This window comes from Oenanthe melanoleuca, chromosome 9 (genome assembly GCF_029582105.1).
Source record: "Oenanthe melanoleuca isolate GR-GAL-2019-014 chromosome 9, OMel1.0, whole genome shotgun sequence".
Lineage (NCBI taxonomy): Eukaryota > Metazoa > Chordata > Aves > Passeriformes > Muscicapidae > Oenanthe > Oenanthe melanoleuca.
The window spans coordinates 3,186,678-3,258,766 of NC_079343.1; the positions used below are offsets into that span (position 1 = coordinate 3,186,678).

The 72,089-nt window shown below is 38.8% G+C and overlaps 1 long non-coding RNA gene across 2 annotated transcripts; it reads right to left on the reverse strand.

The window, feature by feature from the left end:
* Positions 1-28,010: 28,010 nt before the first annotated feature.
* On the reverse strand, positions 28,011-36,623 carry LOC130257020 (uncharacterized). Of its 2 annotated transcripts, none has more exons than XR_008841218.1 (4): positions 36,541-36,623; positions 35,504-35,583; positions 31,757-32,085; positions 28,011-28,575 (listed from the first exon to the last, which is right to left on the reverse strand). It is a non-coding gene; the product is annotated as an uncharacterized LOC130257020 (long non-coding RNA). The 2 variants fall into 2 exon arrangements; XR_008841217.1 differs by having other exon boundaries at positions 29,679-32,085.
* Between the last annotated feature and the right edge of the window lie 35,466 nt (positions 36,624-72,089).

Consider the following 72,089-nt stretch of genomic DNA (forward strand, 5'->3'; position numbering starts at 1 on the left):
TTACTTTTATGTACATGCAAACTAGATTCCATGGAGTTTTGAACAAAAATATTTATACTGAATGCATGAAACTTCATTTCTCCCCCTTTCAGGTCAGGCTGTGTCAACAGAAATATTCTAAATGTTTATCTCAGGTGGCCAGTTAGTTTCTATTTGCCTCAGCAACCTCTACAGGCTTTTATTGGTTGAAATTTTACACTATTTGCATTGTGTTACTCAAAAATCAGCTTTATTTTCACCTCTAACCTTAGATTTTGCTGCTTTTCCATCTTTCAGTATTGGACAAGAAACTTGCTTTCCCATGGGAGCAAAAATTTCCAGTAGCTTCTTGCACACTTACACAAAGGTTGATTTCATAAACTATATGGGAGAGGTCTCCAGGGAGAAAACTCCATCTTTGGTACCATGGATGGCTCTTTATTGGAGACATGAAAATTCACACACAGCCAAAAACTGCCATGCATGTCATGTGAATTATCTTTATCAAGTCTGGACAATTAATCCATCCTGAGGAGCTGCCCCATGGAGCCATGGCATGAGCTCCAGCTGCTGCTCCCCAGCATTTCCTGGTGAGATTTCTCTCAATACTGCTGCAAAAGGATTTCCAACCCAACTCCAACTGCAAGCTGAAGTAATCCAGTTGGAGATAAGATGGATAGGTGCACACACAAAGCCTAGAGCAGCTTGACACATTGCAACTAGCCAAAGCAATGGAAGGTAGCTCTTCTCCTCTTAGTGGCAATGACAAGTATTTTCACACCTAAAAGGAAGATTCAGCTCACTCATTCTCTGATCACAAAGGATCATGGACAATGTCCCAGAAAAATCATTGAGTTAAAAAAAAAAATACTGGGCTTAATTACTTGCAAGGCCTTGCAATGCATCTGAGCTGTGCTTTCATTGGTAATTGAATGATGGGCACTTAAGGACTCCAATAAAATGTGCTTTAGGAACTAAATAAGGTGCATAATTCTTCAATGGTTAGAATGATGTACAAATGAAATCCTTCCTTGCTGTCCCCAGCACGTTCAGACAGCATTGCCAGGAGTTCCATAACTCCCAGGTTAACAACCACACAGAGCAGGGATGAGGTTGGTAAATCCAGCAGTGCCTTTGCATGTTTGGTGAAGCTGCACTGAAAACAAAAGCTCTGACTTCTGAGGTCTTTCTCAGTGCTTCATTTTAACTAGGGCTGGGGCTGTTATTTCATGCTTCAGTAGCTGCACTAATAGAGCTGCTCTGTGCAGGCTGAATGAGATTTTCCTGGTTGTGAACACCAATGGCTTGAACAGTTGGGCTAATCTGAATTAACCTATACAGCAAAAATACACTTGAGTCCACAAATAGAAGATGACATTAGCATAGATTCCTAGCGAGCCAACTCAAATTTAGACACTGTAAAAGCCTGGGGGAAGTGGGGAAGAGAGTTAATTCAAAAATTCAAATGGGAAAACCACCAAACCTACATTTATATTGAGAGACAGTTATAATTTGTGAGCATGAATGCCAGCTAATTCCCTGGTAAAATTCTCACAGGAAAATAAAAACCCAAGGCAATGAAAAGAAATTACCCAACATAAGGATGCCAGCCTTCTTCAGGTGTAATTCCAGGTGAGGGCTAAAATTTGCCAGAAGGAATTGAACCAAGTTTGCAGTAGGGTCTAAATTGGTTCATGTAATTGCTCAATATCCTAAACTTGAACCTGAGGCAGAAAGAAGAAGCTGCACTTGCTGAAAAGAGCAGCAACAATCCCTTTTACTTGAAGTGAATAAGGAAAACAAAATTCTGCTTTTACAATGGCTTCAGTAGCAGTATATTGTTGTCACAATGTATAAAACAAGATCATGGAGATGTAATTAACTACATCCTCAAGAAACAACCATAAAAACACAGCTCTGAGCAAGCTAGCAACAAGCAGAGTTCTTTGCCTCTTCCTTCTGAGCCTGTTTTACTGAGATTTGTGCCCCAGCAGTTGCCACATCATTCCTTCCAAAACTGCACCTCTCTGGAAAAAAAGAGTACAAGCACTCCTCTGAGCCAAGCTCTTTGAAAAGCAGCTCCTTCTTTCAACTGAGACCTTCTTCCTCCTCTTAAGAAGAATTCATTGTTTGGTGCTCTGTGATGACCAAAATTAGAGTCTAGGATCCCCAGGGTGACATCCCACCAAAAATCTGCACCCTGATCTCTTAACCCCTTAAAGAGCCTTCCCTTCCATCCTTCCTTTGAAGAATGAACATTCAGCTGACCTCTCTCCTTAGAGCTGCACTGAAAATTAGCTAAACCACCATTTTGGTAATTATATGCCTTTAATTGATCTTTGAAAGATGCTTCCTCTGGTGCTGAAAAAAGAAGTCCAGAGTGTTCAAAGGGAACATTTGGACACCAGCTCTAAGTTGTCACTTAAATTTTCACAGCAGAGAGCAGGTAGAACCTGAATGGGTTAATATTAATAATATTTACAACCTCATTAGCAGAGCCAAGCACCTTGTGTATCCACAAATACTCATCCAAATGGGTGCCCATGTGAGGGATGCTCCAGAGAGGTAATTCAGGCTATGAATGTTTAAGTTCCAGCTGCAATTGTTTCCATTGCCATCTACGACCTGAGGGGCTTTTTTAAAAATTGTGCATTACTTAGAGCAAATACAATTATTTAACCTTCCTGGATGAGTCCTGAATTATCTAGGATGATTCTTAAACTGTGATAACAGAGTTCAGCATAAATCCTTGTAAACACAGCACTACTTGTGGATAAATCCTTGTAGAAATACTGTGTTTATTTCAGCTGAAAATGTGGTTTCTTGGCTCCAGGGCAGTAACTAACAGCTTTTAGAGCTTTTAGAGTGATAACACCCAGAAATATTAACATACCCCCAATATTAACCACAGAAGTGGAACCAAAGAGGAAGGATAAAGGCAGCAGAGATGTTGCCATGCTCTTTAGATTCCTTTCAATAATAAAATAACTTTTACACAGATGGCATGAGCTTGGCAGCTTTACTGCAAGGAAGAACCTACATGTGCATTTTTATTCTCTTGCTTAAATTAATGTGAAATCACCAGATAAACATTATGTAAGTGGAAAAGTTTAGATAGCCAAAAGTTGGAAACAAGCAGCAAGAGGTTCCATGTAGTAATTTTAAAAAATATGTTAAAAAAAAAGTGCTTTTAACTAAAGAAGTTTTCTGAAAATGAAGAACTCAGTCATGTTTAAGATACAAATAGGAAACTGATTAAGCCCAAGGTCACCAGTTAGATTAAACAACAATGCAGAAAAGAACAAAGGGAAATTAAACTGAGCTATGAAAGAGCAAAAAGTTATAAAATGTAGAAATATGCAAACAGGCTACTAAAAAATGTATTTGGATAACATTAAATATATGCTCCAGTATTAAACCTTAAAGCAAGAATCCAGAAGTCTGAAAATAGACACCCTGAGTTGCAACTACAAGTTGTAGTTTGTCTGTTTGTACTCAACAAGCTCGTACTTAATTAAGTAATTTAATGAAGTTTAGGGTTTTTTCCCCTGGGTGAACAACAGATGTGAGTCTTAGAGAGTGTTCCACCCTAATTTTCCATGACTTTGATCTCACTCAACAATAACTACCAAAACCCAAATCCTCCTTTCCCTAGCACTTTGTTAACTGGGGGGGTTCTTGTTTTATTTCTGTATCACTGGGCAGTACAGAAAACACAAACTGCAACCCAACTTATGCAGTCAAAACCCCCAAAACTTCTGTGCTCATAATCAGAATGGAATTCAGGATTTTCTGAATTGAATCCTGAAACTGAATTCAGGATTTTCTGAATTGAATCCTGAAATTGAATTCAGGATTTTCTGCTGCTTAATTAAACTCCAGGCAGTGCACTGGGGTTTCTCATTCACTTCCAGTAAGGAATATTTTGAAGGAAGGAACATTTATTTACCTGGTGTGTCAGGAAAGCATGAACCTCAAGGTCATTTCAACCATCCTCCACCATTAGAAATTAGATATTCAGCATCTTCCAGAAGGGAAGCTTGTAATACTAGTTACTCAGGTGGGAGAACAGAAGAGTTCCACTTGTTTCTGTCCATAAATTGAGCCTTCAAATACACAGGAATGGGGCATTTATCACCTAAAAAGAACACTACTGCTCTATTTTGTTGCAAACTGATGTCCCTTAAATTTCCATCTGCACTTCTAAGAAAGATTAGAACTTATGCTTATGAGAAGAGTGGGAAGAAGTGTGGTTGGAAATGGTTCTGCACAGATGGAGAGGTGCAGTTTAGTAAGGCTTCCCAGATTTCTGCACAATGACAATTGTCCTCTACTTAAAGAGGCTCTGCACCCAAACAAAGAGCACTCACCCAAATTTATTTACATTTTTCTGATACACCTTGTTTAAACCACAGCTCTTCAAAGCAAAGGCTGTAATGCATCCCTGCAATGCTGGAATTTGAACTGTAATTCAGCTTGAAGTCAAGGTATTATAGCCCAAAAAGTTAATGTCTCCTACCTTGCACAGATGGAATAAGACACTAAATCCCACTCTTACTTGGATGAGAAAGATGGCAAATCTTTGGCTTATTAAAAAGATGCTGAAGGGAACTAATAAAACCTTGTCAGGACTTTCAACAATATGGAAGTAAAAATAGTTTTAATAGCTAACAGGCAGAGTGTTCAGGAAAGCTGCCAGCACAGGTATTTAATCTTTTCTATAACAGTTTTACTAAATTGCTGAGTGATCATGTGAGCCTTACCTCACAAATCAGGGCCACTTATAGAAAAGGAAGAAATAATGGATTAAAAGCAGTTAACTTATGGTACCTCCTCTATTGATTCCTCACTCATCTCACAGCTGACAATTTCAATAATGTCTGGGTCACAAGGCCATGAATCAGTCTCAGAGTAATTAAGGGATTTACATTTATCCATGGCCATTTACATGTCCATCAGATTCCACTCAGGATTTTCAATACTGTATTAATTTGATGAATCAGGGAGACCCAAAAATAAAATCCCTGATCAGTATTCTTCAGGAGAGTTAAAAGAACTCTTAGCCAAAGTAAATTGCTTGGCAACTGAGCCAAAATCCTTCTTCAAAACAGATTGTCTAGAAAACTGAGGATAACACATTCCCCAAATGAAAACATGTCACCTTATAAATAAATGAAAAAGGAGCCACCTTGCTTCAATAAAATATACATTTAAATTATACATATAAGAAATTTTCCATTATATTTTATATCAAAATACAGAAGCTCCTGCTATCAAAAGAACATTCCTTTTCTTTCATGCAAAATACAGTACACACCAAGAAATTAATTTTTAAGGAGACTGCATACAGAAATATCTCCTGAAGTGCTTCCCATCTCAGCAGGCAGGTATGAGACTGGAGAATTTTGGTTTGAGCTGCCAATTGTGAGGCATGTGTGCTCAAGAACTACAGTTGAAATGAGACATCTAGCCCCAGTTTTTATTCCAAACAGTGTTCAAGTGCCACATTTATCTCCCCAGGCTTTCCATGCAGGCACTTCTTGAGCCTTGACTGGTACAACATCAAGTGTTTTGTTCCCACAGGTGCAGTGTCCAAGCCTTGATTAATAACTGAGTATCTCAGACTCCCTAGAGCACTTCTCAAGCTTTGATTTATAGCTGGATTGAGGGAATCAATTCAGATAAAATACTCCTCAGCCAAACCTTCACCCTTTTGGGTGAGCCAATAATAACCTTTTCTATATAATATCATCTCAGAGAGCTATGCCCAACTTTTTGCTCCATTTTTGTGGAAGCTATTTTGTTCACCAAAATCCCAATTTTGCTCTAGTATCCTCCCAATAATTTACCCAAAAGAGTTGATTTGGCTCCTTAAAGTTTCAGCAAGTTCATTGAGCATAGGTTGCTTGCTTTCTTCTTCTCACAAAAAAGGAGATCAGCAAATGAAGGGTCATCTCTGCAATTCCCTATTTCTTTAGGCTGCCTTAAGAAACATAATTAGTGACAGCATCTTCTAACACCAATCTTATGGTAAGAACACCTGGGTTTGCAAAAAAAGCTCAAAGCTTTGGAACATGATGGTATTTAAATTTAAAAACAAATACTTAATAAAATAGTTAATCATGCTCATCATTAAGCCTTTGAACCAGAAATTTTACTCCCAGCCAAAAGAAGAGAATCAAATGAAAACACAAAGAGTTGTGACCCAGATTTACTGCATTTGTCTCACCATGAAACTTTAACCATATAACCATTCAACCTAGAAGGAATTAATTTTGATTGCCAGGAGAGCATTGGCACAGATATCAAAACCCTCATGGCCACAACTACATTTATTTCCAGCACAGTTTCTCCCTTCAAAACTCAGGTAAGGCTGTGCAGTAAATATCTGGAAATCTGGAATTGTTAAGAATTGAGTTTCACCAGGCACTAGCTCCTACTTAGAGAAACTGCCAGTCTGAAGCCTCAAAATGTTTATTTTAAATGATGTGGTACCAAGGGAAGTGGTGTTAGCCAACAAGTCCAGTTGTTTTGTCAGGTTTTTTTAAACATTCTTCTCCAGATAGAGAACCTTATCTCCAGAGATTCTCTCTGCAGTAAGATGATTTCAACATCCTGAAGCCTTGACACTACTTTTGCCCTTTTTGTTGCTTTAAGTAAAGAAAGCAGTTCCATATCCTGAGCACAGCCTCATGTAAAGGAATGAGGACAAAGAAAATAAACTCATGGAAAAATAAAGAGGGACTTGAGTCTGAGAAGAGGAAACAAACTTCCCTAGCTCTAAAATACAGCACAAAACCACTCCAGCAATCCTGAAACAGAATTGCAGCTATGCCTCTCTGATCTTTCCACTTCTCAGGAGGACTTGTCTTGCACAACCATTCCATGCCAGCTCCTCCTTGCTGGCATTTCTATCCCCATTGGGCCATTTCAGTTTGAAAAGAGAGGAAAGGTCACCAAAAGATGCTGCTCCTGCAAGCCTCAGGCAGCAATAGGGCAGGTATCCCTGCTAAAGGGACATCTGCAGCCTTTACTCTGCACCACATTCTATTTCAGGACAAAAAAAACCAAGCAGGTTTTTCATTAAGCAGGATACAATAATGAGAGCAAAGCCACAGCAAAGATTTCACTAGACTCTTCAGAGAAGTGCTCAAAACAAGACAGGTTTTAAATGAACTCCAGAAACTGGGGAGTGAGGATGGAAGGGGTGGTGCCCACGAGAAAATCAGAGGAATTTTCTCCCAAGTACTATGTCCACACAAAGCACTGAGCTGACTCAACTGAGAGGCTGGAATCTAGAAAACACTCACACTAAAATCTTACTGCCCCCACTAAAACAGACCTGATTGCAGAGCCTCCCATCCCTTCCCCACCCACTGTGTATCAGAATTGCTCTCATCTGTACCAGAAATGGCAGCAGAGACACAGGTGACAGCAGAGACACTGACTGTGCCTGAGTCACAATAATCTGAGAGCCTGGGACACAAATGATGCCCTCAGAAATCCCAGTACTCTAATGCCAGTTTATTGCTATTCTGATTCCTCTCCAGCAGCTTAGTGCCCCAGTTATAAAAGCACCTTTACAGCCTCCTCATCATTTTCTCCTCAAAGTGCTGCTGAAGTTATTTAAGTCTATATCCCATAAGAAACTTCAGAATGAAATCCAGGTTATCACCATAGAATAGCACTCTGCTCAGATAGTGCTGTTTCCTCCAAGGGAATTTTCATACTTTAATTATCTCATTGCTTGAATCATCTTCCATAAGAAGCCCACAACAGAAGAACAGCTCTAAGTGGTGCACCTAAATAAAATAGAGAATAACACAAGCTGTACTCACAGCAGTGTCCTTCACAAAACCTCATTTACACAGACTCCAAGGATGACAAAACCAAAAGTTTAATTTTGTCCTTCCTAGTCATATTAGCTCCTTTGAGGCATTAAACTATTCATAATAACACATTTGAAAGATCCCTGCAGGCCATTTTATCTCAGTTTAAACACCTTTAAATCATTTCACTTACTGAAGTTCTCCAAGTTGCACTTTGTTGGGGAAAATTGTTGCAAAATGATTTGTCTTGTTGTGCTTGCACATCCTTCTTCTTGGAGCATACAATAACAGGGCAAGAGAAGGACACCACACACTGAGAACATGAGCCAGGAGTTAGACAGTCTACATGGGAAAATAAAAATTAAATACTTGAAAATCTGCTTTCAAGTAGTCACTGACCAAAGGTAACTTGCAAGTTGGTGCAGAGCTACAGCAGCAAATGGAAAGGAAACAAGTGCATCATCTTCTAACTTGTCTGTTTCAACTGCCAGGTAATTAATAAATAAAAGAAAAGTATACACCTAATCCCCACTTGGCATGGGGATGGTTTATATCCCATACATGTCTTTGTTTTGTGTCTGGAATTGCCAGTACAAGTGACACAGTGGCTCCCAGGCCTGCACTGGGAGAACTGGGAATCAGAAAGCACAAAAGCCTGATTTACTACAACATCTGCAGAGATCTAACTAAAGTTTGAACTAAATTTAACTTAACTGAGGTTGTCAAGTGGAACTGCCAAGGTGCTCTGTGTCTGGGACTTTTTGCAATTTTATCACTCCTCACCTACAGAGACCTACAAAATATTTCCCAGTGTAGTTTGCTACTCCCTCTGCTTCCCTTCCCTGGAGGCAGATGTCCAGCTGCTGGGAAAGCACAGCTGGCACTGGCACTGGCTCCAGCAGGGCTCCCTTGGCTGCCCCAAGGCCAAGGTGACATCCACAGGGAGCTGGGATCATTCTTTTCCCACTCACAGCACAGGGATGTTTCAAGAGCTGGGACCTGCTGCATGGCACAGACACACAGAAGTATGAGCAGCAGTCATGGATTTTCAGAATTGCACAGGATTCCTGGGTTTTCTGGGTTCTAGGTATTTTGAGACATGTTTTTTTTCCCTATAGAGCATTTCAAAATTCCAGAGACCAGGCAGTCAACAAGCCATAAGATCAACAGAAATGACTGAACCTTGCTGACACCAATTTTAATGTTGGGAAAGTGTCCTCAACTTCCTGCCATATAAGTAGAAAAATTCACCATGTAGTATTCTATACAATATTTTAGGTAGAACACCTAAATTTTCTAAGCACTCAACAAAAGCAGAGGCATGAAATAATACACATAATTCAATATCAAGATAATTAATAATCTAATTCTTTTTTTTTTTACTTTGATGTTAGCAAACAGACCATTTACACTTTGCTTTGCACACAGATCTCTGAGAACAATGATTTTCATGACAATGAATAAACACATCTGAAGAACAAACTGAAAACTGAAGATAAACAAAAACATAGCATGAGAGAAATAAAATGCTGTCATGCATTATTTAAGAGCAGGAAACTATTTCACCCTGTGGCTTATCTTTGGTTTTTCTGTATAAATTGACCAGATACTGAAACATCAGAAAGCAAGCCCCAGGGCCAAAAATTTCCAGATCAAAGATGCAATGGAATACTCCAGGGATCCCATCTTGCTGAGAACAATGGAATTTGAAAGGGCAGCTAATAGCAAGGGTTTAAAGAGGTGAATATTTCTCTATATAAAAGCATGAAGTGAAGCAACCTTGGCTGCAGCCTGTCTGTACCATATCAGAAGTGCAAGGCAATAGTGATAACCTCTATACAAAGCAGGACCCAAGAAAAAGTTGAGCTTATTTGGCATATTTATGTTGTTTACCAGACATCTGGTTAAGCATGGTGCAAGTGATGGAATCTAGACATCACATGTGTGATGGATCCCAGAAACCTGGGATTTTTGAGCTTTCTGTGCTTTCTGGTACTGACCCCCTGCAGAACTCTGCTTTTGACCCCAGGCCTTGGAGAAGCTTCCAAATTTGAGTGATGGAGTTAAAATCACTGGTGTGTAGTTAGAATAGAGGTGTGTGATTTCACATGGTGAAGGGTTTTAAATTTGGGGTGTTTAGAATATAGTAATAGGTATGGGACAAGATGGGGGATTTTGGGTGTTGTCTCTTTCTGTCTTCTTCCTTCTTCATGATTTCAGGCAGTAGTTTCTGGTTGGACAGTTAGAGCTGCACTGCAGGTCACAGGAGTTTGGTTATTGGGTCAAAAGTATAAATCATATAGGTGTTAATTCTCTATTGGACTGTTTGGCATTAAAAGACCTTGTAACTAGCTGGATTCAGCTCCATTTTGCTCACTTTTAGCTGGTAGCTAGAGGTGCTGCAGAACTCTCTGTACTTCACATGAGATTTAATAAACAACCAAGCCCAAACACGAGAAAATTCATCTCCTTCATGTTTTTAATCCTGACTCTGAGTGAAGGCAGAAGAAAATGAAGACCAGCCACTAATTAAGTGGTGCAGACACCACCTTTACATGCATGGGGGAAATATTGTACAAACTGGTCCAACACTGAAAAAACAAGGCTTGTATGGATTCACATCCATATATTCCCCCACCTGCACCAAACTTCATCCTAAAACTTTCTGCTCCTCTCCTAGTCTAAGGGAGAAGTAACAGCACACAGGTGTCACCATGAAGAGCTAACAGGTTTTAATTCCAATCCTGGTCTAATCAGCTTTTCCTGCTGCAGGAACCTCTCACAGGAAAAAAAAAAATTAAAAAAAGAAAACATAAAAATTAAAAAGAAAACAACTTCAGCCTCACTTGATTTTGAGCCTGGTGCAATGCAGGGATTGGGAGCCAAGAATCCAAGCCACAGCCAGAGCAGGCTGGTTGGCAAATCACATTTGGCAGCCAGCAGGACCAGGAGATGCAAATCTCTGTCACATCAGGGTCCCTACACTGTGTGAGTGTCACAGCCCAAACTGCCAGCACTGACAGCCAGAGCAACAGAACATTTTCTGGGTTTAAACCCTCATTTAATCCCTTTCCTCTGTCCCAAGCCATTTTGGATGACATTTCCCACAAAGGCTGTCTCAGATTTGGGATTTTTCTTCCAGCCATGCAGGAAGAGTTTATTTGCTCCATGCAAAAACACTGTTTTGTCAACATTTTTAAACAACTGTTAAGGCTAAAAGCTTTTATATCCATCTGCTTTTGAGCACAGACTGAAAATTATCAAGCTGTCAGGAATGTTTCTTATTTAGCCCTATAAAATCTTTCAAATTTGGCAGTGTTAAGGCTCTGTAAAGCTGCAGCTTGCCCATGCTCTGAACTGACAGGTTAGAATCTGGCAGCTCAGCTTCCTGAAGTTACCATCTGCCCTGATCATTCTGCAATCCAGCACTGAGACTTCCTTCACAGCTGCTGCTTTCAGTGCCTATCAGGCTGGACAAAGGAGAGCAGACTGGATCCATGTGTTTTTATACTCATATCAAAGTTCTGCCTGTTTCTGCACAACACAAGAAGTGCAAGTCCTTTCCAAACCAGACTTCATGAACCATAAATCAGAGTACTAAGCTGACTTCCTCAACTGCATCTTCCCATTCCTCTGTACATTCAAATCACTTGAAACTCCTCCAAGGACCAACTATCACTTGTAACTTCACTGCTGCTTGTTCTCCTGCCCTTAGGGGATGGACCCCAACTCACAAGGCTGCAAGTCAGCAAGTAAATTCTAAAATATCTGTTCCAAGTGTCCTTGGTACAGAGACACCAGAGCTTTGAAAGCATGAGAGAGTTCTACATGAAAAGGAACTTTTTCTTTTCAGTCTTTTCATTTCAATGCATGCAATTAAACCCAATTACATGCACACACAGTTTCATGCACAGAATCCCTGATGAAAGTAACACACATTCCTAATTAATTCCTAGTTATTTTAATTTACTCTTTTCAGCTGATTGTATTGTTCAGAAAGTCTGGTGGCTCAGTACTATTTTAGAGTAACATTTTGTATCATTTTAACTATCTTTACTGGAGGGAAAATGAAGGTATAGGCCAGGAATTCAAATTCCTGTACTTAACAGGAGTTAGGAAAGTGTTGCTCTAGTTATTCACCTGACCACCTTTCTCCCAGAGCTGTTTTTGTGTCCAAGACTTACTAGACTGTGTTGTAACCAGATAGCTTCACTTCTAGGTTCAGTAAACTCAATAACAGGCTGGGGATTTTCCTCCCCCAAACTTTCAGCAGGGTGTTTAGGATGAATAATTTGCAAGTTCCTTTTTTTTTTTTTTAATCACATATACTGACAAAATTAGCAAGGTCTCATTGTGCAAAATGGAATACAACACTTCCCCATTCCAGAGCAAGTCCTCAGAAAATGCACTATTTAAAAAGAGTTTGGTTGTTTTATTTTAGCTCAAGTCTCAAATGTGTCTTCTTCACACCCTTAATATGGCTAGTCACATCCTGTCCTCAGACCCCTCTGAGAACATGGATTTCACTTTCAGAAAGAAAAAGGCAGCAGAGACAAATAATAACAAGTACATCTCAATCTAATGGAAAGAAAGGACAAAACCCAAACTGGATTTCTGCTGCAGAATCTATTGATTTTCAGTAGAGACTATAAGTGAGTGGCCTCATTCCTTCTTACTGCCACAGAATTCCTCTACAGTCAATAGTGAATCCAGGTAGAATACATTAAAAAAAAAAAAAAAAGTAATTTTCAAGTCAGCTGTTCTTGTGACTTTACTGCTGAAATGAGAGTTCCACATCAGCCCCTTCCAGGCAGCTCTTACCTGCCCCCATGAAAATATTGCACATAACTGAGCAGAGTTTGAGGAACATCTGCTCATGAAAGAAACATCTACCTCAGCTAGTCAAAGTGCTTCAATAAAATGTTTCAGCATTATCATCTTTTGGCAATGAATAAATTGGATTTTCTATCACACATCTTCCCTCTCCCACAGGGATTCAGGGACACAAAGTGCACATGAAATCTACCCAACCTACAGTCCAGCATCCAGAACTGAAAGATTCTCTTTGGACCATTCTGTGTGTGCTGTTAAATATGTGCTTATGTCCTGACAGAAGATCTAGAGCTGTTAACAGCATTTTATCTCTCCAGAACAGGAAAGAACTTAGGGAATGTTTCACAGGCAGCATGAAGCACTTTTTGGTCTTTGCTTATGACCAGAGCAGGGAACAATTTGAATTCAGTGTTTTCCACTGAAGACACATTCCCTGTTGTTCCTTTGAACTCAGAAGCTAAATCCATGATCCCATACCCACAATATTTAATCTAAAACCCCTTCTTTCCTTCCCCATGATAATTTATCCAAAGATTAACCAGCAAGTGTAGATTAAATGCTCCTCCACCACTGGATAAAAAAGTGATAAAATTCCAAACCCCCAAAATTTTCTGAACATGGCTCAGCTTGATCATTTCTGGATTGGAGCTCAAGAAATGCCAAGTTTGGCAGGAAAATTGACAAGTTCTGTGACCTCAGACAAGTCAATCCACTTTTTTTAACTGTTGTGTTCTTCAGACAGAATCCTCTTTCAACATGCACACAATGTCCCAATAAAGCCAAGTCAGGCCATCATCAAGCTCTAACACAAGCTTAAGGCATTCTAACACTCTTTTTATTGAGATAAATTCATTTTTGATTTGAGAGTACTGGAAGACTGCTGAGCCTCATTGAACTGCAAGAAAATGCAAACTTGCTTTAGTGAGAAACACCTGAAGTTTTATGAGCTGAGTATAGTGGTAAGAAATCCCCCAGCTACAGTGGGTTGTAAAATTAAATGTTTATTTCATTTGTACATATGCTTAAGTGTGTTGTCTGTTAGTTGTTGCAGTTTAAACTGTTCCATAAAATAACAGATTATTTTTATTAGCCCTTTGGAACGTTCCATAATTATTCTATAAAAGGAAAAGCATTTATCAATCCTATGTAATTACTTTTAGTGCAAAGATGTATTGGTGAAAATGAAGATATAACTATTCAGAGAATATATTTATTTTATTCCCTTGCTATCACACTTACAGAGCATCCACACTTAGAATAAACAAATACATTTGAAGAACAGGTTCTTGGATAGGTTATCACATGTTTTCATGTAAAAAATTCTTAGGCTCTTATTGGATCTCTGTCCTAAATCTTTCTGAAGAGGAAGTGGTTTTTTGTCAGATTTAAAGGTCAGAATTTGAGGCAAATAAATTAAATTAGCATGTCCTATCCTGGCTATCCCAATCTGATGCCCTGACCAGGGTGGAAAATCCCCTTCTGCTTTTTTAGCCAGTACATTTGCACAGAACACAAAGTCTGCTTGCCAAATTTCATTTGCAAATCAGTGCCTTTAGCTGACATAATGAAAAGACTACATTATTTGGAATATATTTATACTTATACACACACACTTCCCTACAATGGTAATTTCATCTGGTTCTGACTGATTGAACACCCAAAGATCAAAGAATTCCCTTACAGTCTTTCTCTGGGCTTTCTATTAATTATTTTATTACCCCATAAGTTCAAGGGTGAGCCTTGAAAGTGTTTTTGGATGAGGGGAGAAAGTACATGGCAAGAATATTGGGGAGATACACCATGTATGTCCCCAGTATCTCATTATGGAATTTCAAAGAGCTCACTGCCCATCAACTCCTCTATTTGCAGCATAAGGCAACACGTGGAGGACTGGCCTTAAAACACACACTCAATGCCAAAAATAATTTCTAATAAATCAGCTCAGATCTCCTCTAACTCCAGGATCACAGGTCTTGGTCTTAAGATGGCACTTCTAGAAAATTTGACTGTCAAGGAATATCCTCTCAACAGTTCAGAAGGCATCTAATTAAAACTCTTAAAATATTTTAGAAGCACCATGGGCAAGGAGCCTTTGCACCATAACCCAGGATGTTGGACCTCATACAGTCAGGGAAAAAAAAAAAAAAAACCACTGCAGAGAACTAATTAAGGGGTTGGAAACCATTCTCTGAAGAGTCTCTCAGTGAGGTTTACAGACACCCCAGGGCAGGAGTCCCTCCCTGCAACTCAGAAAATGAGTGCACAGAGAAAGCAGCAAGTACAGGGGGAACAAGCAGCATAATCAGTCCCAAAATTTCAGTGCCAGGAATATTCAATTTCATTTTGCTTAACTGTCAAAAATCAGCACTGATTCAAAAAAAAGTAGATTGAAGCATTAAGTTTGATTTCCATTGAAAGGGGCAAGGTGGTAGTGAATGAAAAAGATGAGAAGCAGCACAGATGGAAAACACAAATAGAGAAGTATTTTATAATCTGTGTCTTCCCACTACCTTCAAATAACACAGTGCAGAGCACCTCAAAGTGTCAGCCATGGTCACACAAGTGAAGAAAATTCTTCAGGCACCATTGATTTTCTTTTTCCCTAAGGTTTAGAACTCATGGGCATCCTAATCCTCTACCCTGCTCCTTCTCTTCCTTTTGGGGGTCTGAGCAGCAAAATTCCTGTGCCTCTCTGCCAGTGCAATGCTGCTCTTGCTTTTTTATTAAAAGAAAAAACAGCCAATAAATGTCAGCATAAGAGAGCAAGTCCTCAGTGAATTGGTGACTTTTAGAAATGCTTATGCTGCATAGATTCATTTATCTAATTTGGAACAGCTTCCTGCCTCTCTGGGAGAATACTGCCTGGCAGAAGACAAAGCAAAAATGTCTCACCCACTTCCACATACCCCAAGTCAGATTCCAGCTCCAAATAAAAAGGCAAAAAACTGCATTTCCTGCAGGAATCAGAGCCTGGTGCCTTGGCACCTCACACACATGAGCCTGATGCTTGCAAACATCCCCTGGAATATCAGCACAATGCTTTGTTCTCCAGCTCAGAGTTTTTGAGCTTTTCTTTGGTCAATTATAACAAAAGCAAAACCCGTCAGCTGCAGCAGGAGTTTCCAGACCACTTTACAGAACAAGTCTGAAGGGTTTCACTAGTTATTTTCATCAGCCTAGTCTATAGAATTCAAAGAATGAAAGCCTAAACCTTTCTCAGAGCTTGGCTTAGAGTTCACTAGCAAAGATAATTCAACAAGATATCACAACCTGGTTATCATTTTGACCAGAATAGTTTTTATAGCTTAATTATTTCTTATCTATTTATGATTACTTCTCCTCCTAGCAATAGCAGCAACATTTTTTTTTTTAATATAAGCAATAGGCATATTTCAGTGCCTTCTATTTTCTCATTAGTGAACAAATGTTTTATCACTTCAGGAATTCAAGTAATATTAGAAGCACTTTAGTCTTTAGACCAAAATCTAAAAATTAAACAAAAAAAGCCAGAATCAGTAGGCTTGTAGCAAAAGTAAAGTCCCTTTTCCCTGCAGTCAAAAAGGAATTCAAGGGTAAGCTATAAAATCCTGACTTACATTAGAACTTGCAAGAGATGTGTCTTCAGCAGTAGTTATTCAAGGTCAGTGTTCTTTCATTTCTACATAGAATGTAGCTGTGAATTACCAAATGGGACTGCAATTAGTACAGTATTATATGAAATTCCACTTTTTAAATTCTAGCTAGGAAAGGCATTGTGGAGAAGTGATAAAATCCAAACCACAACTCAGTTTTTCAACTGTTTAGAGATAAACACCTCAGAAACAACCAACATTTCCAGAACTTCCTCAAAAGCCAAGATGTAGGATCCACTTCACACATCCTTCCCCACATCCAAAATTTCATATTACTTTAACCATGACAATGAGAAGTCAAAATTATGATTGTGTTTGTCAGAACATCATTGTCTTACAACCTTGAGATTGCTAAAAAGGCAAGAACAGGAAGAACAGAGTGCACCAAATAGAACATTTTGTAGTTTTACTGATAAGCACACTTGTGCATATATATTTTATTCTTAGCTTTAGTCCAGCAATACTATTTAGATGCTACATTAAGTGCTCTCATTTTTGTGCATAGTTAAAAGCTGGAGGACCATTGCTATGAACTGAGAAACATTCAGCCACTCTGTTCTTCGTTTACTTGTACTTTAAATGAAGCTGTTCTGCCTGGGAATCTCCATGCCAACACTCACAGATCACTTGCAGGTGGGAGGAGGTTTGAACTCAGGAGCAAAGTGAGGACTAAACCCACTTGTCTCAGTAGCTGAGCCAGAAACTCTAGACCTGACTTTTCTCTCTTCAAGGTGATGTTTATCAAAATCCCTTACAGAGCTACCAGCTTCCCACATCCTGGTTTTGACTTTACCAGTCTTATCTTCAAATCTCCTCTCAATTTTAGGGCAGCAGGGTTTTCACAGGTCAGAGAACATCCTATTTTACATCTTTCCTCTCCTTCCTCCCCAGGTACTGTGGGATAACCAGGGCTTGGCTTATTTTGGAACCTACTGGTGCCACAATAAGGCTAAACTAAACAATTTAAATAATATAAATAAACCAGCAAAGAAAAATTTGATTTTGGTGATCCATTAAGTGTTTATGTCAGAATTTACCACTGCTCCCCATCCTTTTTGGTTAGAAGAAAAAGGAGCTGCATCACAGGCATGCTTCTGTCTTCTCAGGAAGGCTGGCAGCAGCTTGTTAGCATTAACCTGAAATAATGGCACAGAGGTGTTAAGCAGTAAGGCAGGGAACTCCCAAAGATAAATTCTAAAGCAAGGCTATGGATGATTGGTCACATATATTGCCCTAGACAGCTTTCCTTCATCATAAAACTTTCCAGTTTATCCTTTCTTCTCAACAGCTTTTCAACAGCTCTGTCAGATGTCTTGCCTCTCACCTCAGACAGTTTTATTAATTATCAAGTGCAGCCCAGTCATCACTAGCAAAACACTCTTATCCTCAGAAAGGAAACAGAGTAGAAAGGGTAATTTATATCTACCACAGGACTGGGGATTTACCTGGGACAGCCAACAAGTGAGCCCCTGAGAGAATCCCACATGTTGCACAGCACTTATCAAACTTATTTTAAAAAAAACCATCATTAGTGTTTGACATAGAAAACATCAGAACCCTGATTGCAATGCTGTAGAAATTGTCACATCAAAATCTTCACACAAATGTTGGGAATGGTAATTTTCATTCCAGAGCAAAGTCCTGCAGTTTTCTACTGCTATGGAAATTTGTTCCCTTGAAATTGTCCACAAAATAAACCAATAGATCCTGAAATCTAGCAAGAGATCAAACTCCAGTTTTTATCCATTTTCCACCACTTTCCTAGAAAATCAGAAGGAAATATTAAACTCCACACTAATCAAATTAGTTGAAAAGCATGAGAAAACACTTCTTTGCCTGCAAACATCAATTTTGAACTAGTTTTGACTCTTCAGCTCATGGGAGCAGAAGGCTAAAGCTAGGATTAAGTTCAGAATGTGTGTCCCATTCCTTTGCTGCCAAAACTCTGCAATCCTAGAGCCAGCCAAGTCACCTTTACAACAATATTGTTTCCTTGGGGGAGTCAAGACCAGGAGGTTCAGCAGCAGCTGAACATTTAAACAACAGCATTCCACATTTAAACAACCATCCCTCCCAACCCCTGTCTGGCCATGGAAAGAACTACTGCCTTCAGAAGACTTTTCTATAAAGGAACAATGTGTTCTAATATACAGGTAAAATGTCCTAAAATCATGGTTACAGTGGCAGAACCATTCCAGATTGCTCAGATCTACCAAAAAAAAAAAAAAATATATATATATATATATAGATATATATACATATATATAACCAGGACTTCTTTCCATCCCATGTAGCTGTGCCACAATTAAGTGTCCTGATTTTGGTTAGAATTAGTGTTTTCTTAGTAGCTGGTGCAGTGCTGTGTGTTTTGGATTCACCATGAGAATAATGTTGATAACACACCAATGTTTTGGTTGCTGCTATATACTGTTTACCCAGACCTGGGGGGAAGCACAGGCTGGCCACAGGCATATTCCATACCATAAACTCATGCTCACTATATACACTGGGAGAACTTATCCAGAAGAATCCAAAAGGTGAGCATTTGTATTGTACATCACTTATTTTTCTTGTGTTTTATCTCCTTTTCCTTATTTTCATTATAACTGTTTTTAAGTGTTAATACCATATTTACTTTATTTCAGTTATAAAACTCTTCCTATCTCAACCCACAGATTTTACCCTTTTTCTCCTGATTCTCCTCCCCCTCCCAAAGAGAAAGAGAAGCTTCAAGGTACTTAGTTTCCAGCAAGGGTTAGACCACAACACTCAGGGTACAAGCATTCCTATCCATTGTACATGCAAGGAAATGGTTCTGTAGCTTGAGCTCTCAGCCTAGTTATTTGCAAAGGAACATCCATCTCACCAAAGATTAGTGTAACTTCAATTCCTGCCTCTCTGTCAGAAAGAGACCACTACCAGAACCATTGCCACCTTGGGAAGCACAAGGGAATTTCATACAACAGCAGCAAAGTTTCTTTTAAGTAGGCATAGGTTGTTGCCAGGTGAAAAGGATGTAGCAATAATAAATCCTTCATGCAGAAGAGAAGCAAAAGCCCTTTATTAAAGAATTAAACTGCATTTTTATAGAGGAGATCATGCAACTAAGGATTGACTCAATTTCTTTGGTTCAAGGAAGGTGACACCCTGGTAAAGATGCTTCCATGAAAACATCACACACATCCAGCAGTTGCTTAATCATTGTTATCATTCTTTCTCTCATTTTCCTTGAGCAGCTTGAGAAAATCCAAGCCTGCTTTTTCCCTGGCATTCACCAGTGTCCCACAGGCATAATGAGAGTGCACTCTGAATTCCTCTGATGGCAGAATTGGGGAAAAGCAAGGAGTAAAGGGCTCTGTATGTTTGAGTGCTTCTGCAAATGACAAGATGAATTAGACATGCTGGAGCCAGAAAAGCCTACCCACACATCTATCCCTTACTGGGGAAAAGACACTTCCAGTGCATCAAAAGGCAGTTTTAAATTTTCCAGTGACAGTTTCAACAAATTGAAAAGTAGGAGGCAGAACACTTAACTAGAGCATTAATATATGGAACACAATTTCCTAAGGTAACACATTTATTTATGACCTTGCATAAGCAGGTTCCAACCTGGCTGGTAGCAAGTGTGTAGCACTTGGTAAACAGTGACAAAGGAGCATCAGAAGCAGCTACCAGCTGTTTCCTCAGTGTGGATGCCAGGATTGTGATAGCCCACAACATACATGCATTCAGCTCAAGTTAATGCTGGAAGTAAAAGCAACTCTTGAATGCAAATAAAAGAGCACCCACTTCACTCTGGGAAGACTCAAAGAGTCTTTGTTATCTTAGAAATTAACTGTCAGCCACTTCAGAATGTTTCCCCAAAAACAAGCTCCACATGGTCACAGTCTAATCTGGGTCTAATCAGGACTTTCAGGTCAAACTGGCTTAAAATCCAGTGCAATGAATTAAAAAAAACATTAAATGTGTGTTCATATTTCACATGCATAGGTCTAATATCTATAAGGACAAAATTGCTTTATCCCTCTGAAGTTTTTATGCAAGCAGTTTGGAGTAAAATATTTCTGCACAGATGTCTGTTAATCATTTGGTTAAGCTCCCAGCTGGTGCAAAGTAGAGGGACACCAAACAAGCAAGCTGCAGACACTGCTCATTTGCCACTTGGTGTGTCAAGTGAAACTCCAAAATCCAAGAATTTCACTAAACAGCTCTAAACTTTAACAGGAGGCGGGTTTCTCTAAATTTGCAGGAGCACACTTTCAATAAAGCAGCAGCAAATATAGATTAGGAGATACAGTGAATAACTGAGCTCTCACAGATTGACTAGCTGTTCTCTCCTGCAAGCACAGACTCTGCTTTGGTACTGATCCAGACAGGAAGGGACCAGGATGGATTGACTTTGACAAATGTAAGCTATTCAGCATATGCTGGCAGGAAATGTTTACATCAGTCAGCCACAGTTCTGCCAGGACCACTAAACATCTTGTCAGTCTACATCACAAATGGAGTGAACACAAGGCAAAGCAGAATCCTGAAGAACAAATTTGAATAGATGGCTCTAATTGGAGCAGTATTTTCAAAACCAAGGCAGCAAATGCTCAGGAGTTCCCTCAGTGCTCACACCTTCCTGCCTGTGCCACCACCCTCTCTCACAGTGAGCCAGTGAAATGGAACACACACACACCAGAAGTGCCACCATTTAATTCCTGTTTTTCTTCAGGAATGTTGACATTGCCCAGTGCTGTGGGCTCTGCCTCTCTCACACCTCTGCCCATCCCATGGGAGTTTCAGAAACCTGGGATTTTTGAGCTTTCTGTGCTTTCTGGCACTGACCCCCTGCAGAACTCTGCTTTTGACCTGAGACCTTGGAGAAGCTTCCAAATTTGAGTGATGGAGTTAAAATCACTGGTGTGTAGTGAATTAGAAGTGTGTGATTTCACATGGTGAAGGGTTTTAAAATTGAGATTTTTAGAATATAGTAATAGGTATGGGACAAGATAGAGGATTTTGGGTGTTGTCTCTTTCTGTCTTCCTCCTTCTTCATGATTTCAGGCAGTAGTTTCTGGTTGGACAGTCAGTGCTGCACTGCTGGTCACAGGAGTTTGGTTATTGGGCCACAAGTATAAATAATATAGGTGTTAATTCTCTATTGGACTGTTTGGCATTAAAAGACCTTGTAACTAGCTGGATTCACCTCCATTTTGCTCCCTTTTAGCTGGTAGCTGGAGGTGCTGCAGAACTCTCTGTACTTTACATGAGATTTAATAAACAACCAAACCCAAACACGAGAAAATTCATCTCCTTCATGTTTTTAATCCTGACTCTGAGTGAAGACTGAAGAAAATGAACACAAGCCACTAATGAAGTGGTGGAGCTAACCCATCACAGTCCATCATTGGCTCAGGGAAGGGGAGCACCAGCTGCAGGAACATCCACCTCTTGTTTTCATCCCAGGAATTACCATGTGCCACCTCCAGGCTGTGGGAACCACTTTGTCTCATCAGCCAGGCTGAACTGGGCTGAGGTGCTGAGCACCTTCTTGTGTGTAAATCACCCTGCCTTTTCTATACTTCCATTATTAATATTGCTGCTGTTATGGTTTGTTTCTTATGCCTTTGTTGTTTGCTTTCATTAAATTGTTATCTCAACTTGTAGTCTCTCTCCTTCTCTCACCAGAGCAGGTGGGGATAAAGGGGAGCAGTTTATTTAGAGTTTAATTCCCAGCTGATTTTACACCACCACACTGACCAAAGCAGATTCCAGGCATCCAGAGCTGTAATCTCCCAAACAGGACAGGATGCAAAATGCTGACAGTGCCATTTCAGGGTCAGGTCTCTGCCATCATCAGCAAGTGACCCAAGGCCTCTGTCCCACACAATTGAATGAACTGACTACAGGTGCTATCTTTAAATAGGAAGCACTTGAGGTTAATGGCTGGCTGTATCTGCTGACAGCATTTTTGAAAAAAAAACCATGCATAATGCATGATAAGCAGTGTTCAGAGGAAGACAAAAATAGCTCTGTATCAAAGAGGCTGGTTCCTTATTTGCCTCCAAGGGCAAAGGAACATGCTGGTCTTGCATGTAAGCAAATCACTTTTTTCTTCTGAAAAGATGTTTCATCAAGTCTCCTACAGATAAACATCTGCCAACATCAACATCCACTGCAAAACGAGAAAACCTCCTTCAGCAGAAGGTATAATATAACTTACTTCCAATCACAGGTGTCTCTTCAAAATAAGAACACATTTCCTGGGCAGATGTGACTATCTGCTGAGACTCCAAAAGACCTTCAAGATTGGCATGCAGCTGTCCTACATTTGATGGTGTGTGTGTGACAAAGTGATGCTCAGTGTGGTGTGTCCTCACCTCTGGCCAGCTACATGGCAGAAAATTCAAGAAATGCAGCAAGCAGGCAAGCTCTGCCTGCTGTCTCCTAGGAAAGAATTGTCAGACTCTGCATCTGAAGGCGGTTTGGAAAGAAAGATAAATGTTAGTATGAATCTGATCAGAAAACAAGACTTACCCAACCCAAAGCAGAGAAGGACAGAGACAACTTTTGGACTCCCCAGGGAAATGGTGCATTATGCCAAAAATAAAAAGAAATTACCAGTGTGGCAAGTCTGATAAGGAACTAGATATACTACTAGGCCAGTACCACATTAGTGATGAAGTAAGGGATAAAAATCCACAGAACAATAAATCTGAGTTACAACCATTTAAAAATGAGCCTCAAATACCTTTTTTTTCTGCATCCAGTTGTCCCACCCAGACATTGAGACTGGATTTAAACTTCCAGCTGAATGCTGATGCTGCTGAGGGTCAGATCCATTCTTCAACAGCCAGCTTAAAATGACAAGCTGTAAAGGGTTAGGTGCACAACCAGGTGCTGCTTCTAAGAGTGATGATTTTCAGTTCTTGGGATTCTGTTGGTATAACAAATGGAGTATGTCACTCAACAAAGGGAGTGATTTTTGTTAAGGCTAGGTGTAACCACCAGCCAGGACAGCACCCAAGACAAGACAAGAGTTTCTCTAACACCCTTGAATTAACTCTGGTTATTTATTCAGTTTGCATAGAACATATCACTTTAGCATTACAGTGCTCCTCAAAAGCTCTTTGGGGGCTGTTCCAGGAGCATTACAGCAAATCAGCTGGCAGATGACAAGAACTTGGGTAACTATAGAGAAGCCCAAAAAAAAAAAAAAAAAAAAAATCTTCTTTGAATGGCTCAGCTGCCTCACAGATGGAAGGAAAAAGCACATGATGTGACTAGCAAGATGTCCCAAGCAAAGGTGCAAATCACAGTGATAAGGGGCAAAAGAAAAGTGCTTTTGTACAGGCTTTTAGCAGATGTGTAGTCCTAAGGGTAACACTCCCCACCCTATCACCCATTTCCAAATGATGACACTATAAACCTTCATGCAGTAATTCTGCATTGTGTCAGATGTTTTGGCTAAAACAACTGTGAAAAAAAAAAAAAAAAAAAAAAAAGGCATAACTGCCAAAAGAAACAAAGTTTATTGAGATTTTTTAGGGAGTAGGACAGCTGTGGACAGGGGTGAGAGGAAACTCAGCTTTTCACAGAGTTTTGTCAAGATATCTCTTAAAGAAGCATAGCTGTTACAAATAAAAGGCATCAGCCTTCAAACATTAATAACCCACTGAAAATAAACAACAAAGTAGGAAGGAAAGCAGCTTTTCATGATAAAAGAAGTTCACTAGTGTGGTCCCTGATGGACCTGTGTTGGAACATGCATTATTCAAAGTATTCAGAAGTGATCTGAGAAATGCTGTGAGGAATAAAGAGCTACTAAGAATAGAGTGTAATATTTCCTGTATAAATTCATGGGGCAAATCTTATCTTGAGCCTTTCCAGTTCTCCTTATTTCAAAATGAGTGTAACAGAACTGAGCCAGCACAGGAAAGGCAACAAGAATGAAAGATATGTATCAATTCCTGTCTGAGGCTAGATTATAGACTAGAAACACATCATCCAGAGGGGAAAGGATGTGAGAATTTTACACCATCAACTAGTTTTTTCTAATTCTACTGCATGCATTTTATCTATTATCACAGAAGGCTTAAAAATTCAGAAAGTGCTTTTTGTTACTATTTATAACTTCACTAAAATGTGTTGTCATAAAAGGTTGTGAATATCAAAGACTTACTTTTATTCCTTTTCCATGACTGCCTAAATACCATCTCTGCATTTTCAGTCCTGACAAGCAGATTAAAGAAATTAGTCTTTTACCATGGTGCTATATAGCTGGGTCTAAATCACCAGAGTTAACATCCATAAATTGGTATTGCTGGAAGATTTCCACATCAAATCTAGCAGGGAAAACTGAGATTCACAAAGTTCCATCAGCACAAATTCACCAGAGCCTTACCCTAAGAGGTGGACAGGGATGGCTGCTTGCAAAGTCTTGAATACTACACACAATTTTCAAAGGCTCAATAAATAATAGAGAGGCCTACATCTAACAATTGTTTCTCTTTTTTCCCCCCCCAATCTTTAGCAAGTACTTCAGGACTGAGCTGCAATTAGATGAGAGATTATCTGAGGAGGAAATTTGGGTGATTACTATATATACTCACAACCTCACCTAAAAATCCTCCAGGATCTCTACACAGTTCCAAGATGTACTTGCTTCTGCTGCTGCAAATATTAATAAACTAGGAACCAAAGGTATTTTCCCTCCTTCATTCATGGAGCATGGTAGAGGTTTGATAAATGGAATAGGAGGAGTAGTGCTTTTATCTATCTCTATTCAGCCCAACAGGAAACCCAAGGGACTGATGCAGATGAGCCTCTTATCTCAAGAGCTTTTCTCCAGAAGTGAGATAGTCCAAGCAGAAAAATCTCCTCTATTCTGTTCCCAAAAACAGAAGGAAAGAGGTAAAAAAGTCACACCATTCCTAGGTCAACAACAAGATACTTGAATATCACCACTCACCTCCTGAATGAGAAACATCAGGCATTATGATTTTTTAACTTCTTTCACCACCCAAATGGTTTGACACAAATATCTGGAAACATTTTAGTCTACCTGGGGTCCACCTCTGCCCTTGATTCTCCCTTGCTCAGTTCATGTCAATATTTCCTCTTTCTTCAGCAATAAATCCCCCTTGCCTTGTTGCAATGTAGAGTTTGGAAAAACATTTCATAGTCCAATGCCCTTTTCAGCACAAAGTGTGTTGGGAGGGCTTTGCAAATTTGATATGCTGCCTTCAGAGCACTGCCAGCCTTTTTAGGCATAGTACATCTAGTTCCTTATCAGATTGCCACACTGGTAATTTCTTTTTTTTTTTTTTTTTTTTTTTTAATTTTTATTTTTGGCATAATGCACTCTTGCCTTGGAGACTCCAAATCTCTGTCCTTGTCTGCTTTGGGTTGGATAAATCTTGTTTTCTGGTCAGATTCTTTCTGGCATTTATCTTAATTTCCAAACCACCTTCAGATCCAGAGCCTGATCATTCTTCCCTAAGAGCCAGCCACTAACACAACTAAATTCTGTTAGCAAATGTAATTTCTACAGTGGGTAGGAAGTCACTTGTCATAGTGACTTCTAGTGGGTAAGCAGTCTAGATCTTGTCATCCTTCTCAGTGCCATTTTTTCCTCTGCTTTTCTCCAAGTTTGGTTTTTTTTCTGAATAAAGGTATTTTTCCTCTTCAAATAAATAAAAGAAAATCAGGAATGATGCAAGAGAAATTCCATACTACTATTCTGTAGTAGAACATTCTGTATATACTACAGTATATTCTGTAGTATATAGCAACTTACCCATCTAGTGAACAGTGTTGTACATATATACACATATATATACATATATATACATATATAACTGCACAAGATACTGAACAGCATGGTCACCTCCAGAGCTCAGAGCTGGGCTGCCAGCAAATCTAGCTGCCAGCCTGCCTTCATATCATTATTTCATTCTGACTAACCAGAAACTTCTGTGGGATTTACTTGCAACCACCCAGTCAACAACAATGAAAAAAAAAAAAATCTTATTTTTGCTTCTTATGTCCAATACAGTATCAGGAAACCCTGTAACATCAACACAAGGTTCCTAATTCACCAGCCACTCCTCCCTGCTGCCCTAATCGGTGCTTCATGTGCCTGACACTTGGGAGAAGATTCCTTCCCCTCCAAACACCTTTCTGTGGTCCCTAAAGGGACAAAACAAGCCCTGCAGGAATTTGCCACAAATCACTGCTGGCTCCTGTTTCCTGCCCCCAGCTCAGCACAATTAACTCCTGACACCTGGTGTGATTCATTGCCTTGTTCTTTAAAACACCACAGTTTCAGGCTGATGACATGAAATAATATTTTCAAATTACACCAGCAGCCACTCATGCTATGGAAACTATAAAATTTCCACTCAATGCATGTTAATTGGATTATTATTTTAAAGTCATGCTCACCACCCCCACATTAATAACAAATGAGCTCCCTCTAATTATTATTAGAGTAAGTCCCATGCAAATTAATGATTAGGCCATTAACACAGGGCAGCTGTGATTAATTGCCATTAATTCTCACATTTGAGCAAATCAGCTAATAAAGTGACAATAAAAAAGGGAAATTCTTTTATGCTGTACTGAATTCCTTCACTCATACCAAAGGCATACAACAAAGGACTGTTAAGCACTTTTTCCTTTTATGAAATGTTACACTGAAGTTATTCTTTATTATATGGTAAAAAAATTACTACAGAAAGCTGCATCTGTAAGTCTTGTGTGTTTGCAATATTTTAACCACTGGTCACAGGACAAAGTGTAGCACAGGCTGTCACAGACATAACATAATCAGAATAACTCAGAATTTTAGAAATAGTTGTTCTACATGCAACAGCACCAAAAAATAGCTGTCACCTGATAACCATTGCAGGATTTTTTTACATGTGCAGGACTTCTAAATCAACACAAACTATGCTTTTCAAAGGGATGTAAGCTAATTCCTCTTTATAATATATTTAGACTATACTACTGCATTTATGAGCAGAGGAACTGAGTTTTTAAAACTGCATAAATGCAGTATAATAAATGTAAAAAATCTCTTCCTTGCTAGGCCCCCCACACCTTTCTGACACATTCAGCAGAAAGTCATTCACTGATTCAATAAAACCCAAGTATAGCTCACAGACACCTTCTAAACTTTTGAGCTTCTCAAACTCGCTTTGGTCTGAGCTTTCCTACCTTCTGAACCACAGGCACTCAAAAATCAAATGCACTCTTAGATAAGGGAGACCTTTCCCTCCACCCTCACCTTCAACCCAATAACATTTCTTTCTAATCTCAGGTTTAGACCATAATTTTTGCATTCTGAATACAGTTGTTTTCATTTCCAAACATGCACTATTATATCTTTACATTTCTACATGATGAAAATCAGAATTTGCTGGAAAAAAATGCAAGTTGCACTGCAGAAACCAATATCCATTAGTTTTCCAGGCAGAATACCCATGAACAAGAACACATGAAAGATGCACAGCTCTGGATATGATTGCAATGCTCCTTGGTGCAGAAGGAGTAAAGATCTCCCTGATTAACTTAAATCATCATATTGCTCACAGCAGCAAAACTGCATCATTTGGTATTAATGATGCTGACATTAAAATCACCCAGCTGATGTAACTGGAAATGCTCAGGGATGATGAGCAGCAGTGGTCAACACTTTCTGCTGATTTTCTAAGAGCTGGGTTTCAGTGTGGATTTTACCCAGCACACCCCACAAATGCACACACAAAACTGTGATGGGTGAACCAGGGAACTCTGTGCATGCTTTACTGGATTTAGCATTCTCAGCAGTTTTGCAAGACCAGGAATAAAACATGAAGAACAGCTTCCTAACTAGTCACCACACCAGCAGAATAATAAATGTGCTCTATAGACTCCATTAGAAAAAAAAAAAATAGCAGGAAAATTACTCCCACAACATTAAGTGGAAATAAAAAAATCTATTCTTTGTGTGACATACTGGAACACATTCAAATCATACACTAGCAACTGTGGTTTAGTCCATTTATCTCTTGTTTCATAAAAGCACTGCAGAAGACTGTCCAGCTTACTCTTAGCCCTCAAGGAGTTTAGATTAGTGCTAAATAAAAACATCCTTGCCATCTGGTTTATGTGTAATTGCTCATCTAAGGTTTTATTTCTGCCCTTTCCAGGGAGCACTGACTAAAATATCCTGCAAGTACCACACCCTTTTAGTCACAGCTGCAAGTGTCTTCTCTTCCTCATGATCTGAGCAGGACAAGCTCAGGAACTCTGGTCCTGAATGCTCAGACCTGCAAATAAGACAAAACAGCAGCTCTTCATTATTGTAATTTCCTTTCTCCACCTGGGAAGGAGTGACTTTGACATTAGGTGTCACACATTGCTAGGTGTGAAACTCCTCACTGCTTCACAGGGGTGGAAAAGCTGGAAAGCATCAGGACTGTGTTTGGAGAGCACCAAACAACAGAGAGCTTCAGCCACAGCTCCTTCTTCTCCTGCCTGGAACAAAGATGCTCAGGGCACAGAAAATATCACTTATTCTCTGTATCACCTGGCCAGTGTGAGGACAGGGCACAGTAGCCACATAGCCCCCAGTCACACCAAGATCAGGCTAAAATATATTTATATCTGTCTTTATGTAGAAGTTTTGTAAAGTCAGCTTGTTGCTAATCTTGCAGGGACTTACCAGATTTTGTAGCTCCTATTCTAATAGCTTCCAGTTCTAATACCCTATAACCAGGAACAATAATACCCCTATAACCAGTATTTGGGTTATTTCTTTTACATGTGCCATGATTGTAAGTCTTTGAATACACAGTCTCAGTCATCTTGGAGCTAATTACTGTCTTCCTTAGGTGTTTTAACAATTTTTCTGCACTCCAGACTGGTGTTCTACTACTTCTCTCAATTGCTTCAGGAGCTGTTACTTGTCCATTAGGGGTGACTGCCCATCCAAAGGGCTGAAATCTCCCTTCTAATGCTTCAGTTAATTGGCAATTTTTGCACTGTATTCTGGTTTAATACCTGGCAGGCTCATCTCCCATTGTGGAAGCATGGATGCCTTTTTCTGCAGCCTTAGACACCCTCTTGGCCAAGTCATTTTTTCCTTTTGGCCCTGTTCTGTCTGGTGTGCTCCACAGTGCATAACTGCAACTTCAGCTGGTTTTTGTGCTGCTGCCAGTAAATGTAATATTTCTATCCCATGTTTGATTGACATATTGATAACAAACATCCCTCCTCCCAAATTGCCCCACGGGATGGATGCAAAAGCAAATTTAGAATCCATCCAGATTTTGATTTTCTTCCTTTCACTCAATTCCAATGCTCAGGTGAGAGGAACCAGTTTGGGTTTCTGTGCTGAAACACCTGACATTAGAAACTTAGATTAAGTTACCTGGCTCTGGGTAGTCAGCACACATCCTGACATGTGTTTTCCACTGCAAACAAAGCTGCTTCTGTCTGCACAGAGCTCCCAGTCTGGGCTCTCTCTCAGGCTGTCTCTTAAATCCAGTCAGCTGGAATAAACTCCTTCCAGTGTTTCCAGCCAGTCATGTTCTGGAGCACTTCCCCCTTTGGTGGCCAACAGAAACACAGCAGGATCAGCAGCAGAGGTGGTTTTGAGGGCAGTGTAACCCTGGTGGTTTTGAGGGCAGTGTCATCAAGCTGTTAAAGGCATTCCCTGGCTGGTCTCTGCTCCCCTGGGATTGTGCTGGAACTCCCAAGGCAGTATTTTGTCCCTCATAAGAGAATAATTCAAAAGATCTCCTGCAATCTGGCAAGTCTGAAGCTGGAGCCCTCATCAGTGCTTTCTTGAGTTGTTAGAGCACAGCCTGAGTATGATCAACCCATTTAATAAAATCTTTCTGGGCAGTTTTTAAAAGCCCACATGAACTGGCAGCCCGTAATTACCAATCCACCATTCCAAGAAGGGCACACAATTCTCTTACAGCTTGCTGCTCTGGGATTTGGCAGACAGCTCTTTAATCTTTCTGTGCTCAGCTTCATTTGACCTCAGAGAATTTCAAAACCCAGAAAGGTCACAGTTTTCTTCATCACTTGGGCGTTCTTCCTTGATGTGCTGTGCCCATTTAATCCCAAATTTAACAATTCTGCTCTTAGTTCTGGTGGCTATCAGGATATCATCAACCTATTGTGACTGAGCCCCTTGCAGATTAAAGAACTCCATTCCTCTAATTCCTTTCTCAGTTGATTCCCAAAAATTGTAGGGCTATTTTTAAATCCTTCTGATAGTACAGTCCAAGTCAGTTCAGTCTTTATTCCTCTCTGTAGCTTTTCTCACTTAAACACAAACCATTCCTGACTGTTACTGCTTAGAGTTATGCAGGAAAAAAAAGACATATGATCTTTCCATTGAACTTCTTATGCAAAATTTACATTCAAAAATACAATCTTTCAGATCAGAGAGAGGCAGAAATTAAATGCTCTGGGTTGAGAAGTGACATATAATCTAACTACCCCATTTTTCTTGAACAGCTTCTGATGCAAACAGTAGTTAATTGGTAATTTGATTTTAGCTAAATGTGAAACATCACATCATCTTGTTGATTTTCACTGCACTGCCCATCTCAAACCTGGTCTAGCTTTCAGAAATTTAAGCTGATTGCCTGCACAAGTGATAATCACTGAATTAACTTTTTTTTGTGATCAAGGAAAACCTGCACAATCCAGGACCTCTGCTCTGGAAGTCTTTCTTGCTTTACAGGTGATAATTCCTTCTACTACTGAAAATATTTTCATAAATATATATATATGCATGTCTATACAAATATAAAATCTCCCCACAGTCAAGAAGTTTAAGTATTAAGCTGACATCCAGGTTTTAAGATTCCTACATCTCACAAGTAAATTTACTCTGGCAATGTCAGCTTAACTGCTTTGGATGTTCTGTATGTTTTAGACCTCTTTGGCTGCCCAATTCTTTTGAGAGAAAACCAACAGCTTTCTTTGAGTCTGAAATAAGTGAGGGAAAAGTAAAGTTTTCTGTCCTTCTGTAAGATTAAGATCAAATTTCCTACCCAGATCTGGCTTACCATTGTGTCTTTCTACTCAAAATTCAATATTGTTTATAATAAAGTGGTGCCATGAAAGAAAACCCTTTTAACCATGACTTGCATCTAGATTCATACCCCAATATCAAAGTTTTCCTTAAACAGAGGATGGAAGAGGTTGCCTGAAAAATTCTGGTTTCCTCCTGATGATCACTTTGTTTTGAATGCAACATTTCCTGGCTGCAAAGCTGGAGATGATTGCCTCCAAAATTGCTTGTGGACCTCATCTCTGGTACTTTGCACCTGGTATTTGAATTTGCATCTGCCCTGTACAGCCAGTGGAGAAATTCAGAATCCTTCTGGGAAGAAGAGTTTTTGAGGCAAAGAAGGGTTCAAAGCAACTCTGAAGGAAATGTTTCAATTTTCCAATCATTAAAAAGGAGACACAGGAAGATTATCTCACCTTCTTGAACCTGAACTCTGATTTAGCACCAAGAGCTTAAGGTCACTCTTTCAGAATCCCTTCTTCAATAAAGGGTGGTCTTGGTATACTTGTTAGTTGTGCTAAATTGTTCATTTCCTTCTCACCCCTTCCTAATCAGAGTCAGCATCCAGCTACAATGCAGCTGAGGAAATCATCAAGAGTTTCTGTAAGTCAGGAAGAGTTGGGCCCCTTCTAAAACCAGCGTGGCTCACAGCAAACAGAACTTTTGCAGTACTTTTTGTCACTGTCTTGATAGAGAATTTCATAATCTGATGGTATTTTGCTGTATTTCCATGCCTCAGGTGCACCTAAAAGAAGGAAAAATGAAAAACCCATCGGTGAGGACAGAAGTGTAAGACTTCAAGAAGTGAATGCCAATGCATTCTGTCCAAAATAGTAAATGTACTTTATTTGGGATTTCAGAAAGCCAGCATGGTGGGGCCATAGAGGGATCCCACTGGGAGAATTAGAGGTTTATTCCTCACCCAGAAGGTTTTCCCAGAGCTCTGGAAGTGAGGGTAGAAGGCTGTATGCAGTGATCCTGCTAAAAGACAGGAATTTTGATGTGTTCTACCCCAATGCTTCTTTTCCCAAAGTTTAGATTTCCTCCTGTTTTGTTGATGAATGAAATGATTCATAAATCTGGAGGAAAAAATAAAAAAAAAAAAACCAACAACAAAACACCAAACAACAGCAAAAAAACCCTGCTTTTATCTTTTGATTGGTAGATCCTGCTTGAAAATTCATTGCTATTGAAACATCAACTCAGCTGAAATTACAGCATTTTAAAACGAGCTAGTCTTAAGTAAATGCTTTGCTTTGTTAAGGTAATTTTCAAAAGGAATTCTCTAGCACTTTTAAAAGAAGCTAAAACTGGGTTTGGCCAATCTATACTTAGCTGCATCTCATCTGGTTTTAAAACATTTGTCTCAACTAAAGAACATTTTACTGTGCTAACATTTGATATGAGTATTTTAAACTCAGACAGAAACTATTAGGAATAGGAGACTGATTTCTTATCCCTGATGGGATCTGAATTTCTGAATCACTTGTCTCCAGTTCCATTGGTGAATAACCTCAGTGAGTATTTCATCCTCCTTGTATAACCTCTGTATAATGTAAAACTTTAACTTTTCTTAGAAAGAACCTTACATGCTTGAAAAGATGTGTTTTAACCATTTACATGGCAAAGTTCAAGGAAAAATACTTGGAAGTAGCATGGCCTTAATAATGATTTTCCATAATAGATTCATGGGAGATTTTAGCACAGCATTCTAATATGGAAAAACTTGTATTAAAGATAAAGGAAATTGTTGGTAGACATTTATCAATAATCAAGGCACATTTTTACTTGAACTCCTGTCCAAATCAAATGAGCTTCAAAATCAAATGTTTATCTGTGGCAAAAAAAGTCAAGTTGATGCTGAAGCAGCTTTGTGGGTGGATGCTGCCTTCTCTGGGCTTTGCCTTACAGAAATCTTGGCCAAATTTTAAGCCTTTTAATAGAGATTGTTTGGAGGTTGGGATGTGGCAGATCTAGATTCAGTGCTCCCAAACTGAATACAATAAAACCCCTTTTAAATATATTTTTAACTGCTCATTAAATATTGGGCAAGGGTGTTTGTACTCAGTATAAATACAATCTAACAACTATTGTATAAGTATTATTTTCTGGCCCAAAAGTAAAAATTAAAAATTAATTTTAAAAAATATGCAAGAAGCTGACATCTTAAAGAATGGTAAAACTGAAAAACAGGGGGATGGGATTGTTTTGAATTGTGGAGTAGAAAATTAAATATTGGCTGCCTTTAATCTGAGAACTGCATCAAAACCAGGTCTGCTCTTGCATCCAATCCACCTCAGCTGATGCACTCCTGGAATTTCTCAGAGCCCAGAATTTTCAAGTTGCCTTATATTCCTTGCAAGTCTTTGTTATGTTGGTGAGAAAAGATGATGATTCTCAAGAAAGGAGAGCTCAGGAGGTTCATTTGGAAGAGTATTAGCTAAGCCTTTGCCAGAGCACAAATTACAAATAACAAATCCTGTTAAACTGGCTTGCAGTGTTCTGTATTAGAAAATTCATACCTTTACTCTAAGTGTAAAAGCAAATGTTTTGTTCAGACAGATGTTTTCATAAAGAGAGTTTTTCTGAGAAACAAGGGATAGAGTGTTTGGGGGGAAAAAGTCAGCTAAAAAGAGTTCTGAATGCCAGGAATGGGATATTGATTTTTTTTTTCTGTGTAAAATCATTCCTAATGTGTTCTTTCCAACCACTGACAAGGCTTATTCTGATCACTGTCTGAAGAAAATGAATGAGAGGCTACCAAAAATCTGTGTTATGGGAAAAAAAAATTCTTCCTTCAGGGAAGAAAAGGTTTTGATTGTGATTAAAGCTGCTTTTACTGACTGACTGTTCAAGTAGGTGTAATTTCTAATTACTTTAATTATCTCATCAGTATTATAAAGCTGGAGCTACTTTAATCATGTGTATAACTGATAAAATTATTTTTAAGATTCATTATTAAGCTGATAGCCAGAAATACAAAGCTGTATTTCCTAGTTACTGTATTTAGTTATCTTTTTGTCATTTAACTTCATTGACTTCATAAAGAACATTGATAACACAAGCTTATCAGATGAAGAAATCTTTTGGGGTTTTCTCTTTTTTTTTTTTTTTTTTTTGCTTGATATTTGTGATTTATGGTCTTTGAAGATCCTAATGAGGCCATTCTCATTTTGCTAACACTGTGATGCCATTCACCCAGTGGCTCCTGACCCAAAAAAAAAACACTATTTGGCCTTGGACTTTGCAGATATTTGGTTTAATTATAAAAAAAAAAGCTGCAGCCAGGATCAAGCCTTTATATAATTGAGACTATTAAGTTCATACTGAATGTTCTGTAACCATTTATGTGGCTAATTAAAGGATTGCTCATGATTAATGACACTTCCATGAAGAGCAGCCAGTTTCCTGGGTTAGACTGAGCCATTCTTGGGCTGCAGGAGTAATTATTGGGGTTTTGCCACATTGGAATAGGTCTGGAGCACTCTGACACAGAAAAACATGGATCCATATTTTAATGGAATGCACTGTGTGTCTGGAAGCTGCCAGAACCCTGAGGAATTGTGTTTGCAAGAAGAGGAAGTGATTCCCTGTCACAGAATTTTATATTGATTCTAGTAGATTCTGGAACCTACACAACTTCTCAGTAGGTTTGGAAATCTACAGTGCAAATGAAGATTGAATAATTGTTATGGAGCTATCACAATTGAATTACATGCTCCTAAAAATATTTTAATTCCCAATTGACTTCTGTTTTCTCCATAGCAGGGTTCATGCTGTACTCCAAATACCAATTTATGTCTCCCCTTTATTACAGATGGTTCATATCCATTATAAATTTGCCAAATGTTTCTTTAAATTATTTTTCATGAATACCTGAGGCTTTGAGAAGGAAAGGAATCTGAAATTATTAGATAAAGCAAATGCAGATAGTTTTTGAAATTACCACAAAACTTGAACAATCAATGCTTCAGTGAAATATGTGTGGCTTCTTGAAACAATCAGATAGAGCCTTATAATCTTAAAAACAGAAATGGAAAAAGTATAATAAAAAAAATGTGTAGGTGATTGATGGATTGCATGGTCTTAGAGACTATGGAATTCTTCAACATCATTATTTCTTATTAATTAAACAGAGGTAGGACAATTCATTGGTTTCTTACCTTTCATCCCTAGGGGTGAAATATCAAGAGATGCAGAATTTTGCTGCTGACAGAGTCATGGGGTTTCACCTGAGTCACCTCTGTAATGTAATATGAATATTAAAGGTTTAGGTGAACCAACATGAAGATGCCAATAAGACCCAAAAAACATTTATTTCTAGGGATTGCAGAGTACAGCCTTCTGTGCCTTTCTAGATATACATTTTTCTGTATCCTATTTTGATACTAGATAAGATTTATTCCAGTAAATATAAATACTATGCTTAACAGTGGGAATTCTGCTAACTATAATGTCAGAGAGTAACTCATTTTTTAAATCAGCTAACTTCCTCTTTCTCCTTTGTCACTCACAACAGAAGCCCTCTAACTGTGCATGTTTATATACTGGATATTTTAGTCAATAAACGTTTTGAGTGAGTTCAATATTTGGTTAACATTAAAATGACTGTGGTAGAGAGGCTCAGAGAGCTCTGAGAAGTGACTGAACCCTGTAAAATGAGCAGATAAATGTTTATAAACTCAGAATGTTCAGAGAACAACACAATGAGAAGTTTGTTCTGCTGTGCCCTGACTCTCCTTTTTGCCCTGATGTAAGACATCTCTCCACCCTGCTCCTTTATCAAATGGATAAGGGTTTGCAATCCAGGATTTTTCAGTCATTAATTCCTCTAGAGTGACTTCAGGTGTGACAGTTTGTGGTAGTTCAAGCATTAATCTGGATTACTTTGGGAACCTGCAATATAAACTCTCTCAAATAAGACTGATCTCTAAAAACAGCAATAGTCTTGGATTTAAGATTTTAAGCTTGGATTTAAACTACTGAAGCAACTCTTCCATGAGACAGCAGTGAAACTATTGTTAGGTCCTTTCTGCACAGCATGGTACTTTCAGAAAGAACAAGAAACTAAACTAGAATTTCTACTGTCATGATAATGCATTTTCCAGCTTAAACTTATGAAAATAACTGACTGTTTAAAAAACAGTTTAGAAAAATGTATAGCAGATTTGGAAAATAAAATCTCAATTTTTTTTCCTACCTTGGCTGCTTTTGTTCAGTATGGTGGCATGATCAAAAATATCCTGTTAAATATTTGGATTTGGAACCCATGAAGAACAAATGAAATTCATGCCTTGGAATCCTTGAGTTGGCTTGCAACTTAAAAATTTTCCTTGAACCTAATAGATCAGGTATATTCTTTGTCTTTCTGTAAAATCCCCAATGAATTTGGTAAAGTGACCATTAATAGACCAAATTCAGCATTTACCACTTAAATATTAAAGTACAACTGATCTGAAAGCCCTGTGCATCATTCTGAATATTCTTAGTAGGATATTTTTCCTCATGGGATCTGCAGTGCTTATGAAATAGTTTTATTTGTGAGTCATGAGTTGTTGTTTTGAATTCTATGTCAGGGTGCTTTTTTTTTTGCTGAATCTTTGGAACAAAATAGCTGAAGAAAATTACTTCATTTACCAGCAGGAGAAATGAACTCCACACAAACAACTTGAGAAAACACAGTCACATTGTGCTAAGCTTCTGTAACCAGGATATGGCTAAAGACTTACAATTACAATATTTTCTAGTCATTATTCTAATGAGTTGTTTCATGTTTAGGTGGAGTGGAAGGTTTCCTACCTGGCTGCTTTACATTTGTACTCCTCAGCTGGTAAAAATGGGGATTGGCCAGCTGGAAGGAAAAGCCTGATGTCTGCTCTCACCAAATCTCCTTCCTGCAAGGTGGCTGGTAAAGGAAGGAATGTCTTTAGAAGTGATAAATTAAAGAAGCTGTTGATGGTTCTTGTAGAATCAATATTCAAAAAAGGACAATTGTTTACAAACGTCACGAAATTCTCCCAATTCTGTCTTGGGTAGGAATACAGATATGACCAGAAATGTGTATTCTGTCACCATCTGTTGGAGCCGGGTGGGGCAGTGACCCTGATCTCCTGGCACATATTATCTGCTAATGGGCCATCTTCAAACCAGCTGGGCAATCATTTTTATTTTTTCCTCCCTCCAGGAGATATCTCCTGTTAATGGCCATTAAGTCCCAGTGCATGACTGATAAAATTCCATCATCCCACTGGGAGAAGCTCCAGCCAGGGGAGCAGCCAAGCCTTTCCTACCCAGATAAAAACTGAGATTTGGAACATCAGAGCAGCCCTTACCCACTGGATTCCAGAGGAAAGCCAGACCTTTCCACATCATCCCTGGACCTTCAGAGGAAACTGCACCTTCTCCAGGAGCACTGCTCCAGCTGAACCACATCTGCCACTGCAGGAGGATGCAGCCACCATTGAATGGGACTGTGCCAACACCCTGACTGACTGACGGGTGTCAGCTTGGATTCTGACTCTGGCAGGGTTTGGGATTGTTCTTTGTTATGCTGTATTTCTATTTTAATTTTCCTAGTAAAGAACTGTTATTCCTAATTCCCATATCTTTGCCTGAGATCTCCTTAATTTCAAAATTATAATAATTTGGAGGAAGGGGGTTTACATTCCTCATTTCAAAGAGAAGCTCCTGCCTTTATTGCCAGACACCTGTCCTCCAAACCAGGACAAGTTCCCAAAGATTAAACTTAGTCTAGCTAAGATTCTTTTCTGCATGAAGGCTTCTCTTACCACCACCCAACAAAGGAGCTGCCTGAGTCTGAGCAGAGAATATTGTTTTACAGGTAGCTGGGGTGGTGCCACAGACCAGGAAATGTGAGAACAGAGCTTAAAAAGAAAATTACCATGTAACAAACCACTGTACCAAAAGTGGTCACACTGTGCTTGAAATAAGGATTTAATTTAAACTTAATGAGTTTTCTGCATGCTGGTTACAACTAAATTGATTGGAAATATATGTTTTGGTTTAACAACTGTGCTGCAGGAGAAACATTTATTACATAGCTGTTGAAGTGGCTGTTTTCTTGATCATTTGATATTTCATGTCCAATAATAAAAATGGATGTAATCTAAATGCAGAATCCATCCTACTTAGGGCTCATAATTAAATGCTTTCCAAAAATGTTTATCATAACTTCCCACTGTGGCTTGTGGCTAATTCAATCAAATGCTAAGATCCTTCTCCTCTCACCTGTGTCTGCAGCAGATAAAATTGTGGGAGGGATATGTAGCTTAATTAACCCTGTAATTCTTACATTTGGGTTAATTAGCATCTAAATTAAGGTTTCTTGTGTATCATATGTTTGGGGCTGTAGTCTCTTCTACACAATTTATTCCTCTGCAGCCAAGATAGTTCTGCTTGCTTAAGTGGTTTTGTTGCTTTCATATGAAAGTTTTGATTTTTTCTGCTGCCTTATGGGCACTCCTTGGATACCTGTTACAGAACACATCACCTGATAACTAAAATAACTGGCTGAATGAATAAAATCATGACTGCCTAGAATATGTGAGAAATGTTGGAATCCTGATTTGGTCACCACACACATTTTGGTAAATGTGACCAAATTCTGTTGCAGTTGGTAGGATTTAAATGTGTCCCAGTGTTGTATTAATTTGGATGCCTGTTCTGAATACATTCAGCTGTTCAAACTTACTCATGAGGTATCAGTTTATTTAGGATTTACTGACTGCAAAATGGCCAAATTATTCAGGAACATCTGTATTCATAACAGAGATGACAAGAAATGAAGTCAATAAAAAAACTAAGCTGCAGCTTTCCCATCATATTAGAGTAGGAAAGCTACAGATTGCATTTTCTTATTCTGAGACCATCATAAAGAGGTACAGCCTCTGTCCTCCTGCATTCATTTAGTCTGAGCTTCCTAACAACCCTCTGATGGACAGTCTGGGGGTGTCCAAGCTAAAATGGTAAAATAAAAATCAGAGTGAGGTAAAATTGCTTTTTATGGTTTGAATTTAGACTCTGTTAGTGGGATGGCTGCAAAGAATCCTGTTGTTCATTGAAACACAGAAAGCCTCAGGCTGATCCAGAGCCAGTCTGGATAAACTTCTTTATTCAAAGAACCTGGAAATCAAATGCTCATTACAACTCCAAGGACTGCCTTTAAAAATGGCCAGCCCACACACCTTGCAATCCCTAGCTCTCCATAAATAGATAGGAAAAAGAGTAGGAATTAAAATATTAAGCATAAGCTGAGAAATGTGAGGTTTAATCTTTTTTTATTCTGAAGAACATGTCAGTTGCAGGTCAAACCTAAATGTGATGAAGTCTCCCTGTAAAGGAAAAAAACCCCTTATCAGGAAGGCTCCTTCAAACAGCTTATGAATTATTTCCTGAGGAAAACAGCTCTTTTCAGAGCATGCCTCAGAAACAGGGAGGCCAAATATGTGCTGGGTTTGCAGCAATAACCAGGCACTGTGCTTTGCATGAGCAGGGTGATTTTAGGAGCTGCAGGATTTCATGCACAGAGTCCACCTCTAGAACCCTCTTCAGTCAGTTCTTAGGAGCTTACCAGGAGTGCACAGTTTTCAATTCACAAAGTTCTAGACTGATTAAATTGTGCTCAGTGTATTGTCAGCTTGCAACACTGATTTTTTTGGCTTGTAAATGCTGTAATAGTGCCAAAAAAAAGAAAAAAAATCCCAGACAACAAACAATATAAAAACTTGACTCTGAATCTGAAACAGTGCTGATATGGAGTTAAAATTACTTCCTTATTTTATCTGTGAAAAATACCCTTTCTTATTGTGCTATTCATTGTGGACACAAACACTCTGGATGACATCAGACCAGTTGAGAAGCAATCTGAGGAAAATGTTTTCTAGGCAACTGCATGCTATTCCCCTTAACAACTAGAATGAAATAAGCCAGCAAATAAATATTCAACGCTGGCATTTTATCCACTTTTCCTTAACCAATCAAAACCAAGCTGTGAAGCATGGGAAAACTGATATTAGCCTATTGTGCAGGAAATCTGTGCACAGCATGAAAATAGATGTGAATGTGTGCAAATGCACAGTGCTGCTACTGAGGTTGACAGAATTGCTTATTACTGCTGAAATTTCCTATTGTGAGCAATTAAAGATAAGGTCTTTGCCAAATGTAACTGAGCTGGATTTTCCATAGCTGAGAAACTGCTGGGGTCTGTGGGTTTGGTTTCTTTGGAGTTTTTGGGGTTGTTTTGGGGTTTTGTTTTGTTTTCATTTGTTGTTGTTGTTTCTGAGGCTAAATTTGGCAACCTTGCTGTTCTTGTAACATGATGCTGAGAAGAGAGGAGATCCAAGTAATTTCCTATTGTGAACAATTAAAGATAAGTTACATTTGCCAAATGTAACTGAGCTGGATTTTCCATACCTGAGAACCTGCTGGGGTCTGTGGGTTTGTTTTTTTGGGGGTTTTTGGGGTTGTTTTGGGGTTTTATTTTGTTTTGTTTTCATTTGTTGCTGTTTCTGAGGCTAAATTTGGTAACCTTGCTGTTCGTGTACCATGGTGCTGAGAAGGGAGGAGAGATCCAAGTAATTTCCTATTGTGAGCAATTAAAGATAAGGTCTTTGCCAAATGTAACTGAGCTGGGTTTTCCATACCTGAGAACCTGCTGGAGTCTGTGGGTTTGGTTTTCTTGGGGTTTTTGTGGTTTTTTGGGGTTGTTTTGGGTTGAGGCTTGTTTTTTTGTTGTTGTTGTTTGGGGTTTTGTTGGTTTGGGTTTGTTGTTGTTTCTGAGGCTAAACTTGTAACCTTGCTGTTCTTGTGACATGGTGCTGAGAAGGAGGCAGAGATGAAGGTGAAGAAGGACAGAAGAGGAAGGGAGAATTAACTCCTTCATGTCCAGATGAAGTCACTGATCTCATCCAGACTTGGAGGAGCAAGCTGTGGATCCAAACCATGCCAGATCTATCCTGAATTCTGCCACTTAGTTGTGCCTTAGCATCTCTTCAAAGGGTTACAAAGCCTGAAACAGAGCTCAGAGCTGCTGCCAGTGTGAGGGGAGCCCCAAATGGAGAACAGCTGGTTAAGATGATGCCCCAGGTTTCACTTCCTTTTCAGGGAGGAAAAGAGCTGAAGGATTGTTTCCAGCTGTTGTTACTGGGAGCAGCTGACAGGGTGGTTTTTTCAATGCATATTTTTAGTTTTGCCCTGAATACAGCTTGGAAGAACCAGGCTAAACACCTCCCTCAGCACTTTTCTTGTAGCTGTGAATCACAACGTGCTGCATTTATTGCAGGATGAGAAAACACACATTGTTGGCTCCTGACACAGAAGTTTCTGTGTCAGAGCCTTAGCAGGGATAAATCTCCGTGGTGCCAGTGAGCCAGGCTGCATCAGCACATGCACAGAACTGCTTGAGTCAGATGAATCATCCCAAGTGAAGGGCAGGGGGATGCAGGGAGAATATTAAATATTTCTGCACCACTTTTTGGTGTAGCTCCACTGAAAGTAGCCAAGACTGTTGTAAGTCACCAGCATAATTGGCTCATCTGTCTCATGCACCTGGAAATCAGAGTGTGCTGATAAATGATTCCCTTAAGCAGGTTGAACCTACAGTCGATAATGATGAGCCAAAAAAAATTATCTTGTGCCTGAAGCTTGAATTAGAAAAGAAGGTTTTTTTCTGCAGGGGAGCTCCTGTGAGGCTGAACCACAGGCACTACTACTGTACTTGGTATTGAATGTTTGGAAAGATAAGGAATATAGTGCTTTTTAAGGTTGATTCTGGGTCCTGTGGTTTCTAGGAACACAGGATTTTCTGAAGAGTCAAAGGCAATAAATCAAAAAGGCTGAAAAATGGTGTTAAAATGTTTAACAAACTCTTTCATCCTGCATATTTGATAGCCTTTATATTTATAATATTATTGCAAAGTTGAAGTAAATATGAAAATTACATTGCATATTACAAAAAGCATGGAGCAATACAGTGTTGAAGCAGAATAAGACAGCAGAGCTGGAATGAAAATGATCACAAAACCTGACACTGTGCAAAGCTTGCCCAGGAGGTAATAAGAAAACTGAAATCACTATTACTATGCAGAGTGTTGCCTTATCACATAAAGCAGCAGGTAAAATTGACTGTCAGGCTTTACATATCTTGTTTCCAATGTGAGATTGGTCATTCAGCATTAAATGGTGAGTGAGGTTATTCCCCCCAGAGCACCAGTTTAGACCTAGAACTTTCACAGAGTGTGCAATCAAAGCTGGTGTACCAGGAACTGACTTATTTTCCAAGAATATCAACAGATCTGGCTAAAGAAAATGCAAGACTGTAAAATATCTTCCACTCCTGTCTCTTTGCTGTGTAATTGCTGTGATTTGCAGAGTATTCTGCACGTTTGGAGGAATCAGATAAGATCATTGTGATTTGCAGAGTATTCTGCACGTTTGGAGGAATCAGATAAGGTGGTTTAGCATTGGGGTTTAGGTGTTTAAATATTACCCAAGGAAAACTTTGATCTGCTGGAAATTCTTTTGTGCTGAATTGGCAGCTGTAGATTCTTGGTGAATCCTCCAAGGTGGATTTAAATGTGCCCTTCCCTTGCATTAATTAATGCATTAATTAAACTGATTCAGTATCCTCACACCCAACTGATAGCTGAGCACCTGGAAACGTTGGTCAGAGAGGATTCCAGCAATGGCAATGAGGTGTTCAGGCATGCCAAAGTATTTCCTAATGGACATCAGCAGGATGGTTTATCCCCTGGGATTTTGCCTCCTCTTGCTTTTGTTCCATTGTTTTCTTGACATAATGGAGAAAAGATGAAGAGATTTTAACAGGACAACGTCACTCACATTTTAAACAGCTGTGGGGGGCTCCAAATGATGCAGAATTCATGAACTGGCCAAGCTTTGTTTATCAATCCAGTAATACAAGCTTGATTACTGAAGCTGATGCCATTATATTGGTATAGATTTGAGAATTACCGCTCTTTAAATAATCCTTGTCAAGAAATGAGTGTCAATGGTGAAATTTTAATTTCAGAACTAAACATTGTTATCTTGCAGTGAAAATATTGAGAAAATTACAAAACTGGTGTTTTGTGAAGTGATTCATGATATGTATTCTTGACAAAACATAAACAGTCCTATTTACTAGAGAGATGTTTTTATTTTATCTTTATAATCAAGGTAGAATAATTTAAAAGCTTTAATATTATTTGGAATAGATGCATATTCCTCTATCTGATAGGAAAACTTCATAACAAAGGAGGTTCCTTGATTTTAATTTTGGCAAGTTAGGTATGTATAATTTACTCAAAGCCATTTTATTTGTTTGCTTTTCTTACAGACTAGTTAAATTCTGAAGATTGTTAAACATTAGAGATATTGAAGATTATTTCTGAAGCTTATTGAAGCAGTTTAAAATATTCCATATATCTAGATAATACCAGTAGGCTCTCATTTATTTTAAACTTTAAATGTAAAGTATTCCAATAGGCTTTAATTATAAAAACAAAACTATTAGAAGTTACCTGCATAAACAAACTGGCTCTTTTTTATTTAAGTTCAGATGAGAGGATGTGCTTTTTGGGGTTAGATTCTGGGATGAGCTCTAATGACTGGTACCTAGGAAGCAAGAATTCTGAATAGATGCATGACCTGATGTCAAGTTCTGATACACCTTCACTGCAGTATTTAGGTAGCTAAAAGGGATGATAAAACACCCTAACTAGATACATACAGGATCTACCTCTGCAGCAAATATCTTTTATTTAACACTGTGCAAAGTTAGGAGAAGTGGTAAGAAAGGAAGCAGAGTTTCAAAAGGAAAGTGGAGCAGGAAGTATTGCTGGAAATCTGCTTTACCTTGGTAAGAAATTTGGCAGAAATGTTCCAATTTGAAGTGAGACATTTACCAGTCTTAGCTACTCCAGTGTTAAAGGCAGTCCTGGGTGGTGCACACAAATCAGAAGTTGGCCTCTGATGAGGACTGGGGGAGTGTCTAGCCCCATGTAGGCTTCATGACAAAAAAACCCCATAGCTGCTACTCACATTCTGAAAAATACCTCCTTTTGCACTGAAAACTTATTTCAGTTCTGTTTTGTTTACCTTAGATGGAGAGGATAATATAAAAGGGATGCCTTCCAGTACCTGCAGACAGGAAAGAAATGTAAATCACCCAGTAGGGACTGTCTCACTGCAGCAGTAGGCAGTACCAAACAGCCAGCCCCATTTCAACTCTGGCCTTGTGCTGTCAGATTTATCAGAATTTACCTGTGTCTTAGGTTGGAATATAGGATGTGACCAGGGCTGTGTATTCTATCACCAGCTGTTAAACCAGCTGGGCCAGTGATCTTTATCTTTCCCACAGCCCATCTTCCCTCCAGGAGGTATCTCCTGTTAATGGCCAGTGAGTCCCAGTGCATGACTGATAAAATTCCATCATCCCACTGGGAGATGCTCCAGCCAGGGGAGCAGCCAAGCCTTTCCTACCCAGATAAAAACTGAGATTTGGAACACCAAGGTACCTTCTTTCCAGTGGATCTCAGAGGAAAGCCAGACCTTTCCACATCATCCCTGCACCTTCAGAGGAAACTGCACCTTCTCCAGGAGCACTGCTCCAGCTGAACCACATCTGCCACTGCAGGAGGATGCAGCCACCATTGAATGGGACTGTACCAACACCCTGACTGACTGACGGGTGTCAGCTTGGATTCTGACTCTGGCAGGGTTGGGATTGTTCTGTGTAATACTGTATTTCTATTTTAATTTTCCTAGTAAAGAACTGTTATTCCTAATTCCCATATCTTTGCCTGAGAGCCCCTTAATTTCACAATTATAATAATTTGGAGGGAGGGGGTTTACATTCTCCATTTCAAAGAGAAGATTCTGCCTTTATTGGCAGACACCTGTCCTCCAAACCAAGACATCCTGTTAGCAGCAGTGTGTTCACAGCTATTTCCCACTTGCCCTTAGCAGCAGAAGGGCCAACACTTACCCTCATGCTGGTGTCACCACAAGATATTTGAGTGAGATATGGCACATCCTTGCAGGATTTGCCCTCTGCTGCTTTTTCTGCAGTGGCAGAAGCAGATCTCTGCTCAGGGAAGTGCTCTGAGCCGTGCCCAGCCAGCTCTCAGATTAAAGAGGGATACTTGAAACCATGTCTGAAATGCCCTCCTGAATTAGGGCATTAAACAACCCTGCCTAGGATGCAAAAGGTGAATTTAGGGAACAATGATAAAGGCAGCTGGATACCTGTTTGCTTTTGAGGGAAGTTCAAGTGAATTATTTCAGTATTTTGTTGGTGATATAGCCAGTTCTGCTGCCCAAACTTCCATTGTGGCACTGAAACAAAATTCAACATGTTCTACATACACATTTGCAAAATATTATGTACACAGCTAAGCAATACAAAGACATACATAATTGTCACAGTGTGTTTGGGCTTCTTCTTAACAAGCACAGATATATTTTTAAATGCCAGGTGAGCACTATGTGCAAATACTGCAGTGATATTTCATCCTTATAAGCAATAACAGAGCCAGAGGATAAACTGAGTGAAGTCACAGCATTAAGATTAATTTTGTGTATTTATTTTAGAGAATAATGGAATTTTAAGAAAGTGATTAAGTTTCCTACCTACTGAATAGTCTTAGGGGACAGATAACAAAAAAATCGAAGTATCAGCTGTTTTGGTATTTGTGCTGGCACAAAGTCCCAATTAATTCAATCTAGTGTTGCAGTTATGACTCAATAGCATTCCCTTAAAGGAAATAGTGGAAATGGATTTTAAGACAATTGAGATTATATTCTTGCAATGGGATATCTAAATAGAAAGGAATGAATCTGAGAGTTAGTAAAGAGATATATTAATATTCTCCATTTGTCCAGGGCCTTTGAACAGAGACACACCAAATTTATTGCACTGTTTACTATACCAGTGTAGGTGACTGGTTTTCAAAAATATTGCAACAAATCAAATATGGCTGAGCAATTTTCATGTGGATTTCACTTCTGTTATCCATTTTTGATTCTGACATACTGCAACAAGTTTGAGTTGCATTCCACCCTCAAAAAAAAAAAAAAAAAAAAAAAAAAAAAAGTGGGTATTGGGCACACTCAGAATTACTGAATGAATAGCCATTCCCAGATTTCTGAGCTTTCTGTAGCTCAATAAGACATTGCTTTTTTGTGCTGCTTCAGGGAAATTTTGTGTGGCAGTGAATCTGTCCCACAAGGAATGCCTCCCTCTTGAGTTCTGTCAATGTCACAGTAAAACATTTCCACCATATTTTCCATATTTTCCAGCCACCTGCAGCCTGAGACCCTTCTGGCCAGTTTGAAAATGCAGTTGTGCTGTCTCTAGTCACTAAGTAAATAGCTGGAGGGCACAAAGATGATTTTAAGCCCCTTTCTGATGCTGCCAGTAGTGGAAGAGAACTGTTCTTCACTGGCCCTTGGTCACTGATCTCAGGCTGCTGGGCTCTATCTGCCTGGAGACCTGCAACAATTTGGTCATTTCTTGTCCCTTTGGTCATGCCCCTATCTGTATCTACAGTGACAAAGGCTGGAAGCAGTTAGAGAAAAGAGCTACTGGAGCCCAAATCTACAGCCAAGCCCTTTGTAAATTCACCTTTAAACAGTGTGGCTCCACCATCTGCCAAAGCCTTGGATGGAGATTTCATATTTTCCCAAATTTCATAGAGGTTACATAGCTTTGAAATCATCAACTACTTTTCCAGGAATTAGGTGGGTCTTGGACTATGCAAAGCAAGTAGAGCAAATATTCCTTTCCCCACCTCCTCCAAACCAGCTTGAAGGGTGCTGGCATCCACAGTTTAAGAATCAGACTACAGCTCAGCAGAGCTTTCCACCTGCATTAAGGGCTTTTGGACAGGTTTCTATGGAATGCTGTCTGGGGGTTTGCAAAACACGTTTTTGTAATAAACTGCTGATTGGAAAGAATAATGGATTTTCTCATTTCAATGTCTTCATTGCATTGTGTTTTAAACAATTATTGTTACCCAGGAATGGGCAACAGTAGTTTCCTTGAAGTAGCAGGGAATTCCTGAGCAGGAAAGGCACAGCCTTTCCCCATGGTGTGAACCCTTGAGTGCATTTTTAAGTGATGAATTTTCTGCAGTAGTGAAATACCCAAAACCTTTCATTTCTGGAGCTGACAGGGCTGCTGGACACCAGTTCAACACAATGTGTTTTGTTTAGATTGTCTGGTTATTGTTATAGATTAATCAAATGGACACAGACTTTCTCCCCATATATTCTTTATTACTACTTCTATAGGATTAGTGTCTTTGGCAGCCTGGGAAATGTTCATTAATGTGTTAAGCAAGTTCAGGTAGCAGCCTACCTGAAAATGCTTCAACATTGTTAAAAATCTGGCTACCATATAAACAGGAAAAATTTCCCCTGTAAGTGGACATGGGGAATTTCTCAATCACCAACTTTATGGTACAAAAACCACAGATTTGGCACTGGGGTTCTCATTTTGAAATATTTTTGTGAATCCTCATCCAGTGAACAAACTTTAAGGCTCATGTTAGTTCAAGTTTCTAAATCCAGCTGTCAGTATTTACAGTAACTCAGTAAGAGTGATGAACAGTGGTATTTTCTTTCTTGTAAAAAAAAAACTTTCTGAATACATTTAGTCCAATTCTTGTCCAAGAGCCAGATTTGCCCTTAGTGCAAAAGCAAATTAGTCTTGTCATTGTTAGGATTTGATTGTTTGGGGTTTTTCTGGTTTTGTAGATTTGTGTGTGTGTGTGGTTTTGGGGATTCTTTTCTGTCTGTCTCAGTTTCCAAGACCATAGAACTGATTCTTTCATCTTATGAATGGCTTTGGTCTCCTAGACTGTTCTAGATCATGCTGTGAGCAACACTCACAATTCTTACCTTTACATCCAAAGTATAACCTGAAGAAGATTGAAGAGGATTGAAATGTTTTTACCAAGATTTGGAAGGAAGAGAACAGAGCTGCCCTGTTTATCTGAAATCCTATCTGCTTGGAAAACAAACAAACTAGCAAGTTACAAATATTCCTGCTGTAAAATGAAAATATTTTCTGAATTAGATGACTATAAAATGGGTTACCTGGGAGTAATTCAATTATACCATCAGAGTATGTATCAGAAACCCCCTGACCAGTTTCTCCTGTCCTCTAAAAATAATCACTTTTACAACTGTCCCCCAACAGAGCTGCAAACCAAGGCTGAACTGTGAACCTGTTTGGCATTTAATTTTTAGATGGTCTTAGAATTCCTTAAATAATAACTGAAACCTAAAAGGCTTAAATTTTTATTTATTCTGCTGAATACAGATCTCTGGAATTCGTTATTTTATTAATAACTTCAGCTTTCACTTATTTCTGCACTATAGTACCAGAGCCAAAGCAAGAAGCTGCTCCTTGTGATCTCCAGTGAGGGCCACCACTGGAGACATCCTTCATATCACTTTTTCTTTGGGACATGAAAAATAAAAATGGCAAACAAGCTTCCATTTCTTTGCAAATTCCTCATTCTTCTGGAATTGAAGAGAAACACAACTGTAAAGGTGGTGTTTGCACCACCTACTTAGTGGCTTGTCTGAAGTTTCTTCTGCCTTCACTCAGTCAGAATTAAAACACAAAGAAGATGAATCTTCTCCTGTTTGGGTTGGTTGTTTATTAAATCTCATGTAAAGTACAGAGAGTTCTGCAGCACCTCCAGCTACCAGCTAAAAGTGAGCAAAATGGAGGTGAATCCAGCTAGTTACAAGGTCTTTTAATGCCAAACAGTCCAATAGAGAATTAACACCTATATTATTTATACTTTTGACCCAATAACCAAACTCCTGTGACCTTGCAGTGCAGCTCTAACTGTCCAACCAGAAACTACTGCCTGAAATCATGAAGAAGGAAGAAGACAGAAAGAGACAACACCCAAAATCCCCCATCTTGTCCCATACCTATTACTATATTCTAAAAATCTCAATTTTAAAACCCTTCACCATGTGAAAGCACACACTTCTATTTAACTACACACCAGTGATTTTAACTCCATCACTCAAATTTGGAAGCTTCTCCAAGGCCTCAGGTCAAAAGCAGAGTTCTGCAGGGGGTCAGTGCCAGAAAGCACAGAAAGCTCAAAAATCCCAGGTTTCTGGGATCCAACACACAACATGTTTCTTGATCTGAGATCACAGGCCCAACATGGCAGTTTCTGTATGCAAACACCTTTCTCCATTTTTACTAAACATCAAGAAGTTTCTCTACCTGGCCTGCAATTATAGTTGTTATATTTCAACAGCTTTCCAAAGTAGAAACTTTGGGAGAGATATAATCAAGAGAAGGACTTACTTTTTACATCTCTTCATTAGAAACACCTTGAAGAATCTGTTTCCCTTTTCATGGGGTGCATAAAAGATTTTTGCCCTAACTTCATGAAAATGGTTCACTGAGGTATATAGTCTTTTGGAAACCATTAAATGCAGACAAAATTAAGATTCAGGAGATTCACTGAGAGAAGAATCTGTTTTCTGTGCACATTGTTGTTGTTATTGAATTAAGACTTGCTAACAGATAGGTGAGGACAACAGTTGGCAGAGCAAAATTTTTTTTTTCCCATGTTTTCTTAAACAGTGCCTGCCTGGTAACTTTGGCTGAATTATCAAGTGATCAGAAACCAGGCACCCAACCTCTAGCACCTTCAAATGAAACCTTTTAGCAGCATGGTTCAACTAGCATGTTTTTCCTTCATAATTGATAAATTCAGCTCTCTCTTTACTATCTGTACTTTCCTGTAAAACATGGTTTCCTTTAATTTTCTTTAATTTCCCTGAAGACCATTGTGAACTGTTGTTATGGTCTCAGAGGAAAACAGAATGAGAATATAGCTCTTGGTGGGAAAAAAAAAATAAAAATACAGCAAGGCTGCTTAATAGCCTGCATGAGGGAACCAAGTTTTCCTCTAATCCAAGAGCAGTAGGTATTTCTGACTAATACTTATGTCCTACTTATGGTAGGACTCCCCAAATTCATCACATCCCTCTGGAGTTCTGTTCATTTTGAAATGGTTGACAAGAAACACTAAAGCAGGACTAACTTTTGTGCAATGTAGAGAACCTACAATTGCAGTGAGTGTGGGGATGGTGTACACTGTGAATTCTTTCAACTTGGTTATGCACTTGTTACCAAGAAAGGTCTCTCTTTTTCCCTGGTGACATCTGGGATTTTGGCAGGTACAGAAAAATAATCAGAACCACGAGGACCTGGTTTATCCAACTGGTTTTCTGTTTTGGGAGCTGCCTGAGAGTTTATAGAGAGAGGGGCAGTCTAGCAAATAACCTGGTGAAGCAGCATCAGGTCCCACAACCATCCCAATGTTTTCTTCCATGATATCCAGCTGGGCTGGAAAACCTTCCTCCATACAAAAAAAAAAAAAAAAAAAAAAAAAAAAAAAAAAAAAATTGAGCTGTCATAAAGATGCTAGCTGTGTTTTCAGAAATTAAAAATGCAGCTTATATGAGGCAGAGAGAATGAACTTTTCTGTGCTGTCTGACTCCTGTTTGGCTCAAAAACATGCTGCACATTTCTCCACAGATGGCTGCAGACTAAGAACTAAGGTTGCACTGGTTTCTTCTGCACATCAAGCACAACAAGATGTTAACTACAATAGATTGATGTTCAGCTGGGATGGGAAGCTGTGTGTAAATGGAGTAAGGTAACTCATTGCTGAGCTTTTTTTCCTACTGAGATGAACACCCTAAAAAGAAGGGGAGAAAAATCTGGTGTTTGGCACTCAGGTGACCTGGAGCAGAAACCAAATCAGACCCCACCACCAGTGGGGTCAAATCTCTGAAATGCAGCTTTGTGTAGGGTCTCAAATATGCTGAATTTGTACATGGGGGCAGCTTTTAAACCTTGTGAAGCCTCTGCTGATTAGAGACCTCCATTGCAAGTGCAGTTGTGGGCTGACTTGGCCACATAAAGCAAGTTGTGCATGCAGTCTGCAATCATGTGCACAGCTGTGTTTATCTGACACTTTGCAAATCAGGGTTTTATTTCTAAATAGCATGCTGACAAGAGCAAGGTCATGGAAATCTTCCTGCTAGCACTCAGAAATAAATATATATTTTTAGAATGTTACCTTAAGAGCTTGGAAATTATGATTCCTAACTTCTTCCAAAAGATGAGGGGGGTTTTTTAGTGTTTTAACCTTCACTTAAATATACCCAACTACAAGACCTCTAAAATATAGCAAGGAAAAAGCCTCATTTAGTTAATGAACTAACACTAACCTTTATACTCTCAAAGCAAAATGTTACCAGAAAAATATATGGGATCAACAATGACATGTCCAATTTGTTGAGCTGGACTTCTATTTCCCCCTGTCTTGGCTGGAATGGAAAAGCTGCAATCTATTGAAGTTGAAAACCTTGAACTCTGGATTTCATTCATGGAAATAAAGGATATTTAAGGGTGTCTTAGGCTCTATTGAGAAGTCAGTTCTTAATTGATTTTCTGAATGTATTTTGGAATGAAAATCGGTGAGTTTTCAGGAGTTGGTTTTAAAAAGTGCAGCTTCTCTTGCTGACAGCATCTCAGCAGTGCAGCTGCTGGGTGACAGATATGAGCACTTCTGACAGCCTGAAAAACTGGGGGATTCCTGACTGCAAAGCTGCCTCCAAAACTGTTACACACAGGACACACCCGTGAATAATCAGGGAACTGGAAAAGCTGTGTTGATGAACCATATGCTAAACACTATGAATAAATTAAATAAATTTAAAAATTAAATTTATTTCTATTTAAAATGAATTTCCTTATTAAATTAATTTATTAATTTAATAAATTAATAAATAAATAAAATTGTTTTTCACAGAATCCCAGAATATTTGGGGATTTGGAAGGGATCCCTGCACATCTTCTAGTCCAACCAGCTGCCAAGGCAGGGTCACCTAGAGCACCTTGCCCAGGAACACATCCAGGTGAGTGTTGGTTGTCTCCAAGGAGGGAGACTCCATGAACTCCCTGGGCAGCCTATGGGAATTATTATGGGACTGTGCTAACTGCAGAAGTTGTTTGTAAAGCATCTAGGAAATGCCTAAATATTTACTAGGAACTTGTGGTTTTGGGGAGCTTGGCTGGGGAGACCACCCAGAAGAATGAGAACCAGATCAGACAAAAAAGCAAGACACTGGATAATCATGACTGCTTTATATTGAACCTAAAAGAAAAAAATAAAAACAAAACAAAAAATTAAAACAAAAACAAATTATCTGTATGGCTCTTACATTCTTCTCCCTCTCTTTCACACATTAGTCATATTGTAGCTTCATATCTGTGCAATGAAAAGTTCTATTTCTGCTCTTTTAGGTGGTCACATAGAGAAGGTCCTTGAGACTGAAGGGGATGAAAACCATATGGAATGGCTGGTTGCCACTTCCACTGCATAGCACAATTCCCAACAGAATGAAAGATTACCCAAGCTCAGTGAGTTGCAGAGAAATGAGTTACCAAGCAGGAAGAAAGGAGGTGATTTTATTGAGAAAACACAGCCCATGAATACTCATTTCTTAAAATGGGATTCCATTAGCATGAAGGTATTGAAAATTATGCATTATCTAAAGATTCCAATGTAATAAACAAATGTTTGCATCTGTCTCTCCTAGGCAACTAACTGTGAAATGTTTTTTCTCCTGTCAAGCAGATAATTTTTCACAAAGGACTATCCCAGGTAAATATATTTACCTTCTGCCTATACTTGAGAAAAGGTGAACATTTGTTTCCTATTTCAATGTATTGTTGTGCTAAAAATGATTTTTTCAGTCTCTTCCTTTCTCCAAAATACCTTCTAGCTGAATTAGAATTTAAGAAAAATGCTAAGGAAAGGTATTTACTGCTTAAGTCCCCAGCTCAATCCTGGCTGGGCAGCAGCTGGTTTAGTAAATTCCCAACAAATCAGTGATCATCATTCAGGAGGCCTTCCTGTGCTGGGAAAGTCTGTGCTGAAATTAAGGTTCTATTCTTTCTCCCAGTTCCTGCCCCAGCCAGTAGAACCCAATGAAATTTCAAAGGCTGGAGTACTGAGCCAAGTCTGTCTAGGGAGCATTTTATGGAAGTTACAGCTGGTCTTTGCTGAGAATGTTTTAACCACTGTTAAATTTAAAGGATGTAACCCCACAAAGAAAACTTAATACTGCAAGGCCCCATACTTTAAAAGCAGCACCTTTATGCAAGTTTCCAGTGTTTGTGTTCAGTGCAAGGAGTTTGCTAAATATTTGAGATAAGTTAGAGGGCTTGAGAACGAGCTGAAAAATATCCTGAATTAAACTGGTGTTGGGTTCCCCCATGAAATGGATATACAGATGTTTTAGAGCACTTCTTCAGCTCATTTCTGCCTTTGTGTTTGTAGTTTGCTGATGTAGGTTGGGGCCTGAAACGGTGTAACTTGCCCTGCTTCAGAAGGATGGTCTGAGATAATACAAAATGAACATTTACCTCCATCTGTCCTAGGCTTACAGGAAGAAAAGTATATTAACAAAAGGACTAGAAATATTAATGATTGCCCTTGCCTTTGTGATGGGAACGATTTCAGGTTACTTTTAAAAGCTCAGTTTCTCATTCTCTGCAGGTTGAGTGCAGTGTGCCTTTTGATGGGGAATCTTCCCACTTTTTTATAGTGAAGTGTGTAGCTCCACAGGTTGCCAACTACTGACAATTAAATTGAATTTTAAAATATCTGTCCCACATGCATATTTTTCAGCTTGATTAAATATTTCAACTTAAAATAGTAATACTCTCAGTAACTTCATGAGTGGGCTACTCACTTTGTCAGGCTGGATTCCTGTGAGTGAAGTTGGCCCTGAAATGTTAGAGTGGTGCCAAATGGAGAACTGAAACCCCTGGCTTTTGGAAAATATGCTGAGCTATTTCTATGAAGCACAGTGATATTGTTTTACACTGAATAAAAACTTTCTGGAAGACAGGAAGGCATTGTGGGACCTCTAGCTCTAAGCTGAGAAAGCTTCTGTGATCTTTGCACCTCTTATTTCCATGTCCTTTGCCAAAATTTCATTACTGGGACCCATCCTCTCTGCTATTCCCCCTCCCACCCCTTTTGCAGCCACAACAGAGGCCAGGCACAGCAGAGGCTTCTGCAAAGGAGCAGCAGCTCAGCCTTTCTTTGCAGCTGATTTATAGAATCCCACCTCTCCCACTCCCAGCAAGCTCCCAGTCACACAGGGAACATCATGTTGTGTCTCTGCTGCTGTGGCTGTGAGGTTTAACCCTGTGAAATTTAACCCTGTTATGAGGGTACTACTGGGAACCAAGAAAGCAGCCCTTTCTCAAACTGCTCAAGGACAAAAAATTGTAACAATGATTAAACACTTGCTGGAGATGTGTGCTACATGATGTTTTGCACAAAGCATGTTTTCAGAAAGGTGTTGCCTTCCTGGACCAATGAGCCTTTTCCATTCTGTTTTGCACAAACTACCCTACAAATAATTGTAATGTTTCTTTAAATAAAGCTCTCTTCTTCTTCTCCATTACACAAGAAACTAGGTTGCATTATCCTTTCCCCTACTCCTATAACCAAAATGCAACATAACCTCTCTGTGTCCTCACACTGACCAAGAGTGAAGGGTTCCACTTCCACTGCTGGCCTTAAAGAGGGGAATGTGAGTAATTCTCAGATTTCTGACATACCCACTGTGTCTGGCCCCTGGATAAGAGTTCAGCAATCTCAGGACAGTAAAGGAGGCCCTTCAGACTGCAGGGTGTGAGGAAAAAGGGTGGGAAGATCCCCTTTGGTTCAGAGCCCTATTGCCTTCCTGGGGAAGGATAGTTAAGTATTTAATAGATAAACATACAATCACCTTGGTCTTGAAAACAGCACAACCCCATTTTAAAAATAATTCAATAATAATAATTGAGGAGACTAGGGGGAAAAAATGGCAAGAAAACTCCAGTTGTGCTGTTTGAAGCCCAGTTAAATGTTATAAGGAAGGTGACAGATAGCTCTTCAGTGCAAACTGAAGCAAAATCATTTTAAGTTTCTTTTATGTACCACAAAAATCCCTATTATGTCACCTGGAAACTTAAAATGCTGTGGTTTGTGTCTTCTCTACTTCACAGCTGTGCACTAGACCTGTCAGTACTATAATTGCAAAAACTTAATTAATGTCTGAGCTGCTTTTGGGGGTTAATACACTGCAGCAAGAGAAAATAAATGTTTGGATCAGATTTTTGGAAGGTTAATGCCCACTGACCACACAGGCAGGGTGAACCAGAGGGCACCTTAGTTGTAGGAACATAGGAAAATGGTTTTTTGTAAAACTGTTGCTGGAAAACCAAATTCCTTTAAGGTAGCTGTGTCACACTGGGCAAATGCTCCAGAGATTAAATATCTGCAGCCCCTGCTTTGGATGAGAATTCCTGCAATTTTCATACCTCTCCAATGAGGTTTGTGCCTCCCTGCCTGACCCTATATTGCCAAATGTATGAGAAATGCCAGAGTGAACTTTGAAGGTACATAGTTAATAGAAAAAAGGATTACTGTAGTCCACAAAGGCCTCTCTAACATATACTGTAAAAACACAGAAAATATCACAAGTTGCCCTTATTCAATATTTAAAAAAAAAATAAAAAAATCAAAGCTTAAATGCTTTGAGTAGCCTGGTCTATTTCCTTATAGCTAATTAGCAATACTGAATTTTAGTAATCAAGTGTTTTTGGCAAACATGTAAAAAATACAGGTCAGATATAGCTAAAATATCAGCTATAATTTAAAAAATTGATGTTTTTAAATACCATTTCCCCCTTATATTTATTCTGCAGCTGTGCCTATATTATATTATATATTATATATTATATATTTATCATATATTATATTTAGCAGTAATCCAGTGCATCTTGCATATGGTAAGGTATTTTGATCCATGATATTTTTGATTTAGAGACCAACAAGCCATCCACTGTGATGCTTCCAGCACCTGAATTACAGATGTTGTTTTATGGCAAAGTAATTAACCTTTCAATTTAAAACCATTTGCATTTCTGTACTTCTTATGAGGAGCAGCAAGTAGAAAAAAACACCTGATAGTTTTATAAGAACTGAATTTTTGTGCTTTTCCAAACACATTTTGAGAAACAAAGTCAGGAAACTCAATGGAACTGAATTGCAGATAAATCATATCTTCCAAATTCTTCTGCTTTTTCAGAGCCCCACAACTTCATACTGCAAAAACACAACAGAAAATATTATTTAAAAAAAAAAAAAAAAAGATATTTCAAAGTGTGTGTCTTTAAAGCAGAGGATTTTTAAACAATGCCCAGAAGTCCAGGAAATCAGGCATAATTGTCAGGTGAATGTAGCTGCATTTTTGGGTCCATGGTCTCTTGTATAGCTTTAGAGGCTGAACTACTTATGAGAAAATAATTTGGGGAGATATAAAAACAAAGAGGACAATTCAGGAGAGTTCAAAGGAGAAGCCCGAAAGTTTGGGGTGTTCTGTAAATGAATGTGTGCTCTATAATTTCTGTTTGAAAGAACAGAAAGGCAAATATCAGAACATCATTGGGGGAGTTCCCCTAAAAGGGTAGAGGGGAATAAACAATTGGAGCCATGAGCTCAGCAAGAGGAGCAGGAGTTTGAGTAACTAAAGGTTTAGGATGACCAGAGAATCTTCTGCAGAAATTACTTTAGCATTGTCTTCAGCTTTTCCTCCTACTTTCAGAAAAAGAGTGTCACCTTTTGTATAAAATTTAAATAAAACTTCTACTCCCCTACACAGTAAATATTGCACAGGTTTGTGGAAGTAAGTGAATCACCATTTACAACACTTGGATTGACAAAGAGCTTTTCAAAGGTGTTTCAATTCAGTTTTTCTTTCAGTTCAGCTCACCTGGGGCTCTCTATGCTCTGAAGAACACATTAAAATCCAGGTGACCAGAAGAACCCTGTAAAATTCTCCAGGTTGTTTGTTGTGCAAGCAAAAGCAATGAAAAATAAATGTCTCACTGAGGCAGATGTTGAAATTATTTGCAAACAATTTGCAAGGAGCATTTGGACAATGTTCTCAGGAATTGGATTGGATGACCCTTGTGAGTCCCTTCCAACCTGGGATATTCTGATTTTTCAGACATTTCCTTATGTCCTCCTCGTGTCAGTGAATGCACACATGTGTGTGGGGCTGAACCTTGATGGAAAAGCAGAATTGTGGTGCTGATCACTGTTTGTGTCAGTAATGATACATCAGCTTAGCCCAGCACATGAGGAATTCAGGTCAGCAAGGGTCCAAAATGGGTTAAAGCATGCTGAACACAAACCAAAAAAAAAAACAAAACCAAAAACAAAAACAAAAAAAAAAAAAACAACAAAAAAAAAAAACTATGAAAAATGCCCAATTCTCCTATCTATAAATCCCAGAATATAATAAAAAGCGGCTCCCATGTGAATTAAAATGAAAAATCCCCATGAAAATCAGGCAGATGGGAGAGGAAAGATTACTCCAAACTGTCATGGGGCACTGGAAGATGTCTGGGACAGCAGCAATATTTACCAGCTAATCCTTAACTCCATATTCTCTAATAAACCATGAACAGTGGTTTATTACATAAATACAGAAATACATATCCTGCCATAAACCATAGAAGCTGCTGGAACAAGAATACTGATAAGGAAAACATATCAGGAAGAAACAAATTAAACTTTAATTCAAATTTCTAGACTAACATTAACTTTCTTGGTATTAACTTTCTTGGTACTAGGCCTTGTTAAAAAAAATAAATAAAAAAGGAGAATATTCTTCAGGAAAATTTGTTGAAGAAGAGCAGTGAAGAGAAGGAATTACATAGGAGTTGGGTACTTGAATTCTTGAATTCTTCTTCCCAAAGCCTCAGGTGCCACAGAGAAGTAACAAGAAGTTGCACAAATAATCAAAATTTGGGTGTTTTGTGCCACCATTTGCCAGTCCCTGCATGACTGCATGTTCTCATCTTGCAGTCAATGCAAAACAATCTCCTATAAAAATATTAAGGCAGTTGCTACATGAGGGTAATTAAGCACTGCTGTGGGTTAATGGGTTTTCTTTTTCCTGATCTAGAACACAGATATTTAAAAATGAAGGCAGTTTCTTGAGCATTGAGAGGGTTTCTTAATGCACATTGCTTGTTCTTTCTCTTCTAGGAAAACATCTCAGAAGAACAGCACTTTTCATAATAATGTCCCATAATGGACAGAGTATTTCATTCAGCCTTCTCTGCTGTGTATTGAATAATTGTTCTCTGTCTTTTGCAATTTATTATGTTAATACTGCTGAGAAATACTTGCTTTTGTTTTAATTTATTTTATTATTCAAGCAGAAGGGGCACCTTTGTGTTCTGCCATGGGCATCAGTGCCTTAGTGTGTATCTAATGCAGGAACTTCTCAAATAACAGGGTTAAAAAATGCATTTGTTTGGCTGATGAAATCTGAAGGATGCTGAATATTGCTTTTTGCTGAAAGCCCAGGTGCTTGAGAAAATGGCCTGAACTTGTTTCCTTGGTTGCTGTCAGAGAAGAAGGGAAGGATTTAATTAAAAATCCTGTTTTTCCTAATGCTAGTGGCCTAAATAAAAAGAGCATCCATAAAGAGTTTTGTTTCTTACAAACTGGGGAAGGGAAAAACAATGTTTCTGATTAAATTAAACACTTTTCTGGCCATAAACAGCATTGATCTTCTTCCCTGCTCTTCTTTGGCCTGTCATTTATTCTGTGTCTGATCAGTGGAAGTGCCAAACACCAGCAGGGGTTTGTGGACTGTGAAATGGCTTTTGAATCCTGAGGATGAAGGCAGATACCAGCTTGAGCCTGTTTCCATGATCAGCACCCATGTCAGTGCTGTCCTGTGCTGATTCTTTTTGTTTTATGTGTAATTTTCATCTCCTAATAAGAAAGATAATGACAGCAATGCAAGTGTTTTCTCAGTCCCTTGTTCAGCACCATTCTTCAGCATGTCATAGATATTCTGCTTTGAATTTCCTTGGAGCTGTTTCTCATTCTAGAAGACACTTTAATACTACAAAATATGGTTTTTGGGCATATATGTAGCTGAGTGAATCAGAGGTGAGCAACAAGAAAAATCAGTCCAAAGATGGGAAGTCAGCTTGTGGAAGTGATGCTGGACAATTCAAGAAACACAATTCTCCATTCCCACAGTCACTCTGCTGGGAAAAAGAAAGATCCTGATCCTTGGGATGCTGAAACTCAGTTAAATTGGGTGGGTTAAGGAATCTCAAGTCACACAACACACCTACAGAGGAAACTGCAGAAATGTGCTAATTCATAGTTTTAGGTTTTGGGTAGAGGGCTTCTTATGCTCTACTCTTGTTTTGACATTAGAAAAACATCTTAACAGAAGGAAAAGCTTTCAGTGAGCTTTATTCTTTACAAGGACCACAGTAGTGGAAAAACCCACCCTGCAGTGCTTATTCTTCTGCCAAAATTTCCTCTGGAATATGGAGAGTTCCTGAAAGAGTGATCCTTTACATGGAGGCTCTGCATGCTAGTGATGTGATTGAGTATTTTAGATGGGTGGGATTTGCTAACAAGGCCCAACATGTCAAACTTAAAATCCATTAACAGCATTCACATCATCTTTGTGTTTCTACCAAATGGCAGATAGAATCCAATTTAGCCACTTTTATGTAATTTTTTTTTTTTTTTTTTAAATTCCTAAAAACTGGAGTCCTGCCATTATTCATAAACAAGGCTGGAAAAATCAGAGTAAACTGCTGAATACCACCAAATAGTTGGCTCAAATTCATTTTTGGAGAATAAACAGCTCCAACTCAACTGTCAGCACTAACTAAAATTCTGCTTTGTTGCTAGCTGAAAGCATGAGGTTGATCCATCTGAGCTGGTAGTCAGCCTTGTTTCACACAATTTCTCACACCATTCCAGCTTCTGGTCTGCACACACCTACTAACAGATAAGCCTGTGTCATTTAGTTTTTTTTCTGAGGAGGAGTGATAGCAGAGCCACAGTTTAGCAAATTTTCCTGGTTTCTCTGTTTCTCAAATTTTCCTGTTTTTCCAGTGGCAAGTTGAAAGTGTGAAGGTGATTTTATTGCACCTGCACTGAATGGGTCACCCTTAAGTACAAATTGGATAAACTGATAAAGATTAAATGGTTTAATTAATTACATCTTGCCAGAATCTGCAGGTACTTACTGTCTCAGGCACTTCAGATAAGTTCTGATATCACTAAATATTTTCACAGGTTTTATCATCATGGGATCAGACTCTTTGTACACTTGCTTGGATGGAAATAGCATGCTGGCTAGGATTTCTCTTTTCTGGTTTAATCAGGCTTTCCCAAGTTTGTTTTTTTTTAAATGCAATATTGGGGAGTGGAATTGTTGTTTATGTGCACATTGACAGGTGACTCTGAGCAATGCTCAGCTGGGCTGTGGTGTCCACACTGCATGCAAGGTAAAACACACAAAGCACATAAAAATATCAATAAAGAATGAGCTTCTCCAAAGAACAAACCAGCAGCAAGTTAAGTGTTCCAGGGTTACTCTGAGAAAAGCCATTAACAGACCAGTTTTGGGGTGGGAAGGGGAAAAGGTTTTGTAATAACCCACAGGCAGAGCTGTAACATCCCTTGTGCATTTAATTATTTCCTGTTAACCATCAAGCTGTTTGCTTTTTTGATTCTGCAAAGTGCCTCCAGCATTCCAAAAACAGCTTTGAAGATTTCTCCCTGGCTAACAATCCGTTGGTTTAATTAGTACACAAGATAGCTGGTGAGATGAGCAAATACCTTCCCAAAGTAGTGATGTGCCAGTTTGGCAGCAATAAAATCATCACAGTGACTCTCCTCCTCACTATTTACTGTAAATCAGAAAATCTGGAATTTGTTTCTCAACCTAAAGGAAGAGGGGAAAACAAACAAAAAATAATAATAAGTTATTTTGCTACAAGAACCAGGATGTTAAAATAGTAATGAAACAAAATATAGTAATTTAGAACTTGATAGAAAGTTGATCTTGGCCATATATGACCAATTTATTACCTAAATATCTCCAGAAATCCTGGCCTCAACTTTAAGTACTCTGGTCATTTTTCATATCTTGTGTTTGCACCCAGCCAATTTTTTATTTTCCTTTCCTTAAAATGTAATCTTGCACATGCACACCACTGACTGCAACTTAGTTGTGTGGCTTTCAGCATCCCTCTTGCCAGCCAACTGCTCAGTAATTAAATCATTTTGCAAACTGCACACATTTTGCTTTGGCCTTTGGTAAAATTTCAACATCTTTCATGCCTGGAGGAGAGATCAACTGCAACATCTGAAGTGTAAACAAAGCAAGATGGCTAACTGGAATTCAGCAGTGTGAATGATTCTCCAGGTATTTTGGCTGTGTTTTAGAAAAAGCTCCTGGCAATAAACTTTGGGCATGTAGGACACCTCATTCCCATGCTAAAATTGCTTTTTTTGTGTGTTCAATGTAACATAGCTTATGCCTCAGAACTGATCTTAACTATAGAACATCCCAGATCTCTTACTACTCCACTTAGTGATGAACTGAAGAACTAAGCACATAGAAGATTTATGGTATCTTTATCAAAAGTGACAGATTTTGATAATACAAATCAAAGTAATATTTGTTAGACATGCAAATATAATTATATAATAAAAATATATAGAATAGAATAGAATAGAATAGAATAGAATAGAATAGAATAGAATAGAATAGAATAGAATAGAATAGAATAGAATAGATAAAAATATCATATTTTTATATATAAATATAATAATGGTAACTTTCTGAACAGAGTGTGAATGAGAGCATTGGAAAGATCAGATGAATGTTATGATGAGGCAAACTTACCTCCTAGTCCTTTATGAACTGTGTATTTAAATCAGGAAAATCTAATGGTTTAAGCACTGCAATATTTGTTGGTGCAAATTAGGTGTTTCAGCTGTGCAGCCTGGAAGAACCAGAGGTGAACATTTTCCTTTGTGGCCTTCTTCTCTGTGCTTTTCTCAGAGGCATTGGCAGCCTTTCTGGTTTTAACCATGTTCATGTGTGAAACTGCAAATTTTCTGCTGGTAGGAAATCACTGGTCTAAGGTAAAAGTGATAGCTTAAGGAATTGATGCAAAAGAGCAACTTTAAAAGAAAAAAAAAAAAAAATGCTGTAGTCGTGTCCCAGCCTCAGTTACTGCAAACTGCATTTTAGGGCACTCACCACTTTGATAGACTAAGCCTTTCTTGAGGTGCCCTAATCCAGGAGCTGTTTTTTATCACAGATTTTATCTGCTCTGGAGGATTAAAATAGAATACCAGCACAAAATAGCATCAAGGACATTTTCAACTACTTCCTGAAATTGTTTTGTAAGGCAAACATCCCTTGGCCATGGCTTATCTTCAGCCATTGCTCTGTTTCTAAAGAGTTTGTGGAGATTTTTACTGCAGAGGATCCAGTTTCAGGTGCCTGGAACAGAAACCTCTTTCTGATTCAGATATTCTCTGATTCAGGCACTGCATCCCTTCCAACCCAACAGAACATTTGGATATTGGGAGGTGAAGTCCACCTGCCATTCCCTGGGTAGGGATGATAAATCTCCAGATGTTAAAAAAAAAAAATAAATTGTGGCACAGCAGTGACAAAAGAGAAAAGCACACAATGGAATTGCTTGCAGGAAAAAAAACTGAGGAATCCCCAAGGGCATGGGGAATTTTCCCTGCCTGAGGGTGCAGGAGCAAGTGCAGCAGCATCAGAGCTGTCAAGGAAGGGCTGGGCAAACAAGGAGATCACTCTCCAGTGTCAGAGGTGGATTCTAAATTCCAGGAGCAAACTCACCAACTTTTACAGGTCCTACCTTTAATATTGATCTTACCTGACCAACCAATACATGAATGCAATAAACTCATTTTAACATCAGATAATCTTATTAAAGTGAAGAGAAATCAATTTAAAGGTCTGCAGTTCAGTGCAATACATTCAGCTAAACAAATTCAGCAGTGGTGATGCTGTCCCATCAAAATGAAAACTTCCTACACTGAATATTTCTTAAAGAAATCGTGGCAGTATTTTTATGATTTGAAGAGCCTATATAAAACCCCTAGATTTAAGAGCTGCTTCAACCACAACCTGATATACAGCAAACTCCAGTCCTGAGCAGGGACTCAAATATTTTTTCTTCTTTTTTTTGTTTGTTTTTTTTTTTAATATGGATAAAGCTAGTTCCCACAAAACTGTACTTCCCTACGTGTAAACCATACAACAACAAGATTCATGTTTCAATCTGTAAGATCAGAGCACTCAGAATGAACAAGTTCATTACAACCTAGGAGTCTATAGGGAAAAAATTGATTTACTGATGGATTACAAATAGTTGCTGTCAACATGTTTTTCATCAGTTTGTGTAAAAAATCATTTTGGAATGCAAGGCCACACCCTGTGTATAAATTTTTCTGTAGGCTCAAGACTCCTGTAACTTCTTTATTTTCTAACTGCAGCCTGGAAGAGGCATGGCTCAATGTTAACTTGTTAGAGATCTTTAATGATATCTTTATACCATTTAATTGTGAGTTGTATCACATGAGGCACTGTGACATTTTTGGCAATGTGTCTGTCCAGTGTCCTAGATTGAAGTGTCAGGATTCATGACTCTATCTTTAAAGCTACATCTATAATTCCAGAGATAACCTTCAGCTAAAGATGTGTCTGCATGTAGACTAACAAGCAGATATCCCTGGAAGCTGAGTGACAGGAGGAGCTGATGCTGCTGGGAAATGCTCAAGGACAAGGCACAAAACCCAACACTAATTCTTGCATTTAATTTGGAGATCAAGTGAATTTGTATAACTTCTGAGCCTTTTGTGGTCTTGAATGTTGAGTTTTACATGGGACAGGGCAGATGAGATCTTTTGCATATCAATTCCAGGTCTAAAAGAAGTTGGGATGAGGATCAAGACTGATGCAGAATTATTAAGTTCACTCCTGGCAGATTACCCAGCTAATGCTGTGCTGCTGCCATGAGACTTGGTCAGAAGAACATTTATTTCTAAGAAGATAATTGCATATTTTTACAATCAATTATAAAGTAGAGTTAGGTTAAGGATTGTGTTATCATATGACTCTTTCCAACTGTGAATTGTTTCAAGGCTTCTGGTTATGGGTAAGCATCTTGACTTCTTGCATCCATTATATTTTTACTATAGTGATGCTGGCTTTGGCTTTAGTCCTCAAAGTCACCACTGGTGTTTGCTACAGTTTGAAATCCACACAGTTCTGGATTGTTTGATGCTCTGGAGCAATGACTGAGCTGACTGACTTTGCCTTATTCTGATGGGCACCACGACTGTCCCAAGAGACAAAACGTTATTATAATGTTATTATTAAAAATTATTATGTATATTATCTCATAGTGAGTCACCTCCTGGTGACTTCTGGTTCCATCTCTTTTGGAACAAGACACAGTGCTCAAATCCCTCCAGTGTGTCTGCCAGCTGTTCTCTGGTGCTCAGAGAAAACTTTAAGGGAAGAGTGGAAATGTTCCATTGAAGATGATGATGTCAGAAGACAGCATGGCTCTGTTAGACATAAAATAAGAGAAAAAAGTGACAAATTGTCTTAATGGCAGTTTTACCAGTGAGTGATAAAGGAGCTTGGCAAGTTGAGGCATTTGAAAAAAGAAGCTGCTAAGAAGCCAGGAACTCTGCCTTTCAAGTCTCAGCTGCATTTCCTTTGGGTGATTTAGATGTCGTGGGTGATACTCTGTAGTAAATTAGAAATAAGGGAATTGCATCTATCTCTTGTGGACTAATGATGTACCTGGAGAGCTGCCAGAGGCTCCCTGCAGTGATAGGTAAGACCTGGACATGCTGATAATGACAATCTCAAAAGATTAAAATGAAGTGACTGAGACTCCCTACAGGCTATTGGAAGGGAAGGAGGAATTGTCATGAATCTTTCCAAGGTGCCTAAAAGTGTGGGGTACTAGAACTGAGTCTGAGCTCAGCTTAATGGCAAAGCTGCCTCTAGTCCAATCTGTAGGTGGGAAGTAAATTAATGTGTGGCTGATGCAATCCAAGTCAAAGGTGGGTGAACTCAGAACATTTGTGCCATAGTTTATTCCCATTCCCTTTTCTCTCAGTGTAGTTATGGAACACCTGCTGTGTTTTCAGTGCCTGCAGTGCAAAGGTTGTTGTCATCTCCAGGTTTTGTGTGCATTATTAGTGTGTCTTGTTTCTGCCTTGGACTCCACTTAAAAATCTGAGCTCACAACTGCAGAGAGCTTTGCTGGTAGCAGCTCTGTGATCCACTGGAGCTGCACCCCTGTGTATGGGACAGGAGCTCTCCTGGAGACACCTGAGCATCTCTGCTGCCTCCCACAGCTCCCAAATCTTGGCTGGAGCTCTCCTGCAGACACCTGAGCATCTCTGCCACCTCCCACAGCTCCCAGGTCTTGGCTGGAGTGTTGCTGCTTCAATGACATCATCCCTTGTGTTTCTCAACTCCTGGTGCCTTGCTGGTTCCTCAGCTCCTCTCTTTCAGCAGTTAGTCCTTCTGCTGTTTCCAGAGTTTTGTTTCATTTCCTGGGTCTTCTGCTTCCTGCTTTCCAAAGTGGAATTGTGTAATTTCCATGTTAGGCCAGCCCTGCCAGACTGGCCCAACTTTGTACACTGACCTGTGGTGCTGCAGGGCTGTTACTGATGGGTAATTAGTTCATTTATAGTAATTAGTTACTTTCCAAGAGTAGAACATTTGGTCAGTCAGTGGATCTGGAAACCCTCTGTCCTGTATAAATATTTGAAGTATAGTTATCATAAAGCACCATGGCTTGCCACTGCTGGAAAAGAAAGTTTCTGAGAGTAAGTAAATGAACAACACATAAATTTAAATATAACCCATTTTTCCACCATAGCTTTGTTTCAGAAGGCACATTAAGTTACTGTCAAGGGAATAGCACACAGAGAACCAGTTTTATTTAGTTAGATTAATTCCATTTTAGTATTTCCATTAGCCATTTTAAACTTGGCATTGCAAAGTAATAAAATCCTCCAAATATTGACAGATAGAAAAGCAAATGCCACCCAACCATGACAAGCCATTTTTCAGCCAACCTCCTGGAGACAGAAAGACTGCTATCATAATTTATTTATATATTAATAAGGCACATGATTTTTATCACTGGTTATTCCCTTCTAGCAATTAAGGCAAAGCTGATAAAATCTTTGCTAAGTCAACATTTTTTATAACTTCAAAAGATTTGTAGCTAAGAATCTTTCTGGGCTGCACACTGGGAAGGAAAGGATAAAGTTTCTCTTGTGGAGCCATGAAGGGAAGAGTCAAAGGTGTTTATAGCACTGGCACTGCAGCCCCCTGCTCCCTTGCTGCACTTTGCACATCTAAAATATTCAAATATTTAAATATTCATAGGGTTTATACACACTAAGGAAATATTTTCTGGGTTGTAAATATTGGAAAAAAAGAACACATCTGTATAAAGTCACTTCCTGTTTTTCCATATCTGTCCCTCTTTTTGTTTCAAGCAAAGCTCCAAGGTGTCCATATCACCTGAGAATTTATTCTCTTTAATTCTAGTGTTTGCCCCAGAATCATGATTATCAGCATTTATTGTGAAGTCTAAGTGATTTCTACTATATAACTGCAAGGAGAAAATTAATCCTTGGAGAAATCAAGATTGGGAAAAGGGTCCATTGAGCATAAATGGGGAAAGCACAGCTCCTGGTCTTTGGGCAGTGGCAATCACTTCTTCAGCAATGTTGGGGAAGTAGCTCATAATCCAAATTTTGTGAAGTGTGTATAAAGTGTGCACAGAGGTTTGCCACATCATGTTTCCTAGAAACACTTGTAATTCTGCTTAATGAGATTACCCAGGCAAAAAAAACCAAAAAATACCTGTGTATTAACAAACTATTTTATAAAATGGATTTTCTGCTTTCTCATTAACCAAAGAATATAAACCCATATATTAGAGAGTCTGTAGTTATGTCTTGGTATCTTGACAAAAAATTCTTGTGACTCAAATAAGGTGTCTAAATATAAATTAAAATCTTGGGGTAAACCTTGCAGTACATTACACTATATATCTGGAGATATCTATATAAAGATAGATGATATAGATAGATATAATTATAGATGTAGATATAGATAGAGATATAGATATCTAGATATAGATATGGATTATATATAGATATATAGATGATAGCTAGATGATAGATATAGATATAGATATAGATATAGATATAGATATAGATATAGATACAGAAATAGATAGATAGATAATTTATTTTAAACTATAAATATATATAACTCTATATATATATATAAACATATAAATATATCTTATATTTTGCACTGTATACATATGAATATACATATATATATATATATATATATATATATATATATATATATATATATATATATATATATAATGAATATAAAATACTTCCAGGTAAGCAAGGCCCCCAGCAGCAGCTGAAAGTGCTTTGGTGTGATAGGGACAAAATTCTTTAATTCTGCCTTCACTACAAGGCCATGAATTTCACAGCAGAACTGAGATATACTATTAAAACCAGTTGTTTTAGCTATAGAGAGTTTTACAGCTGTTGCTGGTTTTAACCTATTAATTCAGCCTTTCCAGCTACATATCTTAGTAAAAAAACAGAAGTACCAAATGCAGTTTTGTAAATGTATTTAGCAATCTTTGGTTTCTTAGTGGTTATTATCATTCCTAATTCTAATGAGGTTTTTTAGAATTTTGCATTTGATTCTGCTACCCGCTGTATTTTTAGTTTTTAATTAATTTTTAGTTTTAATCTATTTTAAGGTTTGCTGTAAAGGACCCAATGGCTTCATGTAGAAAAGGAAAGAAAAGCATAAGAATGCCACCTCACTACCCTAGAAACAATTTTTTTTTAGTTCTCTACACTGAATCCTTAAATTATCTCAACAACCATGCTGACTTTGTACATTGAGCTAATGAAACTCTGTTTAACCTGCAAATCTTATAATTGGCAAAACCAGGTTATATTTTCTTAGCTAACACAGAATTTCATTAAACTACTCTTCCTGATTTACTCTTAATCTGGAGACCTGTGGAGCTGTAAAACACGGTGTGAGTTGGGTTCAATAAAGCAAAGTGAATGAAGTGTTAATTTGGTCATTGTGGGGTTCATCTGAGCACTAAAAGCTTTGTTCCATCACAGCCTCAGGGGGATTCTGACGGTCCCACCACCCCTCAGCATCACCAAAGTGAGCCCAAAGGGAGAGTTTCTGCTTTCATTCTGAGGGATGGACCATGCTTGGAAAAGTATTTTCAGTAGACAGAAATCTAGTTTAGCACAGCTAAGGGCAAGGGTACAGCTGATCAAAGCAGAAATTACCCTTTGTTTTTGGTTTATGTTTAACATTCTTTCTAAAGGTTCTGACTTGGTTCTGATACAAATGGAATGAGGGGTTCAGGAATCAGGCCATATTCCTCAGGGAAAGGTGGATGGTGTAGGGATGATAGCATCTCCTCTTTTTTATGCCAGTGTGCTCATTAGGATCAGGAGATGCACACCAGGTCCAATATCATCATCATGTGGAGCTTTTGTTGTGCAGAGGAAGAATGAGAAAGGTGTATCCAACAGAACCTGCAGCTGTTTGGAACCCAGCCACATACAGCTCCTGCTGTAAATGAGTTTTTGGCCTCAAAACCAGGCTGGAGGCTGAAGGATGCAGCAGCACCTCTTGTTCCAGGACCTCTGTCTTCTTCACCTACCCTAACAGCTCTGCTGCTGCCAGCTGACCAAACTCTTAAATTGCTTCAATAATTGTGTTCTGTAATGTTCCAACAATATGAGCACTCAGCACAGCTACCATCAGGTTTGTTTCTCAGTGTTTGGAATGGCATCTTCTAACTGAGCAGCAAGGCTGAGCATGGCAAGGTATGTGTTGGCAAACTAAAAACTCTGATCTCATGATTGCTACAATCCCAAGGTGAAGGCTCTTCCTTGAGATGGCTTTGATGCTGTTGTTGAGGTTAAAACCATGAGAAATCTGGCAAGATGAATTCAGTTTGTGTTGCTAAGCAATGAAGCCAACCTTCAGGTGACAAATTTAGACTCTTGCATGAGTTTTTGCCTCACAATATTTTGTGGAGGCTACTGGTGTCTTTTGTGAGGCAGATTATTTGTCCTAAGGCTCCCATCAGTCAGAGAACTGCTCCAAAACCCAGAGTAATAGCTCCATTTTCAGAAGACTGTTAATCCCAGCATGTGATGTCTTCACTGCACTTTTGGCAGAATTGGAATCTGATTTTGCAGCTGCTTTCATACTAATGGATCTCTACCTTTCCTGAAATTGCATTCACTCTAACATTTATTTTGCTGCAATATCTAGAATCATCCCTGTGGACAAGCCTATTGTGTCAGACACTTTGCAGACAGAATAAAAGGATTGTTTGGGCTCCCAATGGTTCATTTTGACTCCTATGCAACCAAACTGTTTGGAAAGATCCACAGACCTAAATCTGTGGCCATTTTAAACAACTGAGGTAGTTTAATGTTTCATTGCTGCAAAGGGCTGGAAGGGCTGTAAAAAGGTGAAGAAGTCTCAGGCTGAATAATGTATTTCATCAGGGAATAATTGTTTTTGCATACTCAACATTATACCAAACAGAGGGCAGTGCTAACACAAATACTTTGTGTAGTTTCCAGTACTTACAGGAGGCTGTGCACTACACAGAAAATTATTTATTTCCTTAGTGATGAGACCCTTGCAAGCCAAGTGCCACCTTACAGAGTATTGTATTAAAGTGACTGGCATGAAGCTGTATTTGCAAGAGCAAGGAAGTGATTTGCTTGTCACATATCCATCTCTTCACCTTGAGGTTTCCTGGTGCACTGAATTGCCCCCAGGGCTGTGACTGTCACCAGGAATTCGAGCTGCCAGTAATTTTGGAAACAAGTGTTTGAGCTTTAAAATCCCAAGAGGCAGAAAAACCTAAGGTTTAGTCATTAGAGATTCTACCAGTGAAGCACCCAAACCATCAAACCAAACAATATCCATGGCCATCAGCTAATGCCTGTAACAAATTTTGTGTCAAAATCAGTCTGAGGCAACAATCAGATTGAGGGCAGTGGGGGGAGAAAAAAAGAAAACGCAGTTTGCTTTAAAAAGGAAACAACTTTGTCCCTTAGGATGCTGCACAAAGAGAGCTGAATGAACTGGGAATTATTTCCAGCTCATCTGCACGGTGACTAAGCTGTTCCTGCTCTCATTTTTCAGCCCTCTGTGCTAGGCTGAAGTAGGATTTCTTCCCAGGGAAGAGGCAGGGATGGCAGTCCCTGTGCCCACCAGTAGTCTGAGATTTGTGCCTCTTCTGGGGAGGTGTGAGTTGAACCCTGACCTTTTTCATCAGTGTTGGGAGGTTGTTTATGGTATTTTCTTGAGGGCTGACCCACATCTGTGTCAGATGTTGTCAGGAAACAGGGCTGAGGAGTGTTTTGGATACGTGCATATACACATTGTTCAACTGAGCCTTTCAAAAAGGGGGGGAGTTATATTTAAATTGTACTTCAAACACATGGAAAATAGCAGAAATGAGTTGGGTGTTGGCCAACCTATTTCCTATTACCAATGTCCACTTTCCAGCCTTCTGCAAGAGGTGAGGCAGAGACATAAACACTCCTGCTTTTGTTCTTTAAGGCAATTCTTCTCAGGCTCTTTAACATCTGAATTATGTCAGCAGATAAAATAATTCATAACAGAACTTCTCAAATGAGAAAACCTTTGTCCAAAGTCTATTCCAATGTGAAGTCTGTGGATTTGGTGTTGGGAACTCAGTTTTTCTTTAAAAGCTGCTTGGAACAAACAGGACCCCATGGCACTAATGCAACACTAGAATTTTTAAATCAGCTAAAAATTACTTGACATTTAACTTAAAAAATAGAGCAAAACCATTAGTTTTATAATTGCTTCCTCAACGTGATGTATTTGATATAAAGCTCATTGACATTAGTATGACTTTCTCATAAAAAATTTGTTTCTGATTGGACATTAGAAGTATTTAAGCATAACTAAAATGGAATAAATGGCAAAAGAAAGTCAGGAAAGGTTTTGATTCTAGTGTCTTATCACTTATAATGTGGGATGGAGGCACTAAAAAATATCAGCACAGCAACTAATAACAGGAATACAGAATCATGAAAGTAATCAGGAATCAGAAAGTAACAGGAATCAGAATTATGAAAGTTGTCCTTTCTGTCATTTCCTTTTTATATTTTGATAGCAAAAATGTTCTGTAGATTCTAATTATAAGGAACAAAAAGGATGCTACAGAGTTAGGATACTACTACAAGTATTGCAAACTTGAAACAAATTTTATTAAAATCTTGTGAAACTGATTTTTAAATGTGAATTTGAAGGCAGCCAGCAGAGGTAGCACATAATTTGTTGGCTTCTCTGTGGTCAATGGGAGTTACAGCACATAAGGGCTGAAAAATAATCCACACCTTTGGACACTTATCTCTCCTTTTCCAAAACAGATTGAGGAGAAATTGCTGTGAGAACAATCACTAGTTTTATAAAACCTTTTAGAATTGGTAGATTAATTATTTCATTAGAAAAGCTGAGTGACACTTGTTTGCAATTTGCCTTTTTTTTTTTTTTTTTTTGCCACAAATCTCTAACAATTTTCAGTCTTCTTAATTGAGATAGAAACATGGGAAT